Below are 72089 nucleotides of genomic sequence, written 5' to 3'. Positions count from 1 at the left end.
AGCTTGGGGGTTCATTTCCGCTATAGCTGCGGCTACCCGTTCGGCTATCATTTCGTCAATCTGTGCTGCTGTGGGCGTTGATCTTCCGTTGGCCATTGATCTTCTAAACAAAAATTTTGACTCAAGTCAAAATCCAGCATTCAAATAATAATAATACAATATATGGTTACCAACATGGAATCAACACAACACATGTTAATTAAGTAATGCAACTAGATACAGATACCACAAAATCATCATACAGTAACGTAAATAGAACACCGTATAAAGATTAAACAACACTAAGTTCCATTCATTAATTAAAAGTTGCTGATAATGCTAAAAACGAACATATATTTCATAGCATTATCCCTCAAGAAATACAAGCTTTTAGTTGCAATTGTTCTATTTACAAGTGATATTTGTTTAAATAATAAAAGGTGAAGACAAAAGACAGATTCGACGAATTGAAGACGCAAACGACTAAAAAGCTCAAAAGTACAAAGTACAATCAAAGTGGTTCCAATTATTGATGAGAAACGTCTCAAAATTACAAGAGTACAAGACGCGAAACGCACAATACAAGATATTAAATTGTACGCAAGGACGTTCGAAAATCCGGAACCGGGACCAAAGTCAACTCTCAACGCTCGACGCAACGGACTAAAAATTACAAGTCAACTATTCACATGAATATAATATAATATATAATTAATTCTTAAAATTAATATATATATTATATTATATTTAAAAACCATCGGCATAAAAAAACAAAGACTTTTGAGCCTCCCCAGCTGGCCATGCGATCGCATGGCCTGGAGGCACAAAAGCCATGCGATCGCATGGCCAACTTTTTCAGTTCACAGGAATATAAATTTCGAGCTTTGGTGCACCATAAATAAATATCCATCCTCTCTATATCTATACGTAATATTTATATTTATAATTTATATTTTAATTTTAATTTTAATTTTAATTCTAATAATAAGGGTATGTTAGCAAATGTTGTAAGGGTGTAAGTCGAAATTCTGTCCGTGTAACGCTACGCTATTTTTAATCATTGTAAGTTATGTTCAATCTTTTTAATTTAATGTCTCGTAGCTAAGTTATTATTATTCTTATTTAATCCGAAGTAATCATGATGTTGGGCTAAAAATATTAAAATTGGGTAATTGGGCTTTGTACCATAATTGGGGTTTGGACAAAAGAACGACACTTGTGGAAATTAGACTATGGGCTATTAATGGGCTTTATATTTGTTTAACTAAATGATAATTTGTTAATTTTAATATAAAGATTTACAATTGGATGTCCCTATAAATAACCATATACACTCGATCGGACACGATGGGCGGGGTGTTTATATGTACGAATAATCGTTCATTTAACCGGATACGGGAATGGATTAATAGTCACTAGAATTATTAAAACAGGGGTGAAATTATGTACAAGGACACTTGGCATAATTGTTAACAAAGTATTAAAACCTTGGGTTACAGCAGTCGATAACCTGGTGTAATTATTAAACAAAGTATTAAAATCTTGTTACAGTTTAAGTCCCCAATTAGTTGGAATATTTAACTTCGGGTATAAGGATAATTTGACGAGGACACTCGCACTTTATATTTATGACTGATGGACTGTTATGGACAAAAACCAGACGGACATATTAAATAATCCAGGACAAAGGACAATTAACCCATGGGCATAAAACTAAAATCAACAAGTCAAACATCATGATTACGGAAGTTTAAATAAGCATAATTCTTTTATTTCATATTTAATTTCCTTTATTTTATATTTAATTGCACTTCTAATTATCGCACTTTTATTTATTGTTATTGTATTTAATTGCACTTTTAATTATCGTACTTTTTAATTATCGCAAGTTTATTTTATCGCACTTTTATTTATCGCAATTTCATTATCGTTATTTACTTTACGCTTTAAATTAAGTCTTGTATTTATTTTAATATTTTATATTTAGGTTTTAACTGCGACTAAAGTTTTAAAATCGACAAACCGGTCATTAAACGGTAAAAACCCCCCTTTAAAATAATAATATTACTTTTATATATATTTGTATTTTTTAAACTAATATAGCGTTAAGCTTTGTTTAAAGATTTTTTTTCCCTGTGGAACGAACCGGACTTACTAAAAACTACACTACTGTACGATTAGGTACACTGCCTATAAGTGTTGTAGCAAGGTTTAAGTATATCCATTCTATAAATAAATAAATATCTGTGTAAAATTGTATCGTATTTAATAGTATTTCCTTGTAAAATTTAATAGTATTTTATACCCCTTAGCTTTGACATCAAATATTTTTGGCGCCGCTGCCGGGGAACATCTAGCTTAAAAGCCGGAAGCGCAACGCTAATATAAAAAAAAGATTTTTATTTTTAGTTTACTTTTATAAAAAAAATACACTTTTGTAAAAATACGTTTTAAATATTCGAAAATATAAAAAGAAAAACAAAAATATAAATATTTTTAAGAGTTTGTAAGTTATATAAAAAAATTTTCTTTATCTTTATTTTATAAAAAATAAGTTTTATTTAATTTATATAAATATATTACATAATTTTTTATTAAAACAGCAAAACAAAAAAAAATAATAAAAATAAAAACTCTCGGCCTGTACTGTAGCAGCCCAGTGTCTGGCCCGAAACCCTAGCCCATGCGATCGCATGGCCGGGTAACTAAGAACTCATGCGATCGCATGAGCTCTGCAGACACGCCAGAATTGACTGAAAACTGCAATCATTACGGTTTTATTATTAATTATATATATAAACCCTAATTAGGTTATTCTTAATTTATTAATTAGTTATTAGTTTTTATTTTATTTGTATTATTTAGTTAAATTAGTTTAATTAAATTATAAATTTAATACTTTTATAAAATAAATAATCTAAAAATAATATTTTTATAAAAATTGTACTTTTTACAACTATTAGTATATTTTATATTTTGTCCCTTTTTATTTGTTTTTAGCGTAACTTTTGTATTTTTCGCTCGTATTTAGTTTTAAACTTAGTTTTTGCCATAGTTATTTTTATTTCTAGATTTTTAGGCTTTGCCGTAAAATCCCTTAAGTGCTTTTTCTTTAGACTAAGATTTAGGTGCTTTAGAATTTTGCGACGCCTTTTTAAGTTTTAGTACCTTTTTAAGTTATTTCCATTTGGAATATAGTTTTACTTGTAAGTTTTAATATTTTTAGACGCAACTTTTAGTTTTTAGTTTTTAGTTCCTTTTTAAGTTTCAACGCGCTACTTTCTTATTTTTATTTTTCGACGCCTTTTACCTATGTATCAATTATCACTCCAATTAGTAATCTCAATTTGCAATTTTAATTTTAAGTTAGTGATAGTAATAAGGTTGGGTTAGTCGAGTGTTTTTAAGTTCTATAAGTCACTCTTTTTCTTTCTTATTTTTTGACACCTTTTTATTTTTCAATTCTTTTCTTTTTCGACGCGCTCTTTTTCTTTCTTATTTCTCGCTATTCTAGTTTTTAGGACATAGATTTTTATTCTATTTCTTATCTAAATTTCTTAAAATTACGAAAATTTATTTTAAGTGGTTAAATTGATAGACATCAAAATTTTCTGGTTCGTAGTAATAGTTGGATTTGTACGTGGACTGGGTTATTGGAGCCAAACAGTACTCAATTATATTGAGACCAAACGAATCCTGCCCCTCTGCTGCATCTTTTGGCTATTCGAAACGTGGGCAAAATCAGAAAAGTCTATTAATTGGATAACTTATATAATTTTTCTTTTCTTTTAAAAACTAATAGGATATTAAGTGAATGCACCGAGCAAGACGTTCACCACCTTTTGTACGTTCACCACCTGTAACTAGATCAAGACATCTAGCAAATATTACCGCCGTTGATTTTTCTTTAGAATCATCATCCAGTCAACCAAGTACTCCAATTCAAATTTTTGATAATCCATTTTTTGAACCCGACCTCACAATTGAGAATCCGGAGAATATTCAGGGACAATTCATAGATCCTGAACCATTAATTTTTCCTCCGGAACCACCAATCATTCAAACAGAGATTGTTGAGGAACGAACCATTAAATCAGAATCCTCTAGTGATTCAGATTCAACAAATTCAATTATGGAAAATCTGAAACCTTTAAGTATGGAAGACCGAATGAGAGCTAAACACACTGGCCAAGGTCACGCAATTACTCATCCAGACATTAATGCACCAGATTATGAAATCAAAGGACAAATTCTACACATGGTGACTAATCAATGCCAATTTAGTGGTGCGCCGAAGGAAGATCCAAACGAACATCTTCGTACCTTTAATAGGATCTGCACACTATTTAAAATAAGAGAAGTAGAGGATGAACAGATATATCTCATGTTATTTCCCTGGACTTTAAAGGGAGAAGTGAAAAGATTGGTTGGAATCGTTACCTGAAGGGGCGATTGATACATGGGACGTTTTAGTTGAAAAATTTCTTAAACAATTCTTTCCGGCATCTAAAGCCGTAAGACTTCAAGGAGAAATTGTTACGTTCACACAGAAACCGAATGAAACTCTATATGAGGCGTGGACAAGTTTTGGAAAGTTATTAAGAGGATGTCCGCAACATGGTTTAGACACCTGTCAAATAGTACAAATATTCTACCAAGGATACCACATCACTACAAGAAAAGACATAGATATAGCAGCTGGTGGTTCCATTATGAAGAAAACCGAAACTGATGCTTACAAAATTATTGATAACACTGCTTCCCACTCACATGAGTGGCACCAAGAAAAAGATATCGTTAGATCATCTAAAGCAGCTAGAGCCGATTCTAGCCATGACTTAGATTCCATTTCTACAAAGATAGATGCTGTCGAGAGACGAATGAAAAAGATGACTAAAGATATTCACTCAATACGAATTAGTTGTGAGCAGTGTGGAGGACCACATTTGACAAAAGATTGTCTCAGTATTGAACTAACAATGAAACAAAGAGAGAATGTTTCATATCTAAACCAAAGGCCTGAAAATAATTATCAGAATAATTATCAACCGCCAAGACCGATCTACAATCAAAATCAGAATTATAATCGAAATATTCCATACAACAACCAACAAGGTCCTAGCCATCAACAAGTATCCAATAATACTTACAACCAGCAAAGACCTAATTTTCAAAACAAACCACCACAAACCGATGATAAAAAGCCGAATTTAGAAGATATGATGACGAAGCTAGTTGAAACTCAAACGCAGTTTTTCACATCTCAGAAACAAACTAATGAACAAAATGCTCAAGCATTTAGAAACCAACAAGCTTCTATTCAAAATTTGGAACAAGAAGTAAGTAACCTAGCAAGGTTAATAGGTGAAAGAAAACTGGGAAGTTTACCTAGTGATACAAATGCTAACCCCCGGAATGAAACAGCTAAAGCCATTACCATAAGAAGTGGTACAACACTTAAACCACCTGAAATACCTGTAACTTCTGATGAAGCTATTCCTACTCCACAAGAACCACATCCTGAACAAGAAAAGGAAAAAGAACCGGTAGTTGAAAAGGTTAATGAAGATAACATAGTTAAGGCTAAACCTTATGTTAAACCATACCAACCACCACTTCCTTACCCAAGTAAAATGAAAAAAGAAAAACTTGAAGCCGAGCAATCCAAATTCTTGGATATGTTTAAACAGATAAATGTAAATCTTCCTTTCATTGATGTGATTTCAGGAATGCCTAGATATGCTAAATTCTTGAAAGATCTAATCACGAATAGAAAGAAAATGGAAGAACTCTCGGCTGTTACTATGAATGCTAATTGTTCTGCAGTACCGTTGAATAAGATACCACAAAAATTATCTGATCCAGGAAGTTTCACAATTCTATGTTTTCTGGGTAGTCTTAGTTCAATAGAAGCATTAGCAGACTTAGGTGCTAGTATAAATTTAATGCCGTATTCACTATACACTAAACTAGACCTTGGAGAATTGAAACCAACAAGAATAAGTATACAACTAGTCGATCGATCAATAAAATATCCTAGAGGGATAATGGAGAACATGCTAGTTAAAGTTGGTACTTTAGTATTTCCAGTAGATTTTGTTGTTCTGGACATGGAAGAAGATTCTCAAGTTCCTCTCATATTAGGAAGACCATTCTTAAACACGGCTAAAGCAATGATAGACGTGTTTGGTAAAAAAATTGACCCTAAGTATAGAGGACGAGAGTGTTACCTTTTCAGTTGATAGAGCAATGCAACAACCGCAATCTGCAGATGATACATGCTATTATATTCAAACTATAGACTCACATGCAGAATTGTTAGAAGAATTTCCAGAATTACAAGGAACAGGAGAATGTTCTTTAGGAGAAGGAACTGAACCAATTGATGAAGCTGAAATGTTAGCTACACTAATGGCTAATGGATATGAACCAACAACAGAAGAAATTTAAATGCTAAAAGAAGAAGACAGATATCGATATAAATCATCGATAGAAGAACCTCCGAAATTAGAGTTAAAGCCACTTCCAAACCATTTGGAATACGCTTATTTACATGGTGAATCTGAATTACCTGTAATAATATCATCTTCTCTTACTGAAAATGAGAAATCACAACTCATTTCTGTGTTGAAAGCTCATAAACCAGCCATTGCATGGAAGATTCATGATATTAAAGGAATAAGTCCTTCGTATTGCACACATAAAATCCTTATGGAAGAAGGTCATAAAACGTATGTGCAACGCCAACGAAGACTAAATCCTAATATGCAAGATGTTGTTAAAAAAGAAATAATTAAACTGCTAGATGCAGGTTTAATTTATCCAATTTCTGATAGTCCATGGGTAAGCCCAGTTCAATGCGTGCCTAAGAAGGGTGGCATGACTGTCATTACAAATGAGAAAAATGAACTTATTCCTACTAGGACTGTAACAGGATGGCGTGTTTGTATTGATTATAGAAAATTAAATGACGCCACCAGAAAAGATCACTTTCTCTTACCTTTCATTGATCAAATGTTGGAAAGATTAGCCGGAAACAGCTACTATTGTTTTCTAGATGGTTTTTCCGGATACTTTCAAATTCCAATAGCACCCGAAGATCAAGAGAAAACCACATTCACGTGCCCTTATGGTACTTTTGCTTACAAATGCATGCCATTTGGACTTTGCAACGCCCCTGCAACCTTTCAAAGGTGCATGATGGCGATTTTTCACGACATGATAGAAGAATGCATGGAAGTTTTCATGGATGACTTTTCATTCTTCGGTGATACATTTGAATCATGTCTAGTTAATCTGGAACGAATGCTTATTAGATGCGAACAATCAAATCTAGTACTTAATTGGGAGAAATGTCATTTCATGGTTAAAGAAGGCATCGTTCTTGGACATAAAATTTCAAAAGAAGGAATTGAAGTGGATAGAGCTAAAGTAGATGTAATTGCTAAACTTCCACATTCCACCAATGTTAGAGGAGTTAGGAGTTTTCTAGGGCATGCCGGTTTTTACCGACATTTCATAAAAGATTTTTCTAAAATTGCCACTCCTATGAATAAACTCCTAGAAAAAGATGCTCCATTCATCTTTTCAGATGAATGCATCAAATCTTTTAATATTCTTAAAGAGAAACTCACTAATGCGCCGATCATGATAACACTAAATTGGAATCTACCGTTTGAACTAATGTGCGATGCAAGTGATTTTGCAATGGGAGCCGTTTTAGGACAAAGGATTGAAAAACAATTTGAACCTATATATTATGCTAGTAAGACGTTACAAGGAGCACAAACGAATTACACAACTACTGAAAAAGAACTCCTTGCAATTGTCTTTGCTTTTGACAAATTTCGTTCATATCTCGTTCTAGCAAAAACGGTGGTCTATACCGACCATTCTGCTCTTAGATACCTATTTTCGAAACAAGATGCCAAACCAAGATTAATTCGTTGGATCTTACTCTTACAAGAGTTTGATATTGAAATCTGAGATAAAAGAGGAGCAAAAAATCTCGCCGCTGATCATCTTTCTCGTCTTGAAAATCCCGAATTAGAAGTTCTAAATGAATCGGCCATACAAGACAACTTTCCTGATGAATATCTATTGAAGGTAGATTATAATGAAATACCATGGTTTGCAGACTATGCAAACTACTTAGTATGTGATTCCTTGAAAAAGGATTATCGTACCAAAAACGAAAGAAATTCTTCAGTGATATAAAACACTATTTCTGGGAAGATCCACATTTGTTTAAAAGTTGTCCAGATGGAATAATACGCCGATGTGTATTCGGAAATAATGCTAGTAAAATTTTAAACCATTGTCACACAGGACCAACAGGAGGGCATTATGGGCCTCAACTAACAGCAAGAAAAGTTTATGATGTTGGATTCTATTGGCCTACAATTTACAAAGACGCACACCTTCTTTGCAAATCCTGTGATGCTTGTCAAAGGGCCGGAAAAATAAGTCAACGTGATGAAATGCCACAAAATGTCATTCAAGTATGTGAAGTATTTGACATTTGGGGTATTGACTTTATGGGTCCATTTCCAAAATCTCATAATAATCTCTATATTCTCGTAGCCATTGATTATGTATCTAAATGGACGGAAGCACAAGCTCTCCCAACTAACGATGCACGAGTTGTAGTCAACTTTTTAAAACGTCTTTTTGCAAGGTTTGGAACACCGAAAGCTTTAATAAGTGATCGGGGAACTCATTTTTGTAATAATCAACTTGAGAAAGTTCTTAAAAGATATGGAGTAACTCATAAAATCTCCACTGCATATCATCCACAAACAAGTGGACAAGTTGAAAATACCAACCGAGCTTTAAAACGTATTCTAGAGAAAACCGTAGGATCAAATCCGAAGAAATGGTCCATTAAGTTGGAGGATGCACTTTGGGCTTTTAGAACAGCCTACAAAACTCCAATTGGAACCACACCTTTTAGACTCGTTTACGGAAAAGCATGTCATCTTCCAGTAGAATTTGAACACAAAGCATTTTGGGCTTTGAAGACATGTAATCTTGATTTACATGAAGCTGGACGTCTACGGTTAAGTCAATTAAACGAATTAGAAGAATTAAGACATGAAGCATACGAAAATTCGTTAATCTATAAAGAAAGAACGAAGAAATGGCATGATAAAAGAATCAGAAGTTCAAAAGAATTTAAAGAAGGAGACAGAGTTCTTCTTTTCAATTCACGATTCAAGCTATTTCCTGGAAAATTGAAATCAAGATGGTCTGGACCATTTATAGTCAAAAGAGTTTTCCCATACGGAACAGTAGAGTTAATAAATTCAAATGAGATTGAATTTAAAGTTAATGGTCACAGAGTTAAACATTACATAGATAGTCCGATGGAAGTCGACAACGAAGTTAATCACAATTTCGATACCACAGCTAACTAAGTGTGGGGAGAATCAAGTCTTTAAAGGATAATATGTATTTCTGTTAGAGTTAGATTTTCTGTTTTCGTGTAGTTCTCGAAAATGGAACCCAAATGGTCTTTCCCTAGCAGACCCTAAAGAACTAGTCTTCTCCCCCCATTCTGAATTTTTATTTTTTTTAGGAAATGAAGACTTCCTGTGAACTAAAACATGGTCTAATGCTACACGCTTTGATCACTAAACGTAATAATGACACACTTCCGAGTGAACTAGTATCAGTAATCAGAGAAAGATTGGACGGAGTAAGAAAAGAATCCAGATGCGAAGATAATAAGTTACAATTTGGTAAAGGAAAATCAAAATCCGCAGCGAAAAGAAGTGCACGACACCTAGAAAGATGTCACAAATGCGGAAAATGGTCACATGGAGGTAAATGTTCAAATAATCAAACCTATTCAAACACCGAATTTGTTACTTTATGCAGAGACGGACCGTTCATATGTTTAGAAGAAAAAATACTGAATGCTCGAGGTTACGCCTATGTAGCTATGGAAAACCAATTAAACTGACTATCTTATGAGTGGGATAGATCGTATCACTAAGAATACTATCTCACAGGTAAGTCTGTACAGTTTTTATTTTTTTATTTTTATTTTTAACCTTTTGATAATAAACGCTAATTTGTTCGCTATAAAGTATTAAATTGGTATTCGATGAAATTAGGTTTGGCGACCGAAATTATTGATATCATTCAAAAATTTATTACATCACTGCGAAATTTAACGTTTATTCTTAAGGTATAAATATCTTTAATCAATCAACCCAAAATATTTCAAAAATTCGTCATGAGTTAAATTAGGTCATGGAACCGAAATTACTTTATCGAAAAGAGGGGCGTATATTTTTGATAATAATTGATTGATTAAAGTGGGATAAAAGCCAAAAAGATTTTTAATTTTATTTTTACCATATTTTTACAATTAATATATAATTATTTATTTCATATTGTAAACTTATTTAAAATTGTAAATATTTGAAAAATTAATATAAGTTTGTATGTATAAAAACAAAAATATAATTTAAGTTTGGTGTGAATTTTTTTTAAGTTTGGTGTGAATTTAAAAACAAAAATTTACTTTATTTCGCTAAGTTAAAAATATGATTTTTAAAATTCGTCGTAAGTTGAAGACTAGGTCATTGAACCGAAATTGCTTTACCCAAGGGAGGGACGAAAATTTTTATTATCATTATTTTTAATCTTATTGAATTAAAGTATTCCAAAAACATTAAAAAAACCCAAAAATCTTTACTTTTAAAAACCGCGTTTTGATTTGACAAATTTTAAAATTTTGTCGAGGGACGGACTAGGACATCGATCCGAAAAGCCCTCATCCTAAAAAGAAACAAATTTTTAAAATTTTATTAATTATATGTTTTATTTAGTTTAAGGTTTTATAAAAAAAAAAAGCTGAAACACTGTTCCCGGATACCCATGCGATCGCATGGGTATTGCACTCCAACTCCATGCGATCGCATGGAGCTGGATTTCAGGCCTGATACAAACAGACCAGCGGGTCTGTCTTCTCCACACAACACACACACAAACACGAAACTCTCTCAAATCTTCACCAAATTTCATCATTTTTCCACCGTAATTTGTCATTTTTCTTGCTCTAATCATGCCTAGATTCTCATTCTTCAGCAAAATGGTAAAAATTACACCCCTAAATTCATAAATTTGCTAGTTTTTGTGATAATTACCAATTTTTTACCTAATGCAATTTTGTTAATTTCTAGTGTAATTAGTGTTAAATTGTTAGTATTTTATGCATGTATAACCTAGATTGATGCTATTTAACATGATTTGAAGCCAAAAACTTCAAAAATTTTAGAAATCTAGGGTTTGTGTTCTTGAGCAATTTGGGGCTTTTTGATATAAACAGGTTATGGCCAATTTTTGTCATGAATTATTGCTAAATTAAGTAGTGTAACATGTTTAGATAGTTAAATGATCCAAACATTGATCCTAAACATGATTTTTAGAGATTAAAGTGGACTTTTTAAGTCCAAAATTCATGAACTTGATTAATTTGATATATTTGCCATTTGAGACTTGTTTAATTATTAGTAATGACTATTTTGACATGTTATTTGAGTTAAATGCTTATGAACTTTGTATACATTTTCATATGTGCTTATTTGAAAAGTGTAGAATTGTGAAAAATTGTGAAAATGTGTATAAGTTTAATTTTGATTTAACATGTTATAGTGATTGTTTTAAGTTGTTATTTTGCTAACACTAATGCATATTTGGATGCACAAATTTTGTATTTAATGTGTTTTGCAGAAAGTCGATACGGGAGGTTCAGGAGCATCATCATCTAGACGACCAGCACCAGCACCAGAACCAGAACTAGAAATGCAACGCGAACAAGAACCACAGCAAGAACCACAACAACAGCCTGATCAGCACATACCTTATTATGATCCGGTACAGTTTGTTGATGAATTCATAGTATTCCCAATGAGGCCACCAGTAGAATTCCCAACGATTCCTGAGCACACTCTGGATCCTAATCTGAGATTTGATAGGAGATGGAGAGATTACGAGACATATCAAAGGAACAAATTCAAATTGGTAACAAAAAATGTAGAGGTGCCAAGGGTAATCGATTGGGTTCCTTTGGAAACGGTCCATCTAGCTGACCGTGTTAGACAGCTTTTAGTTCAAAGGTATGGCAGTTCTTCTTTTACAGATTAGGAACGTCTTTTCACCATTCGTAGACCTGTATATAAGGAATGGTGTGTTGAGTTGATGAGTACTGTATCACTTGATACAAATATAGTTAGAATAGATGATAGAAGATTTCTTAGGTTTATCCTTGGTGGTAGGATGTACAGAATGTCCATGCTGGACATGGCCAGGGCTTTACAGATATATACTCCTGGTGAGTTGCTACTACCCGATTGTACAAACTTGATTCATTATGGTGAAAGGGTAGATAGCAACTTTGACGCTGACGCCATTTGGAGGCGTATGTCACATTTTGATGTTTTTACACGAGCAGGAGGACACTCCTATACACATATTGACATAGCCGAGCTTCGTATTATTCATAGATTTTTGGCTAACTCGATTACACAGAGAGGTCATAATAAAGAAAAAATTACCTTACATGATTTATTCTACCTAAAGTGTATTCGGGATACTAGAAGCTTTGTCAATATCTCTTACTGTGTTGCTTTTTATTTATCTAAAATGGTAGAGGGAATGCAGGACGGGAGTATAATATGAGAAGGTATTTTTGTTACTCTCATTGGAGAGTATTTAGGTGTTGATAGGAACCAAGGGGGTCCATTACAGCTTTGTAGAGAACAGGTTGAGCCCTTAGGATTGAAAGTTTATGTGGGTGCTAAGGTATTGAAAAGTAGACGTAACCAAGCAGTACCCTATAAGGGATCTCATCCTCAGGTAGAGAGAGGCTCAGACGAGGAAATGGAGGAGGCGGAAGACATTAGGGATGTCTTTCGAGATGCTATTCTTGACGTCCACGTTCGTATAGATGAGGAAGCAATGACGAACGCGGCCAGACATAATATGTATGAGCAGTGGAACTCCGAGAGAGTATACGAGGATTATAGGCGACGCCAACACGATAGCTGGTTAGTTCATCAGCACCAAATCATGAGCCAGCTATCATATCAGGTACCAAATAACTATGTACCTACTCGACCTGCTCATTTTCCGCCACACAGCCTCGATATCCGACCACCCTTTAACCGGTATGACTATAACCAAGCCTATCAGAACACCTATAACCAACAATGGAATCCACCTGATGAGATGAACTGGAACCCCTATCCAGACTGATTTGGTTCCATTTGGTTATTTATATGATTTTTATGTTTTTATCTTTTTACTTATTCATGTTTAAACTTCTGTTATTAAATATACTTATGTAATCTTTATCATTTTTATTATTATTGTGTACTAATATTTCACATTTAGGATTTGAAAGTGGGATATTAAGTCCCATTTCAAATTGCCATGCATGTTTATATTTGTATGTATGTATATTGTAAATTGTACAAAACAGGGTAAAACAGCGCATTTTCAAAGACTGGCATTAAGTTCAGCAAAAGCTACTAATTTTGACGACAAGATGACAAATAAATGTGATGTAACAACAGACAGAATGAACAAATGATATGCACCATTTATCATTCAGCAAACAAACGCCAATATGTTTGGAAACTTTGGTAAAATTTAATCATTTTTACGCTAATCACCCTCAATAATTTAAATTGTTACTGATTTCTTGCAAATGAGGGCATTGCAAGATCTTAAGTGTGGGAAGGGGTTAAATTCTTTCGAATTTTAAAATTTTTACTTTATACACTTGGTTACCATTAGAAATACTAGTAAAGTAGTAGTTGTATTAGAATCTAGTGCTCTCTGATAATAAAGAACAGCCCTAGTCTTATATACTGACTACCCAATTCTAGTAAAAATTTTCAAAATTTTCAATTAAATGAACTCAAAATCATGTTTATACATATTTATGAACGATAAAACTAGGTGTTAACACCGAAATTATTGTTACCTCGGAAAGGACATAAATTGAGAAACAAACCAAAATGTTAAAATTCATTTAAAATGGAATAAAGGACAATAAAAAGGAAAATAAAAGTCAAGTGTGGGAAAAATTACCAAGTTATCTTAAACATATGTCACATATTTCTGTAACAAATAATTGAAGATACTTTTGCTTTGGACTAAACTAAACTGTTTTACCCGATGAAAGAAAAGAAGAGATGGATCTACACGATGAATCAATTTCATCGTTAAAAGGAAGTAAAGTCTTTCGAAAAAGAAACGCGCTTCTTGATTTAGGTCATGAATTTGTCGTCCAGACCAGCTGTAGGTTGATAAAAAAATCTAGAAAAGTCATCTCTAAAATCAGCAGGAAATCCACGGACCTCAGCATAAAACAGGGTCGCCAAGTGGTCAGATTTATCCTAACCATGAGAAGGATTTATCTCGTACAATGGGGGGGGCACCGTGCAAATTAGCTTGATAAGACTAATGAATCAGACCCCCAGAAAGGATAATCTCCTTAAAAGATCAAAAATCAGCTTTTAAGCCTGATATTACTCAATCCTAGAGATTGACCTTAAAGATTGAGAATTCAAACTCATGGAATTCAATGATATCTAAACTCGAGCTTGAACGAGAAAATATTTTGATCAAATTATAAACCGATTTGTTTTCTGAAAACCCATTTTCAATGCGTTCATTACCATTGAACGTAAAATCCTAGGAATTCAACTGTAATTCATTAGGTCACTTGAACCAAATCGGGTGTCAACCGTAAGAACGGTGGTTGCATAGCATGGTCAAAGACAGGACCTTGTGCCAGACCGAAAAAATTATAAGGGTGAGCTTTACTATTGCTCCTACAAAGGATAGTAATTGCGTCCGACACGTTATATACCATAATTAAAAGCATGTCAGGGGACATTGCCTTAACAGTTGCTTGTTCAACGCTTTCCTTTACAACCGGACGATAGTTTACCGAAAGGTAATATTTGGAACAAGTAAACTGGACATGTTGCTTTCCCAATACAAGGTTAGCAAGTGGGTGACACAAAACCGCAAGTTTTGAGCTAAAATTTTCAAATCTGAAACCCACCAAACCCACAAAAATATTTTGCAAACACCGGTGAAGGGTTATTCCGGAAAACTTATCTAGGGTAAAAGCTATATTTAATTTTCAAAAAGATCAAATGTTTTCATAAAGATCCAATTTCCTAAAGGATCTAAATTTTCATAAGTCATGTGAGACTGTAAACCACATCGTTACTACCATTGTTTATACCGCCGTAAAGAAATCACTGATGTACAAAGTGTGAAGAATAAAGAAGTGATTCTAGTATTTCAAAACTATATTGCTTGAGGACAAGCAACGCTCACATGTGGGAATATTTGATAATGCTAAAAACGAACATATATTTCATAGCATTATCCCTCAAGAAAGACAAGCTTTTAGTTGCGATTGTTCTATTTACAAGTGATATTCGTTTAAATAATAAAAAGTGAAGACAAAAGACAGATTCGACGAATTGAAGAAGCAAACGACCAAAAATCTCAAAAGTACAAAATACAATCAAAGAGGTTCCAATTATTGATAAGAAACGTCTCAGAATTACAAGAGTACAAGATTCAAAACGCAAAGTACAAGATATTAAATTGTACGCAAGGACGTTCGAAAATCCGGAACCGGGACCAGAGTCAACTCTCAACGCTCGACGCAACGGACTAAAAATTACAAGTCAACTATGCACATGAATATAATATAATATATAATTAATTCTTAAAATTAATATATTATATTATATTATATTTAAAAACCGTCGGCATAAAAAAACAAAGACTTTTGAGCCTCCCCAGCTGGCCATGCGATCGCATGGCCTGGAGGCACAAAAGCCATGTGATCGCATGGCCAACTTTTTCAGTTCACAGGCCTATAAATTTCGAGCTTTGGTGCACCATAAATAAATATCCATCCTCTCTATATCTATACGTAATATTTATATTTATAATTTATATTTTAATTTTAATTTTAATTTTAATTCTAATAATAAGGGTATGTTAGCAAATGTTGTAAGGGTGTAAGTCGAAATTCTGTCCGTGTAACGCTACGCTATTTTTAATCATTGTAAGTTATGTTCAACCTTTTTAATTTAATGTCTCGTAGCTAAGTTATTATTATGCTTATTTAATCCGAAGTAATCATGATGTTGGGCTAAAAATATTAAAATTTGGTAATTGGGCTTTGTACCATAATTGGGGTTTGGACAAAAGAACGACACTTGTGGAAATTAGACTATGGGCTATTAATGGGCTTTATATTTGTTTAACTAAATGATAATTTGTTAATTTTAATATAAAGATTTACAATTGGATGTCCCTATAAATAACCATATACACTCGATCGGACACGATGGGCGGGGTATTTATATGTACGAATAATCGTTCATTTAACCGGATACGGGAATGGATTAATAGTCACTAGAATTATTAAAACAGGGGTGAAATTATGTACAAGGACACTTGGCATAATTTTTAACAAAGTATTAAAACCTTGGGTTACACGCAGTCGATAACCTGGTGTAATTATTAAACAAAGTATTAAAATCTTGTTACAGTTTAAGTCCCCAATTAGTTGGAATATTTAACTTCGGGTATAAGGATAATTTGACGAGGACACTCGCACTTTATATTTATGACTGATGGACTGTTATGAACAAAAACCAGACGGACATATTAAATAATCCAGGACAAAGGACAATTAACCCATGGGCATAAAACTAAAATCAACACGTCAAACATCATGATTACGGAAGTTTAAATAAGCATAATTCTTTTATTTCATATTTAATTTCCTTTATTTTATATTTAATTGCACTTCTAATTATCGCACTTTTATTTATTGTTATTGTATTTAATTGCACTTTTAATTATCGTACTTTTTAATTATCGCAAGTTTATTTTATCGCACTTTTATTTATCGCAATTTCATTATCGTTATTTACTTTACGCTTTAAATTAAGTCTTGTATTTATTTTAATATTTTACATTTAGGTTTTAACTGCGACTAAAGTTTTAAAATCGACAAACCGGTCATTAAACGGTAAAAACCCCCCTTTAAAATAATAATATTACTTTTATATATATTTGTATTTTTTAAACTAATATAGCGTTAAGCTTTGTTTAAAGATTTTTTTTCCCTGTGGAACGAACCGGACTTACTAAAAACTACACTACTGTACGATTAGGTACACTGCCTATAAGTGTTGTAGCAAGATTTAAGTATATCCATTCTATAAATAAATAAATATCTTGTGTAAAATTGTATCGTATTTAATAGTATTTCCTTGTAAAATTTAATAGTATTTTATACCCCTTAGCTTTGACATCAAGTATTTCCAGTAGATTTTGTTATTCTGGACATGGAAGAAGATTCTCGAGTACCTCTCATATTAGGAAGGCCATTCTTAAACACAGCTAAAACAATAATAGACGTGTTCGGTAAGAAACTGACAATAAGTATATAGGGCGAGAGTGTTACCTTTTCAGTTGATAGAGCCATGCAACAACCGCAATCTGCAGATGATACATGTTATTATATTCAAACTATAGAATCACATGCAAAATTGTTAGAAGAATTTCCAGAACTACAAGGAACAGGAGAATGTTCTTTAGGAGAAAGTACTGAACCAATTGATGAAACTGAAATGTTAGCTACACTTATGGCTAATGGATATGAACCAACAACAGAAGAAATTCAAATGCTAAAAGAAGAAGACAGATATCGATACAAATCATCGATAGAAGAACCACCGACATTAGAGTTAAAGCCACTTCCAAATCATTTGGAATACGCTTATTTACATGGTGAATCTGAATTACCTGTAATAATATCGTCTTCTCTTACTGAAAATGAAAAATCTCAACTCATTTCTGTGCTAAAAGCTCATAAACCAGCCATTGCATGGAAAATTCATGATATTAAAGGAATAAGTCCTTCGTATTGCATACATAAAATCCTTATGGAAGAAGGTCATAAAACGTATGTACAACGCCAACGAAGATTAAATCCTAATATGCAAGATGTTGTTAAGAAAGAAATTATTAAACTGCTTGATGCAGGTTTAATTTATCCAATCTCTGATAGTCCATGGGTAAGCCCAGTTCAATGTGTACCTAAGAAGGGTGGCATGACTGTCATTACAAATGAGAAAAATGAGCTTATTCCTTAAAAAACAGGATGGCGTGTTTGTATTGATTATAGAAAATTAAATGACGCCACCAGAAAAGATCACTTTCACTTACCTTTCATTGATCAAATGTTGGAAAGATTAGCCGGAAATAGTTACTATTGTTTCCTTGATGGTTTTTTCGGATACTTTCAAATTCCAATAGCACCCGAGGATCAAGAGAAAACCATATTCACGTGCCCTTATGGTACTTTTGCTTACAAACGCATGCCATTTGGACTTTGCAACGCCCCTGCAACCTTTCAAAGGTGCATGATGGCGATTTTTCACGACATGATAGAAGAATGCATGGAAGTTTTCATGGATGACTTTTCAGTCTTCGGTGATACATTTGAATCATGTCTAGTTAATCTTGAACGAATGCTTATTAGATGCGAACAATCAAATCTAGTACTTAATTGGGAGAAATGTCATTTCATGGTTAAATAAGGCATCGTTCTTGGACATAAAATCTCAAAGGAAGGAATTGAAGTGGATAGAGCTAAAGTAGATGTAATTGCTAAACTTCCACATCCCACCAATGTTAGAGGAGTTAGGAGTTTTCTAGGGCATGCCGGTTTTTACCGACGTTTCATAAAAGATTTTTCTAAAATTTCCACTCCTATGAATAAACTCCTAGAAAAGGATGCTCCATTCATCTTTTCAGATGAATGCATCAAATCTTTTAATATACTTAAAGAAAAACTCCCTAATGCGTCGATCATGATAACACCAAATTGGAATCTACCATTTGAACTAATGTGCGATGCAAGTGATTTTGCAATGGGAGCCGTTTTAGGACAAAGGATTGAAAAATGATTTCAACCTATATATTATGCTAGTAAGACGTTACAAGGAGCACAAACGAATTACACAACTACTGAAAAAGAACTCCTTGCTATTGTCTTTGCTTTTGACAAATTTCGTTCATATCTTGTTCTAGCTAAAACGGTAGTCTATACCGACCATTATGCTCTTAGATATCTATTTTCGAAACAAGATGCCAAACCAAGATTAATCCGTTGGATCTTACTTTTACAAAAGTTCGATATTGAAATCCGAGACAAAAAGGGAGCAGAAAATCTCGCCGCTGATCATCTTTCTCGTCTAGAAAATCTCGAATTAGAAGTTCTAAATGAATCGGCCATACAAGACAACTTTCCTGATGAATATCTATTGAAGATAGATTATAATAAAATTCCATGGTTTGCGAACTATGCAAAATACTTAGTATGTGGATTCCTTGAAAAAGGGTTGTCGTACCAAAAACGAAAGAAATTCTTTAGTGATATAAAACACTATTTCCGGGAAGATCCACATTTGTTTAAAAGTTGTCCCGATGGAATAATACGCCGATGTGTATTCGGGGATGAAGCTAGTCAAATCTTAAACCATTGTCACACAGGGCCAACAGGAGGGCATTATGGGCCTCAACTTACAGCAAGAAAAGTTTACGATGCTGGATTCTATTGGTCTACAATTTTCAAAGACGCACACCTTCTTTGCAAATCCTGTGATGCATGTCAAAGGGCCGGAAAAATAAGTCAACGTGATGAAATGCCACAAAATGTCATTCAAGTATGTGAAGTATTTGACATTTGGGGTATTGACTTTATGGGTCCATTTCCAAAATCTCATAATAATCTCTACATTCTCGTTGCCATTGATTATGTATCTAAATGGGCAGAAGCACAAGCTCTCCCAACTAACGATGCACGAGTTGTAGTCAACTTTTTAAAACGTCTTTTTGCAAGGTTTGGAACACCGAAAGCTTTAATAAGTGATCGGGGTACTCATTTTTGTAATAATCAACTTGAGAAAGTTCTTAAAAGATATGGAGTAACTCATAAAATCTCCACTGCTTATCATCCACAAACAAGTGGACAAGTTGAAAATACCAACCGAGCATTAAAACGTATTCTAGAAAAAACCGTAGGATCAAATCCGAAGGAATGGTCCATTAAATTGGAGGATGCACTCTGGGCTTTTAGAACAGCCTACAAAACTCTAATTGGTACCACATCTTTTAAACTCATTTACGAAAAAGCATGTCATCTTCCAGTAGAAATTGAACACAAAGCATTTTGGGCTTTGAAGACATGTAATCTTGATTTACATGAAGCTGGACGTCTACGGTTAAGTCAATTAAATGAATTAGAAGAATTAAGACATGAAGCATACGAAAATTCGTTAATCTATAAAGAAAGAACGAAGAAATGGCATGATAAAAGAATCAGAAGTTCAAAAGAATTTAAAGAAGGAGACAGAGTTCTTCTTTTCAATTCACGATTCAAGCTATTTCCTGGAAAATTGAAATCAAGATGGTCTGGACCATTTATAGTCAAAAGAGTTTTCCCATACGGAACAGTAGAGTTAATAAATTCAAATGAGATTGAATTTAAAGTTAATGGTCACAGAGTTAAACATTACATACATGGTCCGATGGAAGTTGACAATGAAGTCAATCATAATTTCACCACCCAAGAAAACCTTCAAAATGAAAACATAAATATGTTATCAACAACATATGAAAAATCAAAAGTGGAAAATAGGGAGGATTCAAATTTGAGTGATGAAGAAGAATTCTTATACAAACCTCCCATTCCAAGAAACGAAGAAAAAAGTGAACAAGAAGTTCAAATAGAAGTGAAAGAACCAAGAAAAGAACACCCGAAAAAGGTTTACAAACCAACTCGACTTACTAAAGCAGGAGACCCGGGTGAATTTATCATTTCTTGCTTGCTTAATGATGGTGCTGTATATAATGGACTCACAGATTTAGGAGCAAGTGCTAATATTATGCCTCTTTCCTTATACAAAAGATTAGGTATGGGTAAATTAAAACCAACCAAAATAGGTGTTCAATCATTTGACCTAACCATTAAACACCCGGTTGGAATAGCAAATAATTTACTTGTTAACGTGGAAAGTTTGAACTTATTGCAAACTTCATAGTGATTAATATGGAGGAAAACCTTGATATTCCTCTAATTTTAGGTCGCCCATTTTTAGCAACCACCGAGGCATTCATTGAAGTAAGAGAAGGAAGAATGACACTTAGGGATGGTGATAAATCGATCACCTTTGTGAATCGAAAGTTTAGATCTCCACCAACCAAAACTGTTAGACCAATAAAAACGCATAAGTATGGGGAAGATGAAGAAACACTTAATGATGATCCGATCACAAAGAACCCCGTTGATGATAAGAAAATAGATGAACCCGTTTTTAACAGTTCAACGAAGAAACTTTATAAACGGATTCACGATACTAAGATTAAGGGAAACTTTAAGTTATGTAACCGATTAGTATCCAATTTATTGCCAAAATAAAAGGTGATGTTAGTTGAATTTGTGAAAGCTTCGGAGGAAATCAACAAATGGATTCAAGTAAAAGTCAAAGATATACAAGTTGTTGATGATCCAATTGAAAATAACGTTAATCACAATTTCAAATAAGTGTGGGGAGGTTCGAATCTTTTTAGGGTAATATGTATTTATGTTAGAGTTAGATTTTCTGTTTTCATGTAGTTCTCGAGAATGGAATCCGAATGGTCTTTCCCTAGCAGACCCTAAAGAACTAGTCTTCTCCCCCCATTCTGAATTTTTATTTTTTTTAGGTTTTACGAGATGAAAATTTCCTGTGAACTAAACCATGGTCTAATGCTACACGCTTTGATCACTAAACGTAATAATAACACCCTTCCAAGTGAAATAGTATCATTAATCAGAGGTAAATTGGACGGAGTAAGAAAAGAATCCAGAAACGAAAATAATAAGTTACAGTTTGGTAAAGGAAAATCAAAATCCGCAGCGAAAAGAAGAGCACGACACCTTGAAAGATGTCACAAATGAGGAAAATGGTCACACGAAGGAAAATGCTCAACGAATCAGACAAATTCCAGTACCGAATTCGTTACTTTATGCAGAGATGGACCGTTCATATGTTTCGAATAAAAAACGTTGAATGCTCGAGGTTACGCCTATGTAGTTATAGAAAACCAATTAGTCCGACTATCTTATGAGTGGGCTAAAGCAGGTCACTAAGAATTCTATTTCACAGGTAAGTATGTACAGTTTTTATTTTTTATTTTTATTTTTAACCTTTTGATAATAAGCGCTAATTTGTTCGCTATAAAGTATTAAATTGGTATTCGATAAAATTAGGTATGCGTGACCGAAATTATTGATATCATACAAAAATTTATTACATCACTGCGAAATTTACCGTTTATTCTTAAGGTATAAATATCTTTAATCAATCAACCCAAAATATTTCAGAAATTTATCAGGAGTAAAACTAGGTAATATAGCCGAAATTATTTTACCGAAAAGAGGGGCGTATGTTTTTGATAATATTTGATTGATTAAAGTGGGATAAAAGACCAAAAAGATTTTTAATTTTATCTTTACTTTGTTTTTAAAATTAATATTAAAATAATATTGTAAACTTTTTAAATCAATATATTTAAAATTGTAAATATTTGAAAAATTAATATTTTTAATATAAGTTTGTATGTATAAAAACAAAAATATAATTTAAGTTTGGTGTGAATTTTTAATATGAATTTTTTATTTTATGCATTTTAAATTTAAGTTTGGTTTGAATTTAAAAACAAAAATTTACTTTATTTCGTTAAGTTAAAAATTTGATTTTTAAAATTGGTCGTGAGTTGAAGACTAGGTCGTTGAACCGAAATTGCTCTACCCAAGGGAGGGACGAGAACTTTTATTATCATTATTTTTAATCTTATTGAACTAAAGTATGCCAAAAACATTTAAAAACCCCAAAAATCTTTACTTTTAAAACCGCGCTTTGAATTGACGAATTTTAAAATTTTGTCGAGGGACGGACTAGGACATCGATCCGAAACGCCCTCATCCTAAAAAGAAACAAATTTTTAAAATTTTATTAATTATATGTTTTATAAGTTATAAGGTTTTATAAAAAAAAAAAAAAAAAAGCCAAAGTCACTGTACCCGGACCCCCATGCGATCGCATGGGGTTTACACTCCAACCTCATGCGATCGCATGAGGCTGAAAATCAGGCCTGATACAAGAACAGCTCGCTGTTCTATCTTCACCATAAACACACACACATATACGAACCTACTCCCAAATCACCTCTAAAATTCGCAATTTTTCACCGTAATTCGTCAAATTTCTCGCTCTAATCATGAATTTGATAAGGAGTTTATCAAAAAGGGTAACAATTTCACCCCTAAATCTCTTTAAATTTAATTTTAGTGTTCTTGAGCTATATTTTTCATAATTTGATTTTGTTAATTTCTAGTGTAATTAGTGTTAAATTGTTAGTATTTTTTGCATGTATAACCTAGATTGATGCTATTTAACATGATTTGAAGCCAAAAACTTCAAAAATTTTAGAAATCTAGGGTTTGTGTTCTTGAGCAATTTGGGGCTTTTTGATATAAACAGGTTATGGCCGATTTTTGTCATGAATTATTGCTAAATTGAGTAGTGTAACATGTTTAGGTAGTTAAATGATCCAAACATTGATCCTAAACATGATTTTTGAAGATTAAAGTGGACTTTTTAGGTGCAAAATTCATGAACTTGATTAATTTGATATAATTGCCATTTAAGACTTGTTTAATTGTTAGTAATGACTATTTTGACATGTTATTTGAGTAAAATGCTTATAAACTTTGTCTACATTTTCATATGTGCTTATTTGAAAAAGTATAGAATTGTAAAAATTATGAAAATGCATATAAGTTTAAGTTTGATTTAACATGTTACTGTGATTGTTTTAAATTGTTATTTTGCTAACACTAATGCATATTTAGATGCACAAATTTTGTGTTTAATGTGTTTTACAGAGAGCCGATACTGGAGGTTCATCATCATCATCATCTAGACGACCTGCTCCAGCTCCAGAACCAGAACCAGAAATGCAATATGAACCTGAACCAGAACAACAACAGGAACAACAGCATCAGCCTGATCAACATATACCTTATTATGATCCGCTACAGTTTGTTAATGAATTCATAGTATTTCTGATGCATCCACCTGTAGAATATCCAACGATTCCTGAACACACATTGCATCCTAATCTGAGATTCGATAGACGATGGAGAGATTACCCGGCATATCAAAGTAATAAATTCAAATTAGTAACAAAAGATGTAGAGGTGCCTAGGGTAATTGATTGGGGTCCTTTGGAAAGGGTCCAACTTGCTGACCGTGTTATGGAGCATTTGATACAAAGGTATGGCAGTTCTTCTTTTACAGATTGGGAACGATTATTCATCATTCGTAGACCTGTATATAAGGAATGGTGTATTGAGCTGATGAGTACTATAGCGTTAAATGTATATGTAGATAGATTAGATGATAGAAGTTTTCTTAGATTTATACTTGGCGGTAGGATGTACAAGATGTCCATGATGGACATGGCCAGGGCATTACAGATATATACGCCCCCTGAATTACTACTACCCGATTGTATGAATTTGATTTATCGTGGTGAAAGGGTAGATAGGAATTTTGACGCGAACGCCGTTTGGAGGCATATGTCTGATTATAATGTTTTTGGGTGGGGAGGAACACATACCTACTTACATATTAACAGAGCCGAGCTTCGTATAATTCATAGATTTTTGGCTAACTCGATTACACAGAGCGGTCACAACAAGGAAAAATTGACCTTACATGATTTATTTTACCTAAAGTGTATTCGAGACCCAAGAGGCTTTGTTAATATCCCTTACTGTGTTGGTTTTTATTTATCTAAGATGGTTGAAGGAATACAGGAAGGGGGATAATTGGAGGAGGTATTTTTGTTACTCTCATTGGAGAGTATTTGAGTGTAGATAAGGACCAAGGGGGTCTACTTATGGAATGTAGGGAACGGGTAGAGCTTTTAGGATTGAGGGTTTATGCGGGTGCTAAGGTATTGAAGAGTGGACGCTACCAGGCAATACCCTATGTAGGTAGTCATCCTCAGGTAGAGAGAGGCTCAGATGAGGAGATGGAGGAAGCAGATGACATTAGGGATGTCATTCGAGAAGTTATGACCTATGTCTACCAGCGTGTAGATGAGGTAGACATGACAAACGCGAAGAGATTTCGTCGGATGGAGCAGTGGCAAGCCCAAAATGATTACGAGCATTCCAGGCAATGACAGCATGATAGATGGGACTATCATCAGTGTCAGATTATGAGCCGGCTGTCACCTCAGGATCACTACGTTCTGACCCGACCCGCTTACTATCCTCCACACCAGCCTGAGATGAGACCGCCTTATACTCTCTACGACCCTAACCAGGCATACCAGTACACCTATCACCAACCATGGAACCCGGATGATGACATGAACTGGAACCCCTATCCATGATTGATATAGTTCCTGTTGGTAATTTATATAATTTTTAATTTTTATTATTTCTGTTTATTTATGTTTAAACACATTATATTATGATACTTTTATTGTAATGTTTAATATTTTTATTATGTTGTACTAATGTTTCATTTTTTATTTGAAAGTGGGATTTTAAGTCCCATTTCAAATTGCCATGCATGTTTATATTTGTATGTATGTATATTTTCAATTGTACAAAACAGGGTAAAACAGCGCATTTTCAAAGACTGCCATTAAGTTCAGCAAAAGCTAGTACTTTTGACGACAAAACGAAAAATAAATGTGATGTAACAACAAGACGGAATGAACAAATGATATGCACCATTTATCATTCAGCAAACAAACGCCAATATGTTTGAAAACTTTGGTAAAATGTAATCATTTTTCTACGCTAATCACCCTCAATAATTTAAATTGTTACTGATTTCTTGCAAATGAGGGCATTGCAAGATCTTAAGTGTGGGAAGGGATTAAATTCTTTCGGATTTTAAATTTTTTTTAATTTAAACACTTGGTTACCATTAAAAATACTAGTAAAGCAGTAGTTGTATTAGAATCTAGTGCTCTCTGATAATAAAAAAACAGCCCTAGTCTTATATACTGACTACCCAATTCTAGTAAAAATTTTCGAAAATTTTCAATTAAATGAACTCAAAATCATGTTTATACATATTTATGAACGATAAAACTAGGTGTTAATACCGAAATTATTGTTACCTCGGAAAGGACATAAATTGAGAAACAACCCAAAATGTTAGAATTCATTTAAAATGGAATAGAGGACAATAAAAAGGAAAATAAAAGCCAAGTGTGGAAAAATTTACCAAGATATTTTAAACATATATCACATATTTCTGTAACAAATAATTGAAGATACTTTTGCTTTGGATTAAACTAAACAGTTTTACCCGATTTACTGTAAGAAAGATGGATCTACACGATGAATCAATTCCATCATTAAAAGGAAGTAAAGTCTTCTGAAAAAGACACGCACTTCTTGATTTAGGTCATGAAGTTGTCGTCCAGACCAGCTGTAGGTTGACGAAAAATCTAGAAAAGTCATCACTAAAATCAGCAGAAAATCCAAGGACCTCAGCATCAAACAGGGTCACCAAGTGGTCAGACTTATCCTAACCATGAGAGGATCTGTCTTGATCAAAATTACAAACCGATTTGTTTTCTGAAAACCCATTTTCAATGCGTTCATTACTATTGAACGTAAAATCCTAGGAATTCATCTGGAATTCATTAGGTCACCTGAACCAAATCGGATGTCAACCGTAAGAACGGTGGTTGCATAGCATGGTCGAAGACAGGACCTTGTGCCAAACCGAAAAATTATAAGGGTGAGCTTTACTATTCTCCTACCAAGGATAGTAATTGCATCCGACACGTTATAGACCATAATTAAAAGCATGTCAGGGGACATTGCCTTAACAGTTGCTTGTTCAACGCTTTCCTTTACAACCGGACGGTAGTTTACCGAAAGGTAATATACGGAGCAAGTATACTGGACGTGTTGCTTTCCTAATACAAGGTTAGCAAGTGGGTGACACAAAACCTCAAGTTTTGAGCTAAAATTTTCAAATCTGAAACCCACCAAACCCACAAAAACAATTTGGAAACACCGGTAAAGGATTATTTCGGAAAACTTATCTAGGGTAAAAGCGAGATTTAATTTTCAAAAGATTAAATGTTTTCATAAAGATCCAATTTCCTTAATGGATCTAAATTTTCATAGTCATATGAGACTGTAAACCAAAACGTTACTACCATTGTTTATACCACCGTATAGAAATCACTGATGTACAAAGTGTGAAGAATAAAGAAGTGATTATAGTATTTTTATTTCAAGACTATATTGCTTGAGGACAAGCAACGCTCAAGTGTGGGAATATTTGATAATGCTAAAAACGAACATATATTTCATAGCATTATCCCTCAAGAAAGACAAGCTTTTAGTTGCAATTGTTCTATTTACAAGTGATATTCGTTTAAATAATAAAAGGTGAAGACAAAAGATAGATTCGACGAATTGAAGACGCAAACGACCAAAAAGCTCAAAAGTACAAAGTACAATCAAAGTGGTTCCAATTATTGATGAGAAACGTCTCAAAATTACAAGAGTAAAAGACGCGAAACGCAAAATACAAGATATTAAATTGTACGCAAGGACGTTTGAAAATCCGGAACCGGGACCAAAGTCAACTCTCAACGCTCGACGCAACGGACTAAAAATTACAAGTCAACTATGCACATAAATATAATATAATATTTAAATAATTCTTATAATTATTTATATATTATATAATATATTATAAAAACCGTCGGCAGAAGAAACAACAACATGTGAGTTGGAAAAAGAGGCCATGCGATCGCATGGCCTGGAAGGCAAAAAGCCATGCGATCGCATGGCAGTAGGTGACATGCCTGATCTATAAATTTCGCAGTTTTTGAGCACAAAAACACCATCTTTTTCTTTCTTTTCTATCATACGTAAAATATATATATATATATATATATATATATATTATAATTTTAATTTTAATTTTAAATTCTAATAATAAGGGTATGTTAGCGAATGTTGTAAGGGTGTAAGTCGAAATTCTGTCCGTGTAACACTACGCTATTTTTAATCACTGTAAGTTATGGTTAATGTTATTTTTAAATTAATGTCTCGTAGCTAAGTTATTATTATGCTTATTTAATGTCGAAGTAATCATGATGTTAGACTAAATATTAAGATTGGGTAATTGGGTTTTGTACCATAATTGGGGTTTGGACAAAAAAATGACACTTGTGGAAATTAGACTATGGGCTATTAATGAGCTTTATATTAACTAAATAATACCTCGTTAATTTAATATATAGACTTATAATTTGACGTATTTATATATAACCACATACGCTTGACTGGGCACGGTGGGCGGGATATCTATAAATACCAATAATTGTTCATTTTACCGAACACAGAATTGGATTAATAGTTAATAGACTTGTTGAAACAGGGGTGGATTACATTCAAGGGTAATTGGTGTAATTGTTAACAAAGTAGTAAAACCTTGGTTTACACGCAGTCGATAACCTAGTGTATTCATAAAACAAAGTATTAAGACCTTGTTACAATTCGAATCCCCAATTAGTTGGAATATTTGACTTCGGGAATAAGAATAATTTGGCGAAGACTTCCGCATTTTATGATTATGACTGATGGACTATTATGGACAAATCTGTATGGACATATTGAATAATCCAGGACAAAGAACAATTAACCCATGAGAATAAACTAAAAATCAACACGTCAAACATCATGATTATGGAAGTTTAAATAAGCATAATTCTTTTATTTCATATTTAATTGCACTTTTAATTATCGCACTTTTATTTATTGTCATTGTATTTAATTGCACTTTTAATTATCGTACTCTTTAATTATCGCAATTTTATTTTATCGCACTTTTATTTATCGCAATTTCATTATCGTTATTTACTTTACGCTTTAAATTAAGTTATATTTATTTTTAATATTTTACATTAGGTTTTAACTGCGACTAAAGTTTTAAAAATCGACAAACCGGTCATTAAACGGTAAAAAACCCCCCTTTATAATAATAATATTACTTATATATATATTGTTGTATTTTTACAAATATAGTTTTTAAATATATAGCGTTAAGCTTGTTTAAGTGTATCCCTGTGGAACGAACCGGACTTACTAAAAACTACACTACTGTACGATTAGGTACACTGCCTATAAGTGTTGTAGCAAGGTTTAGGTATATCCATTTTATAAATAAATAAATATCTTGTGTAAAATTGTATCGTATTTAATAGTATTTCGTTGTAAAAATAATACTATTTCCTAGTACACCTCGCACACATCAAGTATTTTTGGCGCCGCTGCCGGGGACAATTATGCTTAAACGCCGGAAGCGCAACGCTATATAAAAAAAATATTTTTATTAACTTTTAAGTTTACTTTTATAAAAATTCGCTTTTGTAAAAATACGTTTTAAATAATATATTCAAAAATATAAAAAGAAAAACAAAAAAATTATATATTTTTAATAGTTTGTTAAATATTTAAGTGTTATAAAGTTTCTTTATTTTTATTTTTAAGTTTGTAAAAATATAAATTTTATTTAAATATTTTGTATTAATTTAAAACAGAAAATTAAAACAGAAAAAAAATATAAAACACTTGGCCCGATCACTGTAGCAGCCCGGACTGTGGCCCGTAAACTAACAAGTTTAAATTATTGTTCTTGGTTCTTCATCAAACAAAAGATGGAAGTAACCACGATTACATGAAGATACAAGTTATAGAACTTGATCTTTAACAACAACAAACAACAATAAACTACAAACTAGTAAATGATGATGATATGTTTTGGTTTTGGAACAAGAAAAAGAAGAAGAAAAAGTCTTGTAAGAACTCACAATTAGAGAGAAAACTTGGAGTAAGAAAGTAGAGAAATATGTGTGTGTGAAAAGTGAAGTGAATGCTAGTGAATAAGTAACAAAAAAAAAAGTTTTGAACTCCCTCCTTCCCTAGTGTTGGTCGACGGTTCTAGAAGCCAAAAGAGGCAAGGTCAGAAGCTCACTTTCATGCATGCGAAGGTGGTGTAAGCTTAGAATGGTTTAAAGTTAAATGTATGGGAAAGAGTTACTAGCATGCTTGTGACAACTTTGCCTCCTCATTAGCTTAATTAATCTAAGTTTAAGCCTTAATAATTCACTAGCTTAATGTTGGGCTAACTAGTAACCCATTAAGAAAAGTAGGGTGGGCTTCCAAGTCCATTAACATGAGTCCATGTAAGTATGCAACAATTAAATAAATAAAGCCCAAGTAATTAACTAGTAACATTAGTTAATTAAAAATGATTAATAATAATTAATCATGAACGTGAATAATATCCGAAATATTATTCGTGAAAAGCACGTGTGTCACAAAGACGAGTTGGGACATGTAAAGTCAATTACGGTAACAAGTAAATGTATAAAAACACATTTATTAAAACGCAAGCATTAATAATAAATATTATTAATAAAAGTTGGAAAATCCAGGGTCGTTATAGTTTACTTCTTTGTCAAATATGTACGAGAAACCCTCGGCTTTAAATAAAGTCTTCTTGCTCAGGCAGCTTGTTAATACAAAGATAAAAGAAGAATCTTCTGCAGCAGATCATGTTAATGAATTCAATCTGATTTTGAGTCGTCTTAAATCCGTTGATGTTAAATTTGAAGATGAGCCGGAAGCCTTGTTTCTTTTGTCATCGTTACCCGAGAGTTGGTCTGGCACGGTTACAGCAGTTAGTGGTGTGACGACCCGGGAATTTCCGACCAAATTTAAACTTAATCTTCATATGAATTCGACAAGATAAACAAAGTCTGTAATGTTGAATCTAAAAATTTTTGAACTGATTTCATATATCCAATTGACCATCGACTGCTCTCGACGATTCACGAACATTTGTTGTTAATAAATATGTGTATATATATATATATATATATATATATATATATATATATATATATATATATATATATATTATATATATATATATATATATTTATATATATATATATAAGATATAAATATCATGTGTTGAAATTTATGATATCTATGTTCCATTATGAAATAATATAGTAATAGATATATAATAATTATATATATAACATTATTAATGTATTCATAATTACATTTATAATATATGATATAACAACAAGTTAAAAATATAATAGTAATGACAAATTATATTGTTACTACTTTCATTAATATCAATATCATTATTAGTGATATTAATAAACATTAAATATTAAAATTTTTAATAAATTTAATGTAATGATTATCAAAATAAATACTTAAAATATAAATACTACTATAAGAATGTTCAAAATTATTATTTAGTTGTAATTTAGATATTATTAGCTAATATGATTAATACATGTATCATTTGTTGATTATTAGTGATATTATTATTATTAGCATTAGAATTATTATTAATATTATAATTATTGTTACTATTATCATAGTTATATGTTTCATAATCATTTTTATTAAACATGGTTATATTTATTAAAAGATTAATCATAAACTATAAAGATAAATATATAAATATAAGAGAATTATAAATAAAAATATAAATACAAATATATGAAAATCTATATGCAGCTTATATATAAATACGTATACAATTACAGAATCTCAGCTATATATAAGGATACATATATAAATATATATTATATATATATATATATATATATATATATATATATATATATATATATATATATATATATATATATATATATATAATTTCAGATAGTTGTACGCGTATTTTTTTTATTCATCTGATTCAATTTTTTTTTAAATAGCTATTACCCCCGTGAGCTAAACTGTCAACCTCATAAGACCTACAAATAATCAATCAATTTTTAATACTGTGTAAATTACACATTCTTCACAATATAACATGTTTGTTAGTTGATCATCAACACTGAAAATTCTTAAGAACCAAAAACAGATAATTTTTTTTCCTTTTCTTCTTTACCTCTTTACGTACACCATTTGTTCAAAATCACGAATTCGAACGAGATTTCAAAATCTAATAAAGCAGAGTTGATAGGAATCACATATATAATCTATCTGTAAGTTTCCAGTTTCCAATTCATTCTAATTATTCTGAATTTCGAGGTCAAACTATAAGAAGAAAAAGTCAACTAAATTGTTCATCGTAAAAATTTGAATTCCGTTTGATGTTTCAGATTCAATTGTGTATTCAAAAAGTTTCCAGTAATCATTTACAGTATATTTCATGTTTTAATTATAACTTAAAACTATCTAAAATTAAAAATCCAATTTAGAGTTTATAGTGTACTTGGTTCAAAAATCAAAAATTGGAATTTGAATTCGATTGCAAAAAGTAATAATGTAGTTGTGTTAGGAATCATTCATGTAAACTATATGCAAAATATCAAATTCCAATTCACCTTAACGAACTCGAATTTTTAAGTCAAAGTTTTTAAATCCAAAAGTCAAACATTTGTTCTTGAACGAATTCGAATTAATTGTTATGATTTAAGTTAAATAAACGTTTCCAATAGCTTCTATAGATGATTTAAAATGAGTTTCATGTTGTAACAATTGTCTAACTCTCTATAAAATACAAAATCCGAATTTTTTTTTATAAAGGCCTGCGTCGAACAGCACTCTGTGTTGTTATTTTTTTTTATTTTTTTTAATTACTGGATACTTATATTGTTATTATTACTGTGAAGTAAATTTTTTTTATTTGTGAATGACAAACACACGATCGTTATGAAATTTTTTTAAGGGGAGGAGATGAACTAACATAAAAACGGTATATATTTTTTTTTCTTTGCATAGAATTCCAGATAAAAGGATACAGAGTAATGGTCATGGGTGTTATGGGTTTTCGAGAGGTCATGGGTTCGAGTCCCGGCAGCAGCGTTTTTTTTGGACTTCTCATCAAAGGTTGTAAACCTTTATTTTTTTTACTATTATTATTATTATTATTATTATTATTATTATTATTATTATTATTATTATTATTATTATTATTATTATTATTATTATTTGTATTTGTATTATTATTATTATTATTATTATTATCAATTATTGTTATTATTAGTGATTGTTATTTTTACAAAGTATTATGATCATTATTATTATTATTATTATCATAACAATAAGTATTAAATTTATTATTATTATTAACATTAGGATTATGACTATTATTACTATCAGTAATATTGCTATGAAAATAATAAAATTTATTATTAGTTTCATTAAAATAAATACTTGTTTCATTTTATAATTAATAACATTATTATTTGTATTCTTACTAGTATTATAATCATTATTAGTATTACAACTATCATTATAAGTATGATTATTTATAAATAACGAGTACTACTAATATATAATTACTAAAATCATTATCTTAAGTATCACTAACCGAAAAATTTATATTTTTATAGTTATTATTATAAATATCGTTATTTTTTTTCTTTCAATAATATAATTATTAACAATAATACCTTATTTAGTAAAATTAAGAATTATAATTATTATCATTTTGATCAATATTAATATAATTTTATTATTACTACCAATATTTTTTTTTTTACAAACAATGATATATATATATATATATATATATATATATATATATATATATATATATATATATATATATATATATATATATATATATATATATATATATATATATATATATATATATATACTTGTAAAAATATATTTAAAAACATATAAGATAACAAAAATTTCTAGTTTTATAAGCAAAATGAATATATGAGACATATATATATATTATTAATATAAAAAGGATATGATTAATAAATTTATATATATAATTGTTCATTTTCAATTATGTATATTAATTTATATACAAATAATATAGGTTCGTGAATCCGAGGCCAACCCTGCATTGTTCAGTTGTTCAATATAGTCGTATGTATTTTTACTACAAAATACATTAGGTGAGTTTCATTTACTCCCTTTTTAAATGCTTTTGCTATATATATTTTTGGGACTGAGAATACATGCGCTGCTTTTATAAATGCTTTACGAAATAGACACAAGTAATCGAAACTACATTCTATGGTTGGATTATCTAATCGAATATGCTCCTATTAAGTATGGTAATCTAAGAATTAGGGAACAGACAACCTAGTTGACGCGAATCCTAAAGATAGATCTATCGGGCCCAACAAGCCCCATCCAAAGTACCGGATGCTTTAGTACTTCAAAATTAATATCATGTCCGAAGGAGGATCCCGGAATGATGGGGATATTCTTATATGCATATTGTGAATGTCGGTTACCAGGTGTTCAATCCATATGAATGATATTTTGTCTCTATGTATGGGACGTATGTTTATGAGAAATGAAAATATGAAATCTTGTGGTCTATTAAAATTATGAAATGATTATTTATGTTAAACTAATGAACTCACCAACCATTTGGTTGACACTTTAAAGCATGTTTATCCTCAGGAATGAAAGAAGTCTTCCGCTGTGCAATTACTCATTTTAAAGATATTACTTGGAGTCATTCATGACATATTTCAAAAGACGTTGCATTTGAGTCATTGAGTTCATCAAGATTATTATTAAGTCAATTATAGTTAGATATATTATAAAATGGTATACATGCCGTCAACTTTCGATGAAATGAAAGATTGTCTTTTCAAAAACGAATGCAATGTTTGTAAAATGTATCATATAGAGGTCAAGTACCTCGAGATGTAATCAACTGTTGTGAATCGTTTATAATCGATATGGACTTCGTCCGGATGGATTAGGACGGGTCTTTACAGTTGGTATCAGAGCGGTGGTCTTAGCGAACCAGGTCTTGCATTAGTGTGTCTATCTGATAGTCGTTAGGATGCATTAGTGAGTCTGGACTTCGACCGTGTCTGCATGTCAAAAGTTTTGCTTATCATTTTTGTCGGAAATCATCTGCTTATCATCCTTAGGAAATTACCTGCTCATTATTCTTAGTCTAGACACGTTTTACTGCATTGATTGCATGAATAGTGTACAGACAAATCCATATCTTAGCATATCTGTTACTGTAGACTTTATCTGACACGTTTCCTTAATTTCCTCCTTAATCTACGGGATCTTCTGTACTATATTAGATATTCTATATAATTAGAATATTATCCGATAACCGAAAATCATTTCATATCGAAAATCCTTTAAAGAGATGGATCCTACACCTAGCTTGGATTCCATTAGTTCCGTAAGCGATTTCGAGATGTATATTGAAGCAGACTCCGAAGTCAATGAACCAGAAGTGCCTCAACCATTTAGTTATTTTTCTTTCTGGAGGAGATGGGGGTGGGTCCGAGACTTACTCACTTGATGGAGAAATGAAGAAGGCGAGCCCTACCGCGAACCAAACTTACCTCCTAACATTGAAGAAAACGATGTACTCACCGGTGAACCTATGCGCAACACTGTATTCACCCTTTTTGCTAAAGTTTTCCACCTCGAAGGTCGCGTTACTTCAATCTCAGAAAATATTCAACCTCTACTTCCAAATACCAATCGAAGGGGAATATTAGAAGAAGTTAGGGAACTTCGAATTGATAATCAAGATCTATCGAATCAGATGAGTGGATGGATAGAAATGATAGAGGGTAGGATAGAAACCCTGACAAGAATGGTACGTGATTTACAAGCTATACTTACTATACCAACATCATCATCAACCTCAGCACCAACAACACTTGTAGCACCGACAACAACAGTACCACCATCAGCAGCACCAGCAGCATAACCAGTACCAACAACAACAACATCATCATCACACGTCTCAACCTCGCAATTTATACCTCAAGCATAATCATCGTTCTACGAATCGTTCTACATAAACTATCTTCATCCTTCATGGTGATTATGTAATCTCTAATGTTTTAGAGATTATGTACTCTAGTTCTAGCCGTAAAAATGATGAGTTTAATACCACATTAACTCATTAAATCCATAATTACATCTGAAGAAAATATATATGTATATATGTTTTCATAAAGATTGTAATTAAAATTTCTTTGGTACAAACAGTTAATGATGAAAATATTTTAACGGGTAGGTAATACTCGATGAATATTTAGATTTCACATTAATAAGTTACAATGTACATTCTTCGAATCTAACTCAACAGTCATTTACTATCCTACTTACAACCACCGATATACGTATCCGTTCACCGCAGAATAACCATTTTTATTCAATTTCATATTTGGATTTTGACCTATCAGAATCCAACAAGTGGCATAATGAAGAAAACATTTGACTAAATAAAAATTTGATAGAAACAAACAAATTAACTACGAAAAATTTTGTTAAGAATCCACGCTAACTGCTCCAGCTAACTGTTCCTAGCTAACTGATTACATTTATTTATCGCAATTTATTTATCGCAATTTACATTCTCGCAATTTACATTCTCGTACTTTATTTATCGTCATTTAATTTATGTTATTTATTTTTACGCACTTTAAATATCGGGACACGTATACAAGGTTTTGATATATCATATCGACGCATTTATATATATTATTTGGAATAACCATAGACACTCTATATGCAGTAATGATCGAGTTCTCTATACAGGGTTGAGGTTGATTCTACAATAATATATATAGTTTGAGTTGTGATCGAGTCTGAGATGTATACGGGTCACGACACGTATTAATTAATTCGAATAATATATATTAAGCTATATATGAATTATTGGACTGTTAACTGTGGACTATCAATTATGGACTGCCGACATTGGACAATTAAAATGAATTAAAATATTGATTATAACATATGAAACTAAACAATTCTTCAAGTTTGCCACTTGATTTCATCTTAAACCTCATTTGTATCTTGACGATTTCAAACTACGTTCAAACCTTTCATGATTCTTGAAAACACCTCAATCGAGAGGATGAACCAGCCGCACTTCATCTACGGAAGGAAAGATTTATGCATATAGTTATGCACCTGAGAAACTCTCGGCAACTGAGTAAAAGTTTAACACGTAGCCGCGTCAGATCCTTTGGCATTTATTAGCAAAAATAACTTTGCGATCCCTTTTCAAAGTAGCCAATTTTGTCACAGCTCCAGCAAGTCAACTTCGACTTTTCAGTCAAAACAGCCTTATTATAACCTTGACATATACGTTGCCTTTTCGCCATCGTTACCGGGGAACCGCTTATATTCCACCACATTAGCAGTAAACTTATCAGCAACTGTAATGATCTAGGATTTTCTGAAGAATCATTATATTTATCAAAACCCCATCATTCACTCATTTGCATCTGGTAACAAGAATTGCCATACGAATCATCGGGAATTAGCAATCAGTATTTTGAAATCTCGCAGCATGCCTATGCCAACAATTATATGTGTACATATAACATCTATCATCTGGACTTACATGCTTGAATGTGAAGTTTCTTAAAAACACCCCGAACTACGAACTAGTCCTCGAAATGCTGATGAAGCAGCAAAAATCGTAAACGACCTTAATCGTCGGAAATTTTATGATAAAGAATAGTATGTTGGAAAAGCTCAGAAAAAGTTAGAACTGGAAAACGGATTGAGCTAACCATGAAGGAGACCAAGGAAAAATACAGGGACCATACCCTATATTCAAAGAATCCAGGTAATCCTGGATCCGTTGAAATCTTTAGAGAATATCTTGCTCCAAAGTCATGTTAAAATCTTGCGAAAAATTTTTCTTCATCAATCTTCGAACTTAGAAATTCCAAAATATCATCATAAATATCTTCGATATTTCTGAGGATATTTTCTTAAATATTCTCGTCCGAGATTATATACCTCTTCGTGTTTTCTGTATTCCATTATATTAGAAACTTCTGTAAAATCTAAGTATAAATTATGAATGAAGTGTGGAGAAGTGTTGGGAATTGAAGCATGAGTTAGTATAATATAATGGTGCTTGGCCAACGTGATTATATTATAGTAAGTCATGCTGACTTTCTAATGGAACGTGATGATGGTTCACAGATCATGCCCTCATCATGTACCATGTTACATAACTCTTTCATTCAACTTAACTTATGAACATATCGAGAAGGTATATACTTGATAGTTCTATTCTCAGAAATTCTGGTAATTTAACAAGTCAAATCGTGAGAATACGTTCTTTCGTGATGCGAACGTTATGATCATCCGAAACTCCATACCTACGAATTCTGGACCATTATTCGCTTGACTTAAAATCGGGAAGAGAAAACAAAAGTATGAAACTCCAAAAATATAAAAGGGAATATACAGTTCGATAACAACACATAAATTACAAACCGTGTATATCAATGTTTATCGCAACATAAAGACACGGGAGAATTAAAAACATTATAACCCTAAGGGCGAAGTAGAAGAAAACAGATTCCTCCGGTGGTAAATGGAAAAGGAGAATGATTGTTGCGATAGTGAGGATAAGAACAAGAATCAGAACTGGATTAAGCATTTTCACAATCTTTTGAATTTAGGAATTTAGTATAGAAGTGGTGAAAACTAATGAAACGGAAAAGGTAAAATTATAATGGAAATATCAGACGTAGTAATCTAGGACAGATCATCGCATTTAATTAAAGAGATCCTAATTTCCTTAAATCTCGAAGAATCAGATCTTATAGATTTCCATGATTTTCTTTTAAAACCCTTGAATTCTGGAATTCAACAGTGACAACGTTAAAAGTTAAGACGCACCTTATTTTCTAAATTCAACCCTGACTACGTCAAAAGTTAAATCTCTATCTCCATCTTTTGTGACAGCTTCATTCGTACTCTTCGAATAAACTAATTGTTTTATCTATATTTATCAATAATGATGAAACTCTAAATCTCAGCTCGTATGTGTCATGAAAACATATTTATTGTTAACCATGATCACCCCACTCAAATTTCGGGACGAAATTTCTTTAACGGGTAGGTACTGTGACGACCCGGGAATTTTCGACCAAATTTAAACTTAATCTTCATATGAATTCGACACGATAAACAAAGTCTGTAATGTTGAATCTAAAATTTTTTGAACTGATTTCATATATCCAATTGACCATCGACTGCTCTCGATGATTCACGAACATTTGTTGTTAATAAATAGGTATATATATATATATATATATATATATATATATATATATATATATATATATATATATATATATATATATATATATATATATATATATATATATATATATATATATATATATATATATATAAGATATAAATATCATGTGTTGAAATTTATGATATCTATGTTCCATTATGAAATAATATAGTAATAGATATATAATAATTATATATATAACATTATTAATGTATTCATAATTACATTTATAATATATGATATAACAACAAGTTAAAAATATAATAGTAATGACAAATTATATTGTTACTACTTTCATTAATATCAATATCATTATTAGTGATATTAATAAACATTAAATATTAAAATTTTTAATAAATTTAATGTAATGATTATCAAAATAAATACTTAAAATATAAATACTACTATAAGAATGTTCAAAATTATTATTTAGTTGTAATTTAGATATTATTAGCTAATATGATTAATACATGTATCATTTGTTGATTATTAGTGATTATTATTATTAGCATTAGAATTATTATCAATATTATAATTATTGTTACTATTATCATAGTTATATGTTTCATAATCATTTTTATTAAACATGGTTATATTTATTAAAAGATTAATCATAAACTATAAAGATAAATATATAAATATAAGAGAATTATAAATAAAAATATAAATACAAATATATGAAAATCTATATGCAGCTTATATATAAATACGTATACAATTACAGAATCTCAGCTATATATAAGGATACATATATAAATATATATTATAAGCTGCATATATATAAGGATACATATATATATATATATATATATATATATATATATATATATATATATATATATATATATATATATATATATATATATATATATATATATATATATATATATATATATATATATATATATATATATATATATATATATATATATATATGTATATAATTTTAGATAGTTGTACGCGTATTTTTTTTATTCATCTGATTCAAATTTTTTTTAAATAGCTATTACCCCCGTGAGCTAAACTGTCAACCTCATAAGACCTACAAATAATCAATCAATTTTTAATACTGTGTAAATTACACATTCTTCACAATATAACATGTTTGTTAGTTGATCATCAACATTGAAAATTCTTAAGAACCAAAAACAGATAATTTTTTTTCCTTTTCTTCTTTACCTCTGTACGTACACCATTTGTTCAAAATCACGAATTCGAACGAGATTTCAAAATCTAATAAAGCAGAGTTGATAGGAATCACATATATAATCTATCTGTAAGTTTCCAGTTTCCAATTCATTCTAATTATTCTGAATTTCGAGGTCAAACTATAAGAAGAAAAAGTCAACTAAATTGTTCATCGTAAAAATTTGAATTCCGTTTGATGTTTCAGATTCAATTGTGTATTCAAAAAGTTTCCAGTACTCATTTACAGTATATTTCATGTTTTAATTATAACTTAAAACTATCTAAAATTAAAAATCCAATTTAGAGTTTATAGTGTACTTGGTTCAAAAATCAAAAACTGGAATTTGAATTCGATTGCAAAAAGTAATAATGTAGTTGTGTTAGGAATCATTCATGTAAACTATATGCAAAATAGCAAATTCCAATTCACCTTAACGAACTCGAATTTTTAAGTCAAAGTTTTTAAATCCAAAAGTCAAACATTTGTTCTTGAAAGAATTCGAATTAATTGTTATGATTTAAGTTAAATAAACGTTTCCAATAGCTTCTATAGATGATTTAAAATGAGTTTCATGTTGTAACAATTGTCTAACTCTCTATAAAATAAAAAATCCGATTTTTTTTTTATAAAGGCCTGCGTCGAACAGCACTCTGTGTTGCTATTTTTTTTTATTTTTTTAATTACTGGATACTTATATTGTTATTATTACTGTGAAGTAAATTTTTTTTATTTGTGAATGACAAACACACGATCGTTATGAAATTATTTTAAGGGGAGGAGATGAACTAACATAAAGACGGTATATATTTTTTTTTTCTTTGCATAGAATTCCAGATAAAAGGATACAGAGTAATGGTCATGGGTGTTATGGGTTTTCGAGAGGTCATGGGTTCGAGTCCCGGCAGCAGCATTTTTTTGGACTTCTCATCAAAGGTAGTAAACCTTTATTTTTTTACTATTATTATTATTATTATTATTATTATTATTATTATTATTATTATTATTATTATTATTATTATTATTATTATTATTATTATTATTATTATTATTATTATTATTATTTGTATTTGTATTATTATTATTATTATTATTATTATTATCAATTATTGTTATTATTAGTGATTGTTATTTTTACAAAGTATTATGATCATTATTATTATTATTATCATAACAATAAGTATTAAATTTATTATTATTATTATCATTAGGATTATGACTATTATTACTATCAGTAATATTGCTATGAAAATAATAAAATTTATTATTAGTTTCATTAAAATAAATACTTGTTTCATTTTATAATTAATAACATTAATAAAATTTATTATTAGTTTCATTAAAATAAATACTTGTTTCATTTTATAATTAATAACATTATTATTTGTATTCTTACTAGTATTATAATCATTATTGGTATTACAACTATCATTATAAGTATGATTATTTATAAATAACGAGTACTACTAATATATAATTACTAAAATCATTATCTTAAGTATCACTAACCGAAAAATTTACATTTTTATAGTTATTATTATAAATATCCTTATTTTTTTTTCTTTCAATAATATAATTATTAACAATAATACCTTATTTAGTAAAATTAAGAATTATAATTATTATCATTTTGATCAATATTAACGAGATGTTTAATTTCAGGCGGTATTCAGGTAGAGTTCGAGTTACGGACGGGAATCTACTTGAGTTTGCAGGTATTGGTGAGTTCGGTTATGTAGCAATTCAAGGTATAACACATTGTCTTGCGAGGTACCAAAAATATATCAAGAACACCCCTTGTAATTTTACAAAGAGGGACATACTCTACAATCTATATCTATATCTATCTATCTATCTATCTATCTATCTATCTATCTATCTATATTCTATATTTATATCTACATTCTATATTATATATAATTACAAAGTTGATTTTAGCTAATTAACATTCAAAAAATTTAAATGGAGTAAAAAGAACCATTAGATTAACTCTTAATTTTTAATAATGACCATTGATTTAGTTGATCACTCAACATTTGTATCTGTTTTCATTTTCAATTCTTTGCTGACACATTTACCCTCCACAAAAGAATACGGGCTATTTCATTCCATTCCATTCCATTATTCAATTTAACAAAAAACAATAAGGCTCCTTCACGTTTCAAAACCCAGTTAGGGTTCTTAGATTGCAATTCATAATCAAAAACGCTCCTTCCTGTTTCAAAATGAAATTATGGCTCTTAGGTTCCAATCGATTTGAATAAGTATCGCTGATGTGATTATATACGTTTCCGATAATTAGAATGGACGAAAAACACATCAAAAACGCTCCTTCCTGTTTCAAAATCAAATTATGGCTCTTAGGTTCCAATGGATTTGAATAAGTATCGCTGATGTGATTATATACGTTTCCGATAATTAGAATGGACGAAAAAACACGAAGTCGCGTTCCATATCCGATTAAAATGAAGGTTCTTCAAATATTCGATCATGGATTACATGCGGAAACGAAGACATGGCGAAATACAATTGAAGATGGACATATTCATGCCTCATAATCCATTCCAGTCTATCAAAACTGTAATATGTATGTCACGATATATTATTATAAGCTTTTCTCCATGTCTGATCTATTTAATTGATATATCAAATAGGTGCTGGTTAAAAATTTGAAGTTGGATTGATTTGATTCTTAAAAGACGGAATTATGGATTATTGTACTTAAATTGCAGGTAATAATTGGTTTTCATAATTGTTATTATTGTTGATGGGTTAATTTGTATGTTTTATATTGAAGTTATTACTATTATAGGTTTATAATTGAAAGTAACTAATTGGAATTTGAACAATAAAGATTGATATTGATATGTAATACATGTATTGCATTTGTAGGTTTTTGTAAATCGACTAATGGTCGCAACAAAAATGGGTCTGTAATCACGGAGAGGCTTTTGCCCTAAAACTCAATTCTGGTAAGACATGCTATATTTACTTTATTTCGGTTAATTTTTATTAATTCATATCTTTCAACTAATGTATAATATCACATTATCAAGGTGTATTACATTATATGCTCATGGATTAATTTGCACAATATGTAAGACTGAGATTAATTTGTCACTTATTATCTATTCTTAATATGCACAATTTGGAAGATTGAGTTTAATTTGAACAATCTAATAAGTTAATTTTTAATCTCACAGTGTGCATCGTTATTAAATCTACTCTTAATTTCTTTTTTTTATCCCTCTAATGTGAAAGATTTGGATTAATTTGTCTAATTTAACTTTGATAGCTTCAATAAAGTTCAAGTTATATTTAGCTAACTCCATGATTATTCGACTACTTTAGAAATACATATATGAGAATGAGTTTGTAACCCTGTTAAACCAGTGCTGTTTACGGGCTTATTATAGCCTTGAAGCTCCCACTAAGAAAATGAGCAACCCAATATTAGTCAGAAGGCAGGGAAAACAAATCATATCTTGTCACCCTTTTTGACTAAACCGTGTAATTAATTTTGTATGCTTATATTTGAAGTTTTCAAGGCAGGCATCTGATACTTGGAACTTGCTTTTTGCGGGGGCATATCGATATATATATATATATGTGATGTTTACAAAGGTAGATTTAAATAACGCATTCTAAATTGGTCACTAAACTTCAGAACACATTTGCTAAAACCATTAAATTTTCTAACTATTATAAATTTGGGTAACTTTGACTAAGAAACCTACAAACAGTTGGCGTGCTTTGTTTTGTAGCGATTTTGTAAAGGGAATATGTGGGTTATGGTTGTGTGTTTCATTGCTCAAATGGATTGGTTGATCAATTTGACAAACAATGAGTTTTCGACACCCCTTATTGCTAACAGTTAATTATATTTTTATGTATTGTATCAATCAGGTAACGGGCTTAAATGTAGATATTTCATAAATAAAGAGGGCTTTCTAAGTTTCATTGTTGATTTATCATTTATGAGACAACTAAATGCAGTTTGTTGGTGGAACATAACCACTTCATTGATCTTGAAGCCTTGTGGAACTAATTTTTTTTTTTTTTTCCTCTCTTCTGATTTAGAAAATCCATAAAGCTGTTCATCTTCTTCAACCTCCATCAAGCTTAGCTTCTCTTCCGTGCTGCCTTTTCCGGTTTGTAGATCTACACTTCTGCTTTCATCTCCGACCACCGGCACCTCGCCGGTGGTTCGGTTTTATCGCTTTTTTCGTAATAATCTTCACTCGCCCCTTTCTCTTCTGACGATCTAAGGTCCATTCGGCTGCTCCGGTGACAGATCCGGCGAGCAGGCGGCGATTCCGGGTGTTTTTCACACGGGATCTGCTTTCTGGTTTTGTTTTGTGTTGTGTTGGCTTGGATCTTGGTTTCCGTTCATTGGGGAACGGTTTCGACCTTGTTTGTCTTTGTCTTGTCCCTTTAGATCAGTTTCGGTATTCTTGATGGGTGTAGGCGGCGAGCTCCGGCAGGAGTTCTATACCCTTTTGATCGGAGCTTGGTTTTGCAGGTATAGGCTTAGATTTACAGGTTGGGTGTTTGATGTGTATTTGTGTGTTGAAATCTCTTGATTCCCGCTGTTGGTTTGCTGCCGGTGACTTTCCTGAGCAGTTGGTGATTGTTGATGATCAATATGGTTGTTAATGGTCGTTGGCGGTTCGGGGTGGTTACGGTTGAAGACGTTCGGGATCTGGTGTTCTGTTGTAGTTTAGCTTATTAGAAAACTTGGCGAGGTGACTGGCTCCTTTATGGTTCGGCTCTGCTGTTTGATCTGTTTGGGTGCGGTGGGTTTGGTTCTTTTTCCATTTTTCTCGTCGTTGGGTCTTTATTGGGCTAGATGTGTTGCCGGCGTTGTCAATTCAGTTGGCTTCGGCAAATAGGCCTCGGGTTAGGTGTTCGGGTTGGTCCGATGGAAGATTTGAATCTACTGTTTCGGTGGAGTGAAGCTTGCAGGGTCGGATACGGCGTCGGGTTTATGTGTTTGTTTTAGGATTTAGGATTGGTGGTTTGTATTTCAATTGTAACTTCAATTCAATAGCGACCGCTCACTGTCAATGTTTTCATCAATGTTTTCGTTCATGGTTTTGGACGAATTGAGCGTGTCCCAATGTACTTTTGGTCGCCTGTGACCGAGTACTCCTCCAATAGATCGATACGATATATCAATGTTGTACCACCGGATCCTTGGTTCTTTATATATATACATATTAATATTTTCGCCAAAAAAAAAAAAAAAAAAAAAAGCTTTCATAAAGAGTATTATGCTTTTTCTAACAAACTATATTTAACTACTCCTTAAACAACTTTGTCTTTGATAGCTACTTGTACTGTGTATGGCTATTTTATATGAATAAGTTTATGCATTTGGCAGGTGTTTTGAATTATTTATACACATACCATCCGTTTCCAAGGAGTGTTATACATATATATACACCATGTAGGCAAATCGACATGTATTAGCTACTGATGAATGGCTTCGAGTTGAAGCGACCGACATTATATATGCACTTGGTGATCATGCTACGATAAACCGAATAAAAGTTATGGTACAGTATTTCTTTAACTTTGACAACATGGCATTGAGTAGATGCAAAAGTCATGCTACGATAAACCGAATAAAAGTTATGGTACAGTATTTCTTTAACTTTGACAACATGGCATTGAGTAGATGCAAAAGTCACAATAGTATTTATCTAATGAAAGCACTTTTGCATTATTTATTTGGTTCTTGATAGGAGGATATCTCATCTATTTATCTATTAGTTGCCAGTTTGAATTTTAATTAGTTGTTAACTTTGCAGCTGGTCATCATTGAAAACTGTAATTCATCAGGCATTTGTAAAGCAAAGACTTGCCTGAAAGGTCAAAGTCTATATGGTGTGATTGGAAGTCCTGCATATGTTGCCCCTAAATTCAATATGTAGGAGAGGTAGTATAACAATTTTTTTATTTTTTTTTAAACCAACGTCAACATGCAATTAAGCACATATTGAAGGTTGATCGTTGAGGATCATGCTGGAAGCTCCCATGAAAAGCTTCAATAAAATTCAAATTGCAAGCTTTTTTGGTGATCTCAATGGTTTGACTTTAATTTTTATTTTTTTTGAAACCAACATCAACATGCCATTAAGCACATATTGACTGTTGGTCGTTGAGGATCACGTTGGAAGCTCCCATGAAAAAGTTCAATAAAATTCAAATTGCAAGCTTTTTTTTTGGTGATCTCAATGGTTTGACTTTTGATTTTCGTAGTTGAAAGTATGTGATCTCAATGGGTTGACTTTTGATTTTGGTACTTCATTAAGTAGTGTTTAAAGAATGGTTTGACTTCTGATTTTGTTACTTATAATAAAACTTTGTTGCTCCTATGAATGCAACATAATGCAACATCAGTAAAATTCAAATTCCAAGCTTTCTATTTCTTTAAAAGTAATATCTTAAGCTTTTAAAGATTATTGTTCACATGATTAAAAATGTAAGAATCCTCGTGTTTAGCTTGCTTCTGAGTGAAAGTCTTTGCAATCAACTCATTCTTAGCTTCATTAATTAACTACACAAGTAATCAGTTGAGTATAAATACTTTTTGACTAAGCTTCAAAAAAGGCTCACAACTAAACAATTCGCAGAATCGTTATTGTTAATTAATGAGTATTAATTAATGAGTACTGCTAGAGAATAGACATAATAAACTATGCTTGACAATCGTATCCACAAACATGAAATGTTTGTTTGTGTTTCTATACTATTCATTTTAATTTCATATTTGCTACGGATTCATTGTATCATTGTGTTCTATGTTGTGTTACTTGAATGTTTGATTTAATATACAGTTTTTGTTTGCCAATCATTATCATTCCAATACATTTATGATATCTTTCAAAATAGGTTTGATAATCTTTGATTTAAAAACCCTCGAAATCGCGGGTTATAAACTAGTTTATAATTAATTACTTTACAATAAAGTTATACCTTGTACATATAAAGAGAAACATCAAAGAATACATGAAACTTACCTGGTGGTGCATACCCAATTGTTCCGTTAACCATAGTCTCCAACAAGGGCCACCATATCATCATTGAGTAGAATGTTGTTGGGTTTTAGGTCAACATGAACAATGGTAGTTAAGCATTGATTATGAAGATAATCATCCTGAGATGCAATTTTTCAAAGTATCAAATCAATGAACTTCATTTCATCAACTTCTCCCCTGTGTGGCTGTGTGTTCATATAAGTTATCCAACAAAACACTGGAAATCATGAAATATCATACAACTTGAACAAAACCTCAGATAGACATCACACAATCACCTTTAATTGTCTATGCTGCTCTTCCTTTTTAAAGTTTCAGCAAAAGTCAACCTGCAGATTCACTGTAGCCAGCATTCAACGAACCAAAAAGAGTAACATGAACAGCATAAAATGTAAGATTTGTTTAAAGAAGCTGCAAGAGACAAAAGTGTTGTTAGTTTTAGAGGTAAAGAAAGTGATATGGGGTGTAAAGTGTTTGTAAACCCCTTTCCTAGTTTCTGTTTTTGAACTTTATATTAGTGTGATCATATGGACCAAACATAGTTCTTCATTATCCTTCTGCATTTATAATTAAAACTGTTGGACGATTTCCATAAAAAATTTATGAAATAGAGAAAATTACCCAAATAGACAAATAACACTCTCTCTCTCTCTCTCAAATTTAAACAATGTCAGAGGCTTTTTATCAGCAATAGACGTTGACTTCTCGAAAATACCTCGGTCAACTGTCGCGAGTCGCGAAAAATGGGTTAGGCCAATGAGAAACCACCACGTGTCTACCAAGCTCGCGTATCGCGGAAAATTTGTCTCGAAATTACCAAAATTCGCGAAAATAAGCCGGTGGTAGAAGGTCTCGAAAACCTTCTCGTAAGTCACAAAACTCGCGAAATTTTGAAATTTTTCGCCAATATCTTTTCCCGATGTGTTGCGATTTTGATACTTTTGGGTTTAGGGTTTCAGTTGTTAAACCAAATCACCTCTATCCCCATCGCCATCGCCACCATACACCATCGCCACCGTACTCCAGCACCGACAAATTTTCCCGTAGTTTGTATTTATAGCAAAAATGACATGTACAATAGCAGTTACCTGAAACAGCAGGAAACAAGTAATGATCGACACTGAATATTATAGCAAAAATGATTAACTGAATTAGGAGGTTCAAATAGGATCAAAATCTCATTGGGGAATTTCATTGAGCAGTTGGTGTTCAAATAGGTTCAAATGTCATTGTTCTTTTCTTAACAGGTTTCAAAGTTGGAATTTGATACGGTCTCTTCAAGTCGACCGTTAACTCCCAAGATAGATAGAAGCCAATTCGAGATGGCTAATCTCCAAAGAAACTAGACTGAGAAGAAAGATTTTGGCTATAAACCAATACTTTTCATTCATAAAATTCTGACTTCAACAATACGTACAAATACTTGAAAACATAACTACCACTACTAAAACTACCTATTACCTCTACCTCTACTGATGATAACTACCACTACAATTAAATAACTACACATAAACTTAGTGGTCTTCACAACATAAGTGTCAAACAATGAGAGGAGATCCTATAGTAACTGGATCAGCATATTCATATCATACCAATCATCATCGTCGTCAAAATCATCTTCATCAATATTGCCACCCTCAGTTCCTTTTCATGCCTTTCTTCTATTTCAGACTGACTTTGACCTGGGCAGTTGGATGATGAAAATTTTCATGTTTCGTTTGGAGATCAAAGGTAGAGAGTGTCTAAAGGCGGTCGGACCATTGCTTGTGGGGTGAAAAGGGGAACCATGTATATGGTTGAGATTCCTATTGAGGAATGGCTAGGTGAGCGAGTAGGTGCTAAAAATCCTAGCATGCTTGAACTTTCTGATTTTGTTTAGGGATCTAGTTTGAGTGGGAGCTCAGGAAGACTTGAAACTAGTGGGGAATCGGGTTTGAGTGGGAGTGTTGAAGCCACTAAACAGTTTGGTCGATTAAGAAGCACTAGAGATTTTGAGACTTCGGTTAGATCACCTCCAATGGCAACTATGTTGCAATTGACCAGAGAAGATGAACGAGAGCATCTTTCTATGCAAGCAGTGGCGAAAACAAAATTATTTATTTTATCGGGGACGAATTTTTTTTTAAAAGCGTAGTAATTTTTTTGGGTAAAATATGGAGGCTTTGGGGCAAAAATATGGTGGTTTTTGGGCAAAATGTGGAGGTTTTTGGGCAAAATGGGGAGTGCGACAAGGGGACCCACTCTCACCATTTCTATTTATTCTTGTGGCAGAAGGGCTTAATGTTCTAACAAAATTGGCGGTGAGAAATAACCTATTTGTGGGCGTGGAAGTCGGTAACAACATGGTCCCTATATCGCACCTCCAATATGCGGATGATACTATCTTCTTCGAGAAGTGGTGCGAAAGTAACCTTAAAAACCTCATGTTAATTTTGAAATGTTTTGAACTTACTTCGGGCCTTAAAGTAAATTATCAAAAAAGTAGTCTTTATGGGGTTTGCGTTGAAAAATCCACAATTGATGAAATGGCTAGATACTTTCGTTGCAAGGCGGGTTCTTTTCCTTTTACATATCTTGGTATTCCGGTTTGTGGAAAAATGAATAGAATCGAATGTTGGGCCCCGGTCATTAATAAGTTCGAGAAACGCTTATCGGATTGGAAAGCACGTTCGATGTCGTATGGTGGACGCTTGACCCTTGTGAAATCGGTGTTGAATAGTTTGCCATTGTACTTCTTCTCGCTTTTTCGTGCCCCTCAATGTGTGATAAAAAAACTTGAGAGTCTAAGGCGTTCCTTTTTTTGGGGGGTTTCGGGAAAAAATTCATATATTCCTTGGGTTAAATGGGACGATGTTATCCTTGATTATGGGGCGGGTGGGTTAAACTTGGGGTCACTAAAAATAAAAATTTGGCCTTAATCAGTAAGTGGTGGTGGATGTTTAAAACCAAAGCCGACTCCTTATGGGTTAAGGTCATTGCGAGCATTTATGGCCCTTTCGGGGGTCTCGACTTTGGCAACCAATTACCTTTATCTTCATACAAAACTGTTTGGTCGAATGTTATTGATACAAGTAGTCAACTCGAATATGTGGGGGTTAAATTCAGGAACTTGTTCACTCGTGTGATTGGAGATGGATTGTGATGATCCGGAAATTTTCGATCAAATTTAAACTTAATCTTTGTATGATTAACATTTTCGACACGATAAGCAAAGTCTGTAAAACTGAATCTCAAAATTTTTGAACTACTTTCATATATTCAAATACCTTTCGGTTGTTCTTGACGATTCGCGAACAATTATATGTATATAGATACATATATATATACTATAACTTGAAAACGTAACAATGTATTAATTGTTTGATACCGTACATTAAACTTATTGATTTAAATATTTATTTGAATATATATGATAAGTTGGAATATTAATTGTATGAATAACTTGCGACGTATATTTAAAACGTGTTTGTGAATGTTGAAAATATATATTAACTTGGTCATAAAATGATTTGTTATTATATATATATTAACAAATAGCGACACAATGATTTATAGAAGTAAATGACCAAAACACTCAAAAGTTTAAGATACACTTTGAATGATATAGTTTATTGCTAATTTAAGACTATATTTTGACAAAGGTACGAGTCACAAAACGTAAATTGCGAGTTTTCTAAGCGTACGAAAATGCGTTCGAGAAACCGGAACCGGGACATAAGTCGAGTGACAACGTACGAGTCATCGAAACGAAAATTACAAGTCAACTATGCACATGAATTTAATATAATATATAATTAACTTATATATATATATATGTATATATATATACATATATATATATATATACATATATATATATACATACATATGTATATATATATATATATATATATATATATATATATATATATATATATATATATATATATATATATATATATATATATATATATATATATATATATATATATATAATATGTCGACAAACAAGAAAACAAAAAAATTTGTGAGCTGGATTTTGGGGCCATGCGATCGCATGAGAAATAGGCATAAAACCCATGCGATCGCATGGCGGTCAGGAATCAGAATTCTTCTATAAATAGCCCATGTTTATGCCGAATCCATTGCATTTAAACCTTTTTATTTCACTCAGTATTTATTATTATTATTATTATTATTATTATTATTATTATTATTATTATTATTATTATTATTATTATTATTATTATTATTATTATTATTATTATTATTATTATCATCATTATTATTATAAATCTTATTATTATTTGTATTATATTATTATTAATATTATACATAAAATACTACGACGAGGTCATGAGCGGGTTATTTTCAAAACAAGCTTTTCGAGCGAGATAGAGCTAAGAAAATTATGGGTTATAACTATGGAGGTTATGAGTATTGCTTGGGGGTTATGATCATGAGTCAAAGGTCAACATAGCGTTTATGATTTTCGTTGCGTCTACGTACTTTCCTACAATATTGAATCACAATATTGATACGTAAGCATTTATATCTTAACTATTATATATTAATAGTGTATCCCTGACTAGTGCTCGAGTATATAGGATTATGCATGCTAGTACGATTAATTTTGTCGTTAAATAGTTTATGATAGATCACGAATTTAATACATATATTACTGATATAAGGTATTTGATATGCATGTTTTTGGAAAGCTGGCGAAAAATCAATAACTTTTCATTTAGAGATCGTGTAATTTCGATGAACGGATTAAAAGATATGGTCAACTGAATTATGTTTGACGTTAATTGAAATTGTGTTTGACACTGTAAATTAATATTTAAACAACTTGTTTATAAGATTGATAAATTGGATTTTCAAATATTACTAATCGAGTAAATGAATTTCTATATAAGGCACGTCTCGTCTTGTTAAACAATTGTCAAAGTTGATTGTCTTACCATGTTTTAAAGCTTTATAAATACTAAATCTGGTTTTACAAGTATTGGGAAACTATATGAAATGTTAAAATATATTCAATTGCTATGATCATTCAAATACAATATAACTCTTGAAATAAATAATGTTTTGAGTTTGATAAACTATAAATTCATTCAATTATCAAGACTTATACTATGTTAATAAACATGTATAGATTTAAAGATCATATTGGGTCAGGTTGACTTTTGAGATGACTTTTGTTAACTTTCACATGTCGGTCTCGAGCATTAGGATTGTGATACACTATGACCTGACCTAGCTTATTAGACATGTATTGACCAACATATGTTCTCTAGGTTGAGACTAACGGTTATTTTGCATTCCGATTTTCGATCACATTTCGGTGAATGACCTTATGTGCTGCTAAGGTGAGTTTATAGATCCCTTTTTAAATGCTTTAAATATTTTTGGGCTGAGAATACATGCACTTTATTTTATACGCAATGGGCACAAGTACATACTTAATTCTACACTGAGTTTAAACCGAAAATCCCTTAGCTTTGGTAACTAGTAACTGCCAGTACATATGATGTGGACTGGTGGGCGTGAGTAATTGTATATGGATCCATAGGGCTTGATATCCCCGTCCGAGCTAGAGCGCTAGCCTTTTAACGGACGTATATTATTTGAGTTTATGACACATTGGTTGCATGTATTAAAACGAAGAGGGTAATTATCATTATAACGTTAAAGTTTAGTTACCAGGGTGCTCTGTTACGTAGAATCTTTTGATAAATGTTTCTGGATGAAACAACTGAAATCTTGTGATGCACCTTTATATACAGATTATATGCAACATTAAAACTATGAACTCGCCAACCTTTGTGTTGGCACTTTTTGTTGGAAGCTTCGAGGAGCCCAACACACCACTATAGAGGATCTAGACTATACTAGACTCACTACACCAACACTTTGACGTTGGTTAGCCTTTAATTTTATAAATCCTTAGTGCACAATGTACTTAGGCGACAGTGTCGACCATATATCTTTAGGCGGTATAACCGACCATGTATTACTTAGGCGGCAGCGCCGACCATATAATAAGAACAACAAAAGTGCACTAAGAACTTAAACACAAACTAAGGCTTGATCGGGAAACTTAACAAAAACACTTATATTAAATTACAATTACAATATTACTTACAAGCTTTATCTTCTCTACTTTCGCTAACTCACACTCTTTTTCTCTTCTTCACAACTCACTTCTTATTTCACTCTCACAACTTTCACAACTTACTTCACACTCTACAAATGAAATCCTCACCCTTATTTATACTACTCCATGGAAACTTCTACACACTAGATTTTTCCATGGATAAATATCTAGATATTTTTACCACATAAAAATATCTAGATTTTTACATTTTAACATCTAGATTTTTCCTCATTAATATCTAGATAATTCTTTTACATTTTAATATCTAGATATTTACATATATACATCTACTAATACCAAATTTGCATTGTATTTTAACACTCCCCCTCAATGCAAATTTTCTTCCAACGATGTCTTGCAGACCATTCCAAGTGCTTCTCTGAATTTTGTAAACTTCGGTTTACTTAGGCTCTTGGTGAATATATCTGCAACCTGTTCATCTGTCTTTGTTGGCATCATCTTGATCTCTCCTTCAAGGACCTTCTCGCGAACATAGTGATAGTGCACTTCTATATGTTTTGTTCTCGCATGAAAGACTGGATTTTCTGCTAGACGAATAGCTGATAGGTTATCGCAGAAAAGCTTTACTTGATAATTTGTTGATTGATGAAGATCTTCCATTAGTTGCTTCAACCACATAATTTCTTGTGTTGCTGATGCTGCCGATCGATATTCTGCTTCAGTGCTTGACAAGGATACCGTTGGTTGTCTCTTGCTGCACCATGATATTACTCCCGATCCAAGACTAAACATGTATCCAGTTGTTGACCGTCGTGTATCATAGTCTCCAGCGTAATCGGCGTCACAATATCCAGTCACGTGACATTCTTTTGTTTTCTTGTATAAAATGCCAAAGTTAATAGTGCCTTTAACATACCTTAAGATGCGTCGTACAACATCAAGGTGAGGCTTCTTCGGATTGCTCATGTATCGACTAACCACTCCAACTGCATAAGATATGTCTGGCCGGCTTAGTGTGAGATAAATAAGACTTCCGACCATCTTTCGATACATGGTAACATCTTGAAGACTTTTTCCTTCATTTGCTCGTAGTTTTGTATTCGGATCCATCGGAGTTGAGATAGGTTTGCAATTAAGCATTCCGTACTTTTGTAAAAGATCTCGCGCATATTTCTGTTGTCCCAGAAATAATCCTTCTCTTTTCTGCTCTATTTCGAGTCCAAGAAAATGTTTGAGTTCTCCAAGCTCCTTCATATGAAATCTGATAGACAGATTCTCTCTTGTTCTTTGGATCTCCTCATAGTGATCTCCCGTGATGATTAAGTCATCCACATATACTAGCACTATGGCTAGTTTTCCATGATTTTGTTTCACAAATAAACTAGAATCTGAAGGAGCAACTGTAAAACCACTTTTTACTAAAAACTCGCCAATCTTCCCGTACCAAGCTCTTGGAGCCTGCTTCAAGCCGTATAGTGCTTTCTTTAATTTGCAGACATGGTCAGGATGGGACTTGTTCTCAAAGCCTCTTGGTTGCTCCATATAAATGTCTTTGTCAAGTTCTCCATGTAAGAAAGCGTTCTTGACATCCATCTGCCACATCTTCCAAGATTTGCTAGCGGATAAAGCTAGTAGAGCTCGAATTGTTGTGATCTTCGCCACTGGACTAAACGTTTCTTCATAATCCAGCCCATATTGTTGAGAAAAACCTCTAGCAACAAGTCGAGCTTTATACCTTTCAATGGAGCCATCTGATCGAGTCTTCACCTTGTAAACCCATTTACAAGATATTGGTTTTACATCTTTTGGCTTTGGAACTAAACTCCATGTCTGGTTTTCTTTTAGTGCATTAATTTCTTCTTCCATCGCTTTCTGCCATTCTTGACTTTGTGCTGCTTCTTCATAAGTGGAAGGCTCAATAGGTATTGATTCATCCACATTAGCAGCATTGGCATACCTCGGATTAGGTTGCCTCGGCCTTGTTGATCTCCGTAATTCTTGCACATGCTCCTCGGCATCCATTTGGCTTGGACGAACCTCTTCGGACGTAGATTGATGTACCCCAGTTTTCCATGGATGCGTTTCCTTAGAGTACGATCCATCTCCTTCTTTAATTGGATCCGATATGTGCTCTTTATGTTCTTCTTTCTCTTCTGGAACTTCTTCTATTCCATGAGATTCTGGAAGCTCTATCTTTTGAGGTGACCACCATGAAGAAGCTTCATCAAATACCACATTTCTTGAAGTATGACACTTTCCGGTATTTAGATCACAACATCTCCATCCTTTTCTTGATTCATCATAACCGACAAAAATACACCGAATTGCCTTCTTATCAAATTTGCTTCGTAGATGATCTGGTGCGAAGACGTAGCATACATATCCAAAAACCTTGATATGGTTGACGGTTGGCTTGATCTTCCATAATCTTTCATACGGTGAAATATGCCCCAACTTTGTTTGTGGAAGCCTATTTATCACGTATGATGTCGTTCTCATACATTCAACCCAAAATCTTCCTGGCATATTCTTACCATGAAGCATACTTCTACAAGTTTCGGCAAGGTGACGATTTTTGCGTTCCACCACTCCATTCTGTTGTGGAGTATTGGGGCAAGTTAATTGCCTTCTGATCTTGTGCTTCTTAAGATAGATATTGAACTCGGTTGATAAATATTCTCCTCCATTATCTGTGCATAAGCACCTAATCTTATTATTGAGCTCACTTTCTATCTTCTTCTTGAACTCTTTAAACTTCTGAAAAGTCTCCGACTTTTCCTTCATGAAGTAAACCCACACATACCTTGAGAAGTCATCAATGAATGTCACCATATACTTCATTCCTCCAAGTGATGTTTGTTTCACTGGGCCAAAGACGTCTGAGTGTATGAGCTCTAGTGGTGTCTTGGACTGATGTTGTGACTCCTTGAATGGCAATTGGTGAGCTTTTCCAAATTGACATCCAGCACATATTGTATTTGTTGGGATATCAATTTGAGGAAGCCCATTTACTATGTGTTTCACCATCATCTCCTTTAACTTGTTGTAGCCCACATGCCCAAGACGTTCATGCCAAAGATCAGCCGTCTCATTCTTTCGAGTCTTATCCACATATGCTGTTTCAGCAGATAGTACATAGACCGACTCTATTCTTCTTCCTTGCATAATTGGATTGCCAACCACCTTCACTCTCTTGAATGCGGACACATCTTCTGGTCCAAAGAGCACATAGTTCCCTTCTGCTGTTAATTGTGGTACTGACAGTAAATTCTTCTTTAGGCCAGGGACAAGATACACCTTCTCGAGTTGGAGCTTATGAGAGCCTCCTTCATTTGGAATTATTGTCTTTCCAATGTGAGAAATAGATAACATTGAATTGTCGGCTGTCAACACGACTCTCTTTCCTTTGTAATCCTCCATTTCTTGCAGCTTTGTCCCATCGTTGGTCATATGATTTGAGCACCCAGAATCGATGATCCAATCATCTTTGTAGTTTATTTTTGACTTTAAAGTTGTTGTAAGAGCTTGATCATCTATGTCAGCTTCAACAGAGAGTCCAGCTTCTGCATCCCATGTTTCCTCATTAATGGTTGCTTCGAATGTGACATCTTTCTTCTCATCTCTTGCAGCGGCCACATTTCCTTCGAAAGTTCGCCTTCTGGGGAATCTACAATCTCGAACAAAATGACCCTTCTTGCCACAATTGAAGCATTCACCATTCTTTCTCTTATCATTTTGTCCGTATTGTTGGCGATGATCTCTTCTTCCTTGTTGAGCTCCCCGAGCTCCCCCTGAAGTGTTGCCTTTTGACTTTAGGTGACTCTTCCATCCATATGTCTGACTTTCTTTCATCGCATCTTGTCTTCGAGATGTTGCTTTCTTCTTATTGGTGAAGAGTGCATCTTCTCTGTCTTTTATGGTTACTTCATTCATCTGCTTGGCTAATGCCTCTTGATTAGCCAATAAATTCTCCAGCTCTATTAATGATGGTTGAGTAGGCCATCCTCTCACAGCGGCTATAAATCCATTATACTCGCACCTTAAGCCGTGGATGATAATTCTCTTCATCCTTGCATCACTCACTTTCTCTTCAGGAGCAAGTTGAGATATCTCACGACAAATAGATTTCACCTTGGTGAAATACTGAGAAATAGATAGACTTCCTTGTGAGATACCTGCGAGCTCATTTTCCAAGAGCTGGAGGCGTGCTTTATTCTTCTTTGAAAATAACTTTTCAAAAGTTTCCCAAGCTGCCTTTGGTGTTTTCTCGTCACGGATGTGCTCCAATAGATCCTCCTCGATTGTAGTCTTCAATATAAATAAAGCCTTCCCGGCCTTGATGTTCCATTTTCTCAAGGCTTCGGCATTTTCTTTCGGTGGAGGCGTTGTGTCACTGCCAGCAACTATTTCCCATAAATCCTGTCCTTGTAGGTAGGATTCTATGCAAGTCCGCCAATAACCATAGTTGTGGTTATTGAGACTCTTGATTCCACTGCTCGTACTTGCAAGATCTGCCATCATGACGTCCAACGTTCAATAAGCTTGGTCCCTGACCGATGAGCTTTCACAGTTCCTAACTGTGCTCCGACAGAATCTCCCTTAGAGCCTTGGTGAAAACAAGTCGATGTAAACGTCCAACGTTTACCGATTTCCTCCACTTGAAATGGTCCCGAACGACCCGCTCTGATACCAATTGTTGGAAGCTTCGACGAGCCCAACACACCACTATAGAGGATCTAGACTATACTAGACTCACTACACCAACACTTTGACGTTGGTTAGCCTTTAATTTTATAAATCCTTAGTGCACAATGTACTTAGGCGACAGTGTCGACCATATATCTTTAGGCGGTATAACCGACCATGTATTACTTAGGCGGCAGCGCCGACCATATAATAAGAACAACAAAAGTGCACTAAGAACTTAAACACAAACTAAGGCTTGATTGGGAAACTTAACAAAAACACTTATATTAAATTACAATTACAATATTACTTACAAGCTTTATCTTCTCTACTTTCACTAACTCACACTCTTTTTCTCTTCTTCACAACTTTCACAACTTACTTCACACTCTACAAATGAAATCCTCACCCTTATTTATACTACTCCATGGAAACTCCTACACACTAGATTTTTCCATGGATAAATATCTAGATATTTTTACCACATAAAAATATCTAGATTTTTACATTTTAACATCTAGATTTTTCCTCATTAATATCTAGATAATTCTTTTACATTTTAATATCTAGATATTTACATATATACATCTACTAATACCAAATTTGCATTGTATTTTAACACTTTTAAGTATGTTTATTCTCAGGTTCCTAAAAGTCTTCCGCCGTTTGCTTATATGTGATACAAGCTATGTGCATGGAGTCATACATGCTTTATTCAAGAAAACTTTGCATTCACAAAATCATCACCATGTATCTTATTTTGACTGCATTGTCAACAGATGTAGTATTGTAAACTATTATATACGGTGATTGTCTATACGTAGAAATCATCAGATGTCGAAAATCTTGGATTTATATATTCGTTTATGGTGTGCCTTTTAAAAAGAACGCAATGTTTACAAAACGTATCATATAGAGGTCAAAACCTCACTATGAAATCAATGAATGATGTATTCGTCCAAAGGGATTTGGAAGGATCGTCACATGGATCATCTATTTCGTTTTGGGACGATGTTTGGCTAGGTGAGAAGACTCTTAAAGAGAGATTCAAACGCAAGCGGTGGTTTGGATAAGTTGCTACCTCATTTGAAAGAATCGTAACCATTTGATTTTCAAACGCAAAGATTGGAGTACTCCGAATGTAATAAACGAGATCCAAAACACAAGCTTTGAGTGGGTCGCAAAAAGACTCAAAGGAAAACCTCTCGAGTGGCATAATTGGTTGCACAATCCGTCATGTTATCTTAGTTAGGTCGTGATTAAAAATGATGCTACCTAAGCATCCCTTTGTAAATTGTTGAGTTTATGTTACCTACTTGATCGAACATTGCCAGTAGGTATCCTCCTGTATAAAATTTGTGATGTGAATAAAAATACTGCTTTTCAAAAAAAAAAAAAAAAAAACAAAAAAAAAAAACTCAACAATCTTAAAATCCTCACAAGTTTTTGTCTCTACGTGCTTTAAAACCTAGAGTTGCCTTTTATATTTATTTACTTAAAGGCAACCCACAACTTATAACTAACACCTTTAGAAAATATAAATAATATCTAACAAAATTCACCAAAACAATTCAGCAATTCGGCAGTGACTACGACTTTTGTAATGGTCAAATGTGCAAGGCAGCATGTGGATAACATTGCATTGCAATTCAACGCCGACGCCAACAAATTGATGCCACAAAGTCACAAACTGAGGATAGAAAGCTAATAGAGTACAAACTTATCTTTGTGAATTATTTTGATCAGATCCAAAAATGAAATCTCATAATAATTTCCTATTTTCAGGTTTTATCATTATATTTCTTATGATTGTGACTGCCACTTTCTCGACTTCCTATGGCTATGTGGGAAATGAGACAGATCACATGGCGTTGTTATCTTTCAGAAAGATGATCACACGAGATCCGTATGGTGTTCTAACCTCATGGAACACTTCCTTGCATTTCTGTGATTGGAGTGGTGTTTCATGTGGAAAACGTCATAGAAGAGTGACTGCTCTACAACTGACTTCGCAAGGTCTAGAAGGTTCTTTGTCTCCTCACGTGGGAAAACTTACCTTCCTTCGTAAATTTGTACTTTCAAACAACAGTTTTCAAGGAACCATCCCTCAAGACCTGGGCCGTCTAACCAGACTACGCGTCCTTGTTCTTGAACGAAACAAATTTAACGGAGTCATTCCAACTAACTTGTCCGGTTGTTCCAATCTTGAACAGCTTTACCTTGATACAAACCACCTAGTTGGAGGCATACCTAAGGAGGTTAGTTTGCTCTCGAAACTTACTTTTGTTTCACTTGACAATAATAACTTAAGTGGTGGAATCCCATCTTTCTTGGGAAATATCACATCCATAAGAAATTTCTCCGTTACATCGAATCCTTTGGGTGGGAATATTCCGGACACCTTAGGCAGTTGGAAAAGTTTAAGAAGGTTTGATGCTGCAGATTGTAAATTATATGGAACGATCCCTCGTTCCCTTTATAACCTCTCGTTCCTAAATACTTTGTACTTGGCCAGGAATCAACTTAGTGGTACCATTCCACCCGATATTGGTGCAACGCTCCCAAATCTTGTCTTTTTTCAATTAATGGACAACCAACTTGGTGGATTTCTTCCACCCTCGATATCTAATTGTTCCAAGTTAAGATTTCTTGTACTCGTCAACAATAGTTTTAGGGGGAAGTTGACTATCGACTTTGGAAAATTAAGTAGTATTTCTGTATTAGCCTTGGGTGATAACAACCTCCATGGACGCACAGAAGCTGGTGAAATGAAATTTATTGATTCTTTGAAAAACTGCAGTAAATTAAAGACATTATATCTTGGTAATTGCAAGTTTGAAGGAGTTCTTCCAGCATCCATTGGTAATCTTTCAGATCAAATAGAAAACCTAGATGTGGGAGGGAATAAGTTTTGCGGAAACATCCCTTTAGGGATAGCTAATCTGGTTGGATTAATCGTTTTAGAATTATCTGCAAACCAATTTACAGGAGACATACCTTCTGTTATTAGTAACCTTCAAAATCTACAACAACTTAGTCTATTCCAAAACCAACTTTCAGGGTGGATCCCAGATGTCGTTGGAAACTTATCGATATTAGGTACTCTGTATTTAGATTCCAACCTACTTGAAGGCCATATTCCATCACGCCTGGGGAACTGTCGCCAATTATCAGAATTGTACCTTTATGACAACAAACTTAGCGGAAACATACCGAAAGAAATTCTACAACTTTCATCGCTAAGCCTAACAGTTAGTCTTTCTCATAACAATTTGACTGGTTCAGTTCCAGAAGAGGTTGGAGACCTTAAGATGTTGAGTACTTTGGATTTTTCTGAAAATCGTTTATCGGGTAACATACCTAGTAGCCTTTGTGGTTGCACTAGCCTTACATTCTTATCCCTCAAGGGAAACTTATTTCAAGGCATGATACCATCATCGTTAAGTTCTCTGAGAGGACTGGAAACAATTGATCTATCTTATAATAATTTATCGGGCGAAATTCCACGGTTCTTCGAACGGTTCTCGTTACAATATTTGAACCTATCATTTAATGATTTTGAGGGTGAAGTACCGGTATTAGGAGTATTTTCTAATTCAAGTTCATTTTCAGTTGTGGGAAATAGTAGGCTTTGTGGTGGCTTGGTTGAACTCGGGTTACCCAAATGTAAGGAGATGAAGAAACATAATGAAAAAAAGTTTCCTCTTTTTTTGATAATCATTTTGATTGTGTTTGCACTCATTAGCATAATAGGTTTCGTGTACATTTGTTGTAAAAGGAAAAGAAATTCCCTAGTGCCTCAGTCATCATCGACGAATGGACGATTCTTGAGAGTTTCATACAGTCAGCTTCTCAAGGCTACCAATGGCTTCTCTGAAGCGAACTTGATTGGCAAGGGTGGGTTTAGTTCTGTTTATAAAGGAACACTTGATGAAGATGAAAAATTGGTTGCAGTCAAAGTATTACATCTTCAAAACCGAGGAGCGGACAGAAGTTTTTTAGCGGAGTGCGAAGTATGGCGGAGTATTCGACATCGCAATTTGTTGAAGATAATAACCTCGTGTTCAGGTGTTGACTTTCAAGGCAATGATTTTAAAGCTTTGGTTTATGAGTTCATGCCCAATGGAAGTTTACATGATTGGCTGCATTCAAGTGAAAGTTATACATCTAAACTTGACCTTCTTCAGAGGATAAATATTCTCATCAACATCGCATCTGCACTTGATTATCTTCACAATAATTGCATTCCAAGTGTTGTTCATGGTGACTTGAAGCCTAGCAACATTTTACTTGATGAAGTTATGGTGGGCCATGTTGGAGACTTTGGTTTAGCTCGATTTCTTGGAACAGATTCAATCGTAAACAACTCATCCCTCGTTAAAGGAACAATTGGTTATGCACCTCCAGGTAAATTTATGTACTCTTATACATACTAAAACTAATACTATGGTGCGTTTGATAAAACTGAATAATTAAGCGTTGAATGGATCATAATCTAAATGATTCAAAGGTTCCGAAAGAAGCTGGGTTTGAATGACAATAACCTGTTTGATAATCATTTTGAACGAATAAATGCGAATGATGTAAAATTACCTTATTAACCTTTGAAATGAATAAAATGTACAATATAGTTGTTCAATAAGTGTTCTTGATATAATTGATATTATCTAAAGTGAATATTACATAAAATTTAGGTTCTTAATATTATAAAGTAAATTCCAACTCTGAATGATTCACCACTGAATGTTGAACCATTCAGCACCATTTGTTATTCAAAGGTCAGAAACAAACGCGTTAAATGTTGAATGGTTCCACATTCAGCTTTGAACCATTCAATTAAGAGATAAACAAACTCACCCTAAGTCCTCTTAATTGAATGCTTCAATGCTGAATATTCAACCCATTTGTTTTTAACCTCTGAATGACACGTGATGCTAAATGGTTCAACATTCATTGTTGAACCATTCAGTAGACATGCTTTTAACCATCAACGTTACATCATTGTCTATAACTTGCAGAGTATGGTCTTGGGAATGAGATGACAACCACCGGAGATATCTATAGTTACGGAATATTATTATTAGAGGTGATGACGGGGAAAAATCCGACAGATGACATATTTAAGGAAGGTGTTAGCCTTCATAACTTTACCTACATGGCCTTACCAAATCGTGTAAATGATATTATCGATGGGGAACTTCTAAAATTTAAACATGAAGATTTTGTCGATGCGGAAAGAATGGTTTCAAATGCAAAAATTATAGAGGAATGTATGGCTTTAATTGTTAAGATTGGAGTATCATGCTCTGTAGATTCCCCATCTCAACGGATGAGTATCGAAAATGTTATCCATGAGTTGCAGCATATTCTGGATACAATTCAACGAATTTGAGGTACCGTGTTTTATCTTTTTAGTGATATGTAGATTATCACTAAATGGTTTGATTTGATCAGTGTATTTGTCTTTCAGCCGTGCAGGTATAGTACCAAGATTGCATTGAGGAGTTGAAAGTGAATACCAAGTAGAAGATGATGTGTATTAGACTTCCATTATATTAACTCTCATAGATGTACAATATACAGTTTGATTACATGGTGATATAATTATATGAGTTCGGTTATGTAGCAATTCAAGGTATAACACATTGTCTTGCGAGGTACCAAAAATATATCAAGAACACCCCTTGTAATTTTACAAAGAGAAACATACTCTACAATCTATATCTATATCTATCTATCTATCTATCTATCTATCTATCTATCTATCTATCTATCTATCTATCTATCTATCTATCTATCTATCTATCTATCTATCTATCTATCTATCTATCTATATCTATATTCTATATCTATATCTATATCTATATTATATATAATAAGAAAGTTGATTTTAGCTAATTAACATTCAAAAAATTTAAATGGAGTAAAAAGAACCATTAGATTAACTCTTAACTTTTAATAATGATCATTGATTTAGTTGATCACTCAACATTTGTATCTCTTTTCATTTTCAATTCTTTGCTGACACATTTACCCTCCACTAAAGAATACGGGCTATTTCATTCCATTCCATTCCATTATTCAATTTAACAAAAAACAATAAGGCTCCTTCACGTTTCAAAACCCAGTTAGGGTTCTTAGATTGCAATTCATAATCAAAAACGCTCCTTCCTGTTTCAAAATGAAATTATGGCTCTTAGGTTCCAATCGATTTGAATAAGTATCGCTGATGTGATTATATACGTTTCCGATAATTAGAATGGACGAAAAGACACATCAAAAACGCTCCTTCCTGTTTCAAAATGAAATTATGGCTCTTAGGTTCCAATCGATTTGAATAAGTATCGCTAATGATACCGCAACCCGCAGGCGCACCGCGAATGTATGCGGACAATCACTATTGTGCGTATGCATGTTCTTGTGTGCGGTATGCGGCGTGCGAATGCCTTTGTTCCCGGTACGGCGGTTGCTTAGCTGTCAAGTAAATATCTTTTCCATAATTATATCCGTGATTCGGGGGAGTCAGTTATGGATGAGATTATCATGATCTGGGACGGTTCTAGAATTAGGGTTTGCCTATAAATACAAACCCTAATTATCGTTTACCGGACACAGCACATTACGTAACCATCGCATACGATACACATTACGTAAAACAGCATCATTCAGCATCTTTTCAAGGTTAACAGGTTAGTCTTTTGTAAGCTAGTACCTACGACCTTATTTGGGGCCTCTTGATCGACGACCGTTATCGGAGGTGGACTTAATCACTTGTCCACCCCTCCGACATCATCATGTCGGCCAGGGTTATTCACGGTAGCCGGACCGGAGAGCCACGTTCTAAGATCCTTAAACCCCTCTTTACGTATTGAGCAGGCATATTAAACCCCGCGGTTAAAATATGCATGATCAAGTGGTGCTTTCATTGAGAGTCGAATTAATTCAAGACTTTTTAATTGCTTTTTCTTTCAAGGTTTTGAATTGTATGACTCGTTATTTACAAAATTTTTGAATTTTTTCTTTAACAGTATCATGACTTCCGAGGAATCATCGGAACATACCCAAACAGACGTTCAGAACACACCGTCTGGTAGTCAACATACACCGGTTATGACTACGGGGGCCGCTACTCAGGAGGGATACACGATATACCCTCCACCTATATCCGGCGAACCCTTTCAGAGGTACAAGCCGATATATTCAGACGGGGTCACACCGCCAAGAGCAAACTCACCAGTCACAACCACGCGGCTGGACTTTTCGTCAGTGGATCCAAGGGTCATCTTTGCAGGCACTGGCGGTGGAACAACGGGGCCGCATGTGGTTTGCTGCAGCCAGGTACCTATTTACAGTACCACTGTTTCAATACCTCTGCATACGCAGAGCATTCAGCAGAATTCGTCATTTACACCGTTGCAACCTTGGCAACCACCGCGCCCAGTTTCACAATTTTTAACTCCTGCGGATGCGCAGGCGTTACTTAATAGTTGGGGATTTGGGGTCATCCCAGATGCGAACTCTCATTGGGCGCCGATAACAGCGCAGCAGCAAAGCACAACGCATACAGTTGGGCTTTTAAGTGTGTATCCTCAAGTTTCGCAGATATCTGCGCCACAGGTTTCGCTTCCTTTACAGCCACCTGTGTACTCTGCGTCTTCAAGTTATCCCTCTTTTCCAACGCAGCAGCCTTGGTTATATCCGCAGACGCAGGGTCAACCTTGGAAAAATGTTCAAGGGCAGGCAAATCTTGCAAGTCAATTCATGCAGGCCGCACCTCCTGATATGGTTCACTTATTTTCACAACCTGACTTTGTTCAGGACATGATGAAGCGTTTCTTTGCAAATTTGAAAGGGGATCCTGTTAAACCATCCTTCGAGCTACCGACTACCTTTGACAAGTTTCCTCCGCATATATCCGCATACCCATTTCCATCATCACCAAAGATACCTAGCACGTTGGGTACTTACAATGGCCTGACCGATCCAGATGATTTTTTACAGCGCTTTGAAGGCGCAATGCGCACTCAAGGCTGGGTGGATCCGGTTGCGTGTCAGATATTTCCTATGACACTACAGGGTATTGCTCGTGAGTGGTTTAATAAGTTGCCGGCGGGTAGTATTGCCGGGTTTATGGATCTGCGGACAAAGTTTTTACTGCAATATCAGAATCAGAGACCACGCAAGCGCACTCACATTGAATGCCATGACATCGTGCAGAAGCCCAAGGAATCTTTGGGCGAATTTCTCACAAGGTATACTAATGAGTGCCTGCGTATGCCAGATCTCAAACCAGAGCAACAGATTTCCGGACTCATACATGGTATAAACTCAGAACGTCATCCAACACTGGTAAGGCGTCTGCGCCATACAGTCCCAACAACTTATGCTGAGGCGCTTAATGAATGCCACGACTATATGCGGAGTGGCGAAGATAATGACATTCCAACAGCTAGCTCACGCAACGAGAGAAAGGACGATGATGATCGTTCGCGCGATCAAAGTCGTGGTAACAACTCTCGTGGAAGGTATCCTAGCGGTGGTCCCATCAGGAATGATAAAGGGAAATCAAGTGGCAATTATCGAAACAATAATCAGCGCGGCATCAATAATCAGAACTATGCGCTACTCAAAAGTTTGTCCAAAACGCCCAAGGAAATTTTGGCAACGGAGCCAGTATGCGCGACCTTCGCGGTTCCAACTCCGCTTACAGAATTTGGCAAGCGGGACAAAACAAAGTATTGTTAATTTCATGACGATTATGGTCACGACACCAATCGGTGTAAAAACTTGATGGAACGGGTTCTGGAAGCACTTCGCGCGGGCAAATTGGATCATCTAAAACCACCTAAAAAGCACAAGGGAAAGACCACAGAAGAGGTTTCGAAGTCTAAGACTTTCGCGTGGCAGAAAGTTGACAAAGCGAAAAATGCCGACTTAACCATTAACATGGTTGACGCAGAGAAAATCAACCAGCGGAGAAAGTACAACGATCACAAGGATTGGGAGCTTCTCCCGATCACTTTCCCTCCTGTAATGTCAATTGATTCTGTTAACGAGCCCATTATCATCAAGTGTCGCATCCCCGATTGCGGAATCCAGGTTAAGCGCATGCATGTTGACACTGTCAGCGGTGTTGATATTATGTATGAGCATTGTTATCGTTTCCTTCCGGCAGAAGTCAAAGTGCAGTTACGCCAGCCTGATATTACGCTATTCGGGTTTTCTGGAGAAAACTCGTGGCCGCTAGGCAGAATAGAGTTAATGATAGAGCTTGCGGATGACAGGAACCCACAGATGATCAGGTGTGAATTGGTCGATTTTTATGTGGTTCGTTCAACTTCACGATATAACGCACTGCTAGGGAGAAACTTCATACGGCGTTTTAACATTATCCCATTGGTAGTGCATGGTTTGATTAAGTTTCCCACACTAGGAGGCGTTGCCACAGTTGCGTCACATCAAGCAACCGAGTTGTGTGGCTCAGTTGCGCCTATAAGCACTCCTAGCGTGGGCGAACAACTGGCAAATTGTGCAGTCATAGAAAATCGCTTGCATCCGGATAAGCGAATTAAAATCGGCGCAGGCTTGTCAGCTGAAACAAAGGCCAAATTGCATGGAATTTTGTCCGCAAACGCAGATGTTTTCGCGTGGCGAGAGTCAGACATGACTGGGGTTCCGCGTGATATTGCGGAACATAAGTTAAATGTTAATCCATCATTGACACCCGTTAGGCAAAAGAAGCGGCATATGGCTCTAGACCGCAGTGATTGGTTGTGCGCAGAGGTGGACAACCTTGTCAAAGCAAGCATTCTGCGGGAAGTGCGTTATCAGACATGGGTTGCAAATCCTGTATTGGTAAAAAAGGCTGACGGTAACTGGAGGATGTGCGTCAATTTCAAAGATATTAATAAGGCATGTCCCAAGGACAATTACCCTCTCTCGGAGATAGACTGGAAGGTAGAATCACTATCGGGATTTAGGTACAAGTGTTTTCTGGACGCATACAAGGGTTATCACCAAATCTTAATGGCTGTGGAAGATGAGGACAAGACTGCTTTTCATACGCCGCAGGGTATTTATTGTTACACGAAGATGCCTTTCGGTTTAAAGAATGCTGGCGCGACCTATCAGCGTGTAATTGACGCAGCATTCAAGCACCAAATCGGTAGAAATCTTGAAGCGTACGTCGACGACTTGGTAATTAAAAGCAACACCGAAGAAGACATGCTCGCGGACATCCTGGAAACGTTTGCATCTCTGCGCAGGATCAACATGAAGCTTAACCCGCTTAAATGTAGTTTTGGGGAAGAGGAAGGCAAGTTTTTAGGTCATGTGGTGACAGCGCGGGGTATCAAGGCCAATCCCAAAAAGATTGAAGCCATTGATAATTTGCCATCTCCAAAGACAAAGAAAGATGTGCAGAGTCTAACGGGGAAGCTTGCGGCTATCACACGGTTTCTGTCGAAAGCCGCAGAACGACAGTTACCATTCTTCAATACTTTGAAAAATTGTTTGAAGAAAAAAGACTTCGTATGGACTCAGGAAGCAGAATCAGCCTTTCAGGAGATGAAAAAGGTGCTTGCAGAATTACCAACACTTACTGCGCCAGTATCAGGAGAAACGCTAACGCTGTACCTCGCGGCATCGAAAGAAGCTGTCAGCTCAGTCCTCATCGCGGATCGCGGAAAGGTAATCCATTAATTTGCATGCTTTATTTATATCGCAGAAATTTAATGACTGAGGTTTTTCTCAGACGCAAATGCCGGTCTACTTCGTAAGCAAGACACTGACATCAAGCGAAGTAAACTACTCACCAATAGAAAAGCTTGTATATGCGCTGGTCCATACGGCGCGGCGTTTGCGCCGATATTTTCAAGCACATCCAATCGTGGTTCTAAATGATCAACCAATCAAACAGGTTGGTAAACGCCTACTTTGCGGCAATGACCGGGGTTACCGCATTGACTAACGCAATCATTTTTCTTTCAGGTGTTGTACAAGCCTGGGATTTCTGGCCGAATGGCTAAGTGGGCAGTTGAATTAGGTGAACATGAAATAAATTTTTCTTCGCGCAGTGCGGTTAAGGGTCAAATACTTGCTGATTACCTAGCAGAATTACCTGCGGACGTCGAGGCATCAGCAGAACATCAGGATCCACCTGCACCAACTTTGTCACCATGGGAATTGTACACCGATGGTGCATGCAGCGCATCTGGTGCAGGTGCGGGTGTAATTTTAACAGGCCCGGATGGCGAAGAGCATACATACGCACTGCCGTTTAATTTTGCTGTTACAAACAACGAAGCAGAGTATGAGGCTCTGTTAGCAGGTATGCGCATTGCGCATAGGTTAAATGTTAAAATTTTGCACGCATATGTGGATTCAAAGCTAGTATGCAGTCAGGTCAGCGGAGATTTCGAAGCGCATGACATAGCCATGCAGCAATATCTATCGCTTGTTCACAACCTTGCTGACCAATTTGAAGCTTTTCAAATCTCCCACGTAATGCGTGGGCAAAATAAGAAGGCGGATGCGCTAAGCAAACTGGCTGCCTTGGCTTTTGATCATAAGGGGAAGAAAGTTCTAATAGAAGAACTCAATGCAAAATCCATTGTTATAATGCCTTTAGTGGCACCAGTTGAGGAATCAAGCTCAACATGGATGACGCCCATCGTGGCTTTTCTGCGGGATGGCACTTCTCCTGCAGATTCCGCTGACGCAAAGAAAGTCCGCGTTAAGGCACTGCTGTATGCCCTTGAGGGTAACGTCCTATATCGAAAGAATTATTTGGGACCACACTTAAGGTGCATTGGCCCGAAAGAGGCGGAGGAAGTTGTACGCGAGGTGCATGAGGGTGCATGCGCACTCCATTCGGGGCACAGGTCCATTGTGTCAAAAATAATGCGGCTAGGATATTATTGGCCCACCATGTACGCGGATACTGCGCGCATAGTTAAGCAATGTAAATCATGCCAAATACATGCACCTATTAGCAGAGCACCTGCGCATCCAATGATACCAGTCTCCTCACCGTGGCCATTCTGCAAATGGGCAATCGACATAGTCGGACCATTCCCAAAAGGCCGAGGAAACATCAAATTCTTGATTGTTGCAATCGACTATTTCACAAAGTGGGTCGAAGCGAGACCGCTGGCAGCAATCTCAGGAAAAAGGGTGCGAAATTTTGTATGGGAAGACATCGTCTGTCGATTTGGTATACCAAACGAAATTGTTAGCGATAACGGTACGCAGTTCGCGGGTGATCCTTTCCGCAGCTGGTGCGCGGAGCTTAATATTAAGCAAACTTTTACATCTGTTGCGCATCTGCAGGCGAATGGCCACTGCGAAGTCACCAACCGGGATATAGTAGCTGGAATCAAAGCTAGGTTGGGTCATGGTCGCGTTGGTTGGGTGGATGAACTACCAAAGGTTTTATGGGCGCATAGAACAACACCCAAAGCAAGCACTGGTGAGACCCCGTTCAGTTTGGTCTATGGATCAGAAGCTGTTGTACCCGCAGAAATTGGGGTACCAACGTTCCGCATACAAAATTTTGATGAGCAAAATAACTCTGAAGCTTTGCGGGAAAATCTTAATTTGCTGGAAGAACACAGACTCTCTGCGGCTGTCAACGAAGCAAATAACAAGCAAAGAATTGCAAAGTACTATAATCAGCGTGTGCGTTCACGCTCTTACAAGTGCGGTGACTTGGTTTGGCGTCAGAACGACGCAAGTCATGCGGAGGATACTGGGAAACTGGGCCCCCGTTGGGAAGGTCCATACAGGGTAGCAAAGGCAAGCAATACCGGGGCGTACCATCTCGAGACATTAGATGGAAAACCTGTGAAACGCACTTGGCATGCGACGTTATTGAAAAAATGTTATATGTAGCTAGGTGGACCTGATCACTCCAGTTTGTTGTAGCACATTATTTTTTCTATGTATTTTTCGTCCGTTTGGATGTGTCGCGGTTGTAATTGTGATTAATGCCAATTAAATATTTACTCGCGCATACTTTTGTTGTTTAAATCTTTTTTGTATGCGGTTCCTGCCTACTTAAGGGGTGTCCTCTAGCCCCCGTGCGGCAGAAGCCTGTTTGGTTACAAGGCTAGACGCTAACGGCAGGCAAAGGGAATTGGTTTTCCCCTAGCCAAGCGCCACGCAGACTAGATGGCTGCAAAGTCGACTTAAAAAATTACAAGCATTGGTTTGCTTGTGCGTAATTACTCTCGCATTGGTTTGCTTGAGGAACTCAAAGCATAAAAACATTGGCTTGTTTTTAGTTGCGTTGCTTACCATACAGCTATAGTGCACCTCTAGTACATGACAAAGCGATAACGCAGTAGCTTTCGAGTCTAAATTATTAAAGGGTAATTGTTAAAGTATTGGTTTATTTTACGCAGTAATACCCGCATACGCATGAGTTTTTGTTAACTATGCGCATGGGCATGCGGTTCACATTTTGTTTTGATTCGCGATATATAAACAAATAAACACACTACGCATGCATATCAGGAATATATATACATCAAATTAAGTTGTTACATAAGAGGTAATTGTTTGTAACGCCTGCCCAACACGGGACTTAGGGCTGCAAAAATACAAGTACCTGCCTAAGCATAGGACTTACGGCACAATCCAACACTAATAATCCTCCTTTAAAAACCCATCGATCGACATGTTCGGGTCCGCAGCGAATGCGTTGATTAGGGGGATAGGGATGGACTTGATGGCTTCTTCCGCCTCCATTAACGCTGCAGCCGTTCCCTCTTTTAGCTTCTTTTAAACGATGTCGGGGAACG

General features: G+C 34.0%; 1 protein-coding gene across 1 annotated transcript; it reads left to right on the top strand.

Moving 5' to 3' along the window:
• The first annotated feature begins 60041 nt into the window (after positions 1–60041).
• On the top strand, positions 60042–63679 carry LOC139861090 (putative receptor-like protein kinase At3g47110). The gene is made up of 2 exons (XM_071849392.1): positions 60042–62694; positions 63306–63679. Exons 1-2 carry the CDS (start codon positions 60042–60044, stop codon positions 63677–63679), a joined length of 3027 nt encoding a protein of 1008 aa, XP_071705493.1.
• The last annotated feature ends 8410 nt before the right edge of the window (positions 63680–72089 follow it).

The sequence above is a fragment of the Rutidosis leptorrhynchoides genome, chromosome 8 (assembly GCF_046630445.1).
Source record: "Rutidosis leptorrhynchoides isolate AG116_Rl617_1_P2 chromosome 8, CSIRO_AGI_Rlap_v1, whole genome shotgun sequence".
Taxonomy (NCBI): domain Eukaryota; kingdom Viridiplantae; phylum Streptophyta; class Magnoliopsida; order Asterales; family Asteraceae; genus Rutidosis; species Rutidosis leptorrhynchoides.
Note: the sequence above shows the minus strand (reverse complement) of the source record. Positions and strands in the feature narration are given on the sequence as shown.

Excerpts from the sequence above, each read along its gene's own strand:
- LOC139861090 (XM_071849392.1), top strand. The coding sequence starts at position 60,042 with ATGAAATCTCATAATAATTTCCTATTTTCAGGTTTTATCATTATATTT. Across the intron at positions 62,695-63,305 it reads AATTGGTTATGCACCTCCAG|AGTATGGTCTTGGGAATGAG; the intron begins GTAAATTTATGT and ends TATAACTTGCAG.